The sequence below is a fragment of the Coenobita brevimanus genome, chromosome 111, assembly GCF_032717465.1.
Source record: "Coenobita brevimanus isolate Jiangsu-jjx chromosome 111, ASM3271746v2, whole genome shotgun sequence".
NCBI lineage: Eukaryota > Metazoa > Arthropoda > Malacostraca > Decapoda > Coenobitidae > Coenobita > Coenobita brevimanus.
In genome coordinates this window covers 5,060,162-5,132,250 of record NC_137064.1, presented here as the reverse complement: position 1 = coordinate 5,132,250, position 72,089 = coordinate 5,060,162, and the positions used below count along the sequence as shown (strand labels likewise).

General features: G+C 41.9%; 2 protein-coding genes and 1 pseudogene across 2 annotated transcripts; 2 read left to right on the top strand and 1 right to left on the bottom strand.

The window, feature by feature from the left end:
• Positions 1–18,159: 18,159 nt before the first annotated feature.
• LOC145417709 (uncharacterized) lies at positions 18,160–36,796 on the top strand. Its single transcript, XM_080286311.1, has 4 exons — positions 18,160–18,294; positions 32,091–32,240; positions 34,566–34,769; positions 35,345–36,796. Exons 2-3 carry the CDS (start codon positions 32,144–32,146, stop codon positions 34,724–34,726), a joined length of 258 nt encoding a protein of 85 aa, XP_080142437.1. The 5' UTR covers positions 18,160–18,294; positions 32,091–32,143; the 3' UTR covers positions 34,727–34,769; positions 35,345–36,796.
• An 8,539-nt stretch (positions 36,797–45,335) lies between these two features.
• Positions 45,336–54,719, top strand: LOC145417760 (uncharacterized). Its single transcript, XM_080286366.1, has 5 exons — positions 45,336–45,347; positions 49,147–49,302; positions 52,989–53,082; positions 53,780–53,918; positions 54,532–54,719. Exons 1-5 carry the CDS (start codon positions 45,336–45,338, stop codon positions 54,650–54,652), a joined length of 522 nt encoding a protein of 173 aa, XP_080142492.1. The 3' UTR covers positions 54,653–54,719.
• LOC145417903 (5S ribosomal RNA) lies at positions 48,463–48,576 on the bottom strand (annotated as a pseudogene).
• Positions 54,720–72,089: the final 17,370 nt, after the last annotated feature.

Sequence of the window (72,089 nt, the reverse complement as noted above, 5' to 3'; positions counted from 1 at the left end):
CATGAGAATATTTACCCACCCAAGGCTGAAAAGAGGTTGTAGTCACAGTTTCACATCCACCGAAGACCTGTATTAAAAGTTTGAGGATTTTCTAGGCTACTTGGGTAACAGTATCATGGTCAACTATTCCCCGTGTGTAATAATGAGTGATAGTTCGATGGCTTACTATTTCGTACTATCACCTCATTACACAAGAGGCCTTCGTTCGTGTGATACTCTGACTACGGCACCTAAAAATTTGAGAACCAATGGGCTAGACATTCAAGGACCACATTAACGAACGGACTTACGATCGATTCCATGTCGCAACTAAGATTTTTTTACTGCAGGAAGACAAGGGGCACTGGATGATTCTGGGCCCGCATTTCCTGGACCTTCCTGGAAAAAAAAAATGTATAGTTTCGACAGATATCTTAAAGTGAGTCTGTTCGTCCTAGATATCGTAGAGTGACTTTGATGACCTTAAAGATTATTTGGTCGGGATTTAAACCAGTGGCGTATCCAGGATTTTAGGAGGGGAGGGGGAACAGGTAAATATCCTCGACCCAGCGTTAACCCTTTCAGTTCGATGCCGTAATTTTCATTCTTGCTGCTACCTCCAGACGGTTTTTAGTTTTTTCAACTTTAGGCAGACCTCAAGTAGTGAAAGGGTTTATGAAGGTTGTATCTAACTCCTTCAGGTTGAAAAGTCTCCCCTAAGCTGAATAAAATCGTCTGAAGATAGTAAAAATAAGATAGAAAATACTTCATCGGAGTGAAGTGGGTAAAAGAGAGGCAAGGAGATGTCAGGGGAAAGGAAGGGAGGGGAGTAGAAAGGAGGGGAGAGGATGGGAGGGGAGTAGAAGGAAGAGGAGAGAACGGGAGGGGAGAGGATGGCTGGGGACTGGAAGGGAGGGGAGTAGAAAGGAGGGGAGAGGATGGAAGGGGAAAGGGGATATAAAGGTTTGCATCGGAGGAGTGATGGGTGTTTATAGCTCAGGTAATGTCATTGAGGGGCGAGTGACTTGCCTCTCGCTCTATATGTGTGGACTAAGTAGCCTAGCCTTGGCCCCCTACGCTTCCCATCAACCAAAAAAAGGTTTGGTGATCTATTACCGTGAATTTGCAGGAACTAAAAAATGTGTAAATATTTGGAACGATCTCTCAAAAAGTAAAATGTTGTACCCGCTGAGTAAGTAAAAAGACTGGGGGGGTTTTCATGCAACCTCCCCCCCCCAAAATCAAAAAGCAGATACGCCCCCGATTTAGGCCTCCACGTTGCCCTTCTCAGCTGAACACAGATGAATGTAGGTAATTTTTTTTATCAGTTGGTTATGATGGGTAAATGTTTTGTGAGTGGATTTTAACGTTAGTGCTGGTGTTTACAGTGTTATGATTTATGTACTGTCTGTCTGTCTGTCTGTCTGTCTGTCTGTCTCTCTCTCTCTCTCTCTCTCTCTCTCTATCTATCTATCTATCTCTCTCTCTCCCCACCCACTCAAATCCTTCTCTTTCATCCACATGGCTGTCTCTCCCTTTGTCCCCCCACTCCCTGGCTGTCTCTCTCTCCCTCCCTCCCCCTCCACCTACACCCTCCACCCACACCTTCCCTCCCTCCACCCACACCCTCCCTCCCTCCTCCACCTACACCCTCCCTTCCTCCACCCACACCATTCTTCCCTCCACCCACACCTTCCCTCCCTCCCTCCCCCACCCGCGCCGCCTCACAACTCCTAATTCGGGCCAGTAGCCAGATCGGTTCCTCTCTCTCTCTCTCTCTCTCTCTCTCTCTCTCTCTCTCTCTTTAAAACTACACTGCACTACACCTTACCATAACACATCACTTTGTATTTCTTTCTCTTTGTTCTCCTTTTGTCTGTGTTATGTATCTGAGAGAGAGAGAGAGAGAGAGAGAGAGAGAGAGAGAGAGAGAGAGAGAGAGAGAGAGAGAGAGAGAGAGAGAGAGAGAGAGAGAGAATTTTGAGTATAGTGTGTTGTGGTGTGATGTGATGTACTGTGGTGTGGTGAGATGTGGAGTAATATTCAACCAATGCTGGTGTGGTGTGGCATGGCAGTGTCTGTGTGGTGTGGTGTGGCATGGTATGGTGTGGTATGGTGTCGTGTTGTGATGTGTTGTGTGATGTGATGTGATGTGATGTGATGTAATATGATGTGATATGGTGTAATGTGATATGGTGTGATGTAATGTACTGTGGTGTGGTATGGTAGGCTATAGTGTGGTGTGGCGTGATGCAATGTGATGTGATATTATGTGATGATGTGTGGTGCGGTGTGGTGCAAAGAGGTATTTATGTGGTGTAGTGTGATGTGGCGTGGTGCGATGTGATAAAGCTATGTTGGTTTGGTGGTATGTGACATAGGGTGTGATATGTGGCGTGGCGTTGTGTGATGTGGTGTTGTGTGGTGGTGTGCTGTGGTGTGGTATTTCACTTTTGGTGTGGTGTGGCGTGGAGTTTTAAGTTCACAAAGTTTACTAATAACTTCTCAGAGTATTCATCACATTATCCTACTCCTTATGGACGCTGGTAAATAGACCTATGATGATGATGATGATGATGATGATGATGATGATGATGATGATGATGATGATGATGATGATGATGATGATGATGGTGATGATGATGATGATGATGATGATGATGATGATGATGATGATGATTGCCAAGTTCGCCTCATTTTATTACATCATGACAAGGGTGTAGAGTGTTGGTGTTTGTGTTGGTGTGTGAATTGTTGCGTTGCCTCCCATTTCCACAACAACGCGGGGGAGCAGAGGACGCTGGGTTATATTTGTTTTGGCCGTTCCTCTTGAAGGTGCAGTACGTATGTGAGGAGTTAGGTAAGCTGTTAAATAATAATAATAATAATAATAATAATAATAATAATAATAATAATAATAATAGTGATAATAATATTCATCATCATCATGCCAATTTCCCAGTACAACAACAGGGCGGGTAGGATCCAGACACAGTAGAATGGAGAAACACAAAAATGGGTCACCTATCACCAGTGTCCTGCGGAAAGCTAAACCACACGTCATTTAAACCGTAACCACTTATAAACTCCAGACATACACCCTTGGAAGATATCAATACACAGATTTAAACTAGTTCATCTTCCTGGGCTTAGATCAGGACGCCACACAACCCTAGTCCTAAGCTACCATCTTGCCTTTAGGTTGGGTAGTCACACTTGCCCCGTCTGTAGATTAGGCCCACATGACACGACACACATAATGGAGCCCTGGATGACATAATATACCAAGACGCAAGCAAAATAACAGTGCAGGGAACTTGTGGAACAACCCTACTGGGGGCGGTTGCTTATTTGCGGTCGATGGGTCTGCTCAATGAGAGATACTGAGGCTAACCAACCGTAACAACTTATAAAACTGAATTTCTTATTAAAAAAAAAAAAAGTGGAGGAGGCGGAGTACTGCAGTGAGGTTCGGTAACACAGACACTGATGGCGGGATGATATTGTTGTTGTTATTGCTATTATTAATGTTGTTGTTGTTGTAGCCCAAAGCTCATTTACACATTAACCCAGTGAACTGCAGTTGCCCATGTGAATAAGTAATGCAGGAAGAGAGAGAGCACGGGATGTATCTGATTTGGCTAAGCACTCACCCTCGACTGAAGTTTAAAGTCGTATGCTTGTTCTTAAAACGCAAAGTGGAGTGCAAACCGTAATTTTTGGTGGTCATTTATAGAACGCCTGTGGTTATTAAGCATGGTTAGCCTGCATCCCGTAATACACAACGCAGTCAGCAACCAAATAGGAAGGCCAATCGCTTTCCATCATTGCCAGCTACTTCAAAAATAATCTTCAGTATTTTGAGGTCTGCAGTCCACCTCTCGATTCAACGTTAGTACGATCCTTACTATCGAATTATTAAAACTGCGGGCGCGAAGATGAAGTCAATCCCCCATTTTCTTATAGTATTTTTTTTTAGCCCAGGATGAGAGTAAGGTGTGTTTGGCATCCCTATATCGCTGTTAAATGCGTCTTGTTACGTGGCATGCAGGCTAATGACATCCAATACACACACCCGCACCATAAATAACCCTCAGGTATTAGTGGACTCGCCTACACCTTCATCTACTCAGATCTAACATTACAACACCAATGATCTTGTTACAGAACCATTTTTTTTTCTTGTCTTAAGCAAGGAAGAGGTGCGAGAAAGTGTTTGCAAAATCCCTAATTTCTGGCGATCTTTTACGGAACACGTGTATATGCTGGCAACGAGATGCTTGAATTCCATAACAATGAGTAGCCATCAACGACACGTATACGTCTGCTGTGTGCTATCGTCATCACTGTTCAATAGCTATACGATAAAATTAGGAGCTTGGCCACTTATTCACGTACACAGGTTTGATAATACGATCCTTATTATTATTATTATTATTATTATTATTGACAATTTTGCTAGCAGCCAGTACGAAGTAAGGTTAAAAAAAGATAAATCACAAATTGATTCTTGGGTCAGATAACGCAGGAAGAGGGCGTGGGGTTAAATCTGATTTGGCATGGCAGCGTCCCTCCAGAAGGAATATAAGTTTTTTGAAGTAGTAATCTTGCCAATACGCTGTGCCAAATTCTCTATAAATCTTTGACTCCTGGACTGCCCACAGCTGTGCAAAGTCGTCTGTGTTGATCTGAACACACACACACACACACACACACACACACACACACAGAATCGAGGAATGTGTTATATGAAGCACGTTATTTAACCATTCCATTCCGATGACGTGTTTCTCTCTCTCTCTCTCTCTCTCTCTCTCTCTCTCCCTCCCTCTCTCTCTCTCATTTACACACCCCTCCACTAACAGTCCATAACAAAAGCAAAAAAATCAGATAACAAGATAACGTATTGTGCAGCCAAATATCCCTCAGTCAAACAATCTCTAAATCATACTTGCTAATAGTCAACGTCAGACCTGTAAATAAATAAATAAATAAATAAATAAATACTCTAAGTTCTCATTTCAGTGCCGAGGCCAGAGAGCAGGATTTTTCTATTATTTAATTTGGCGCTGCTGTTCCCGCCTGTTAGAGCCATTTTTAAGCGGCCCTGAAGGCGTTACTATTATGATCGAGTCTGTTTCTGTGTATTTATGTATATAGTATGTGTCTTTGCATACATACATACATACATAATCTATCTCTGTCTATTTATATACATTTGTTTATAACTATGTGTGCATGTCTGTATGTATCTAAGTTAACAAAGTAGCACATGAATGACTGACTTAACTCCCATGAAAACTGGCATAGGCACTGTATACGAATCGGATAAGTGATTCAGTAGTGGTCCAAATAGTTCAAAGGTCAAGGTCGCCGGCAAAGGGCAAAGTTCACTGTGCGGCATTACCATCTGCGTGTCTGGTTCCATCTAAATCAACTTGGCACGTAGGTTACCTGTATGGGGGGTGAGGGGGAAGAGGACTGGAAGAAGTGGGTCATTTTTTGTGTACCGTATATCAATCTTATGTCAAGGTCAGAGTTCGGACTTGGTGTCGTTGTGCTTGTTGAACACTTTTGATCTACTTTATCTCGTGTCGGTGTCTGTGCGTAGATTTGACAGTCCGGTCTTCGCAGCACAGCGGTGTTCCTGTGTGCCATACAGCTTGACTTCTCACCCCTTTAGCATTATAGTCGCGGCGCACGACTCTGAGGTTATCATTATCGTAGCCTGGCAACCTACCATTCAAAAGTGCGTCCAGTTTCGTATCATATTATACACGAATCATATTACTATGCACGAATATATTATACACGAATATTATTATACACGAACATATTATACACGAATCACATGCGCCTCATATTATACACGAAATCAGACGCATTTTTGAATAGTAGGTTGCCAGAGCACGATAATAACAACCTCAGAGTCGCGCGCCGCGACTATAGTACCCACCATTCACACTGAATACATGCTAGGTTTCTCATTCAGTACTGGTGTGATGGTATTATTGGGGGTATTTTGATGGCATGTAATGTCGGTGGGTGTTGTGGAAAATTAGTAATGCCTGTCTTAGCAAATTTCAGATAATCACACTGTTCTCTGTTTTAAACTATGATCGATCTAGCATTCTTTCAAAAATCAGAAAACTTTTTCCGTCATTAAAATTTACTTGTCGATAATCTGCAGTAATTTTGCTTTAACCCTCTGATTGTTAAGAAGTTTCACAGCTGGAGAAAGTCGTAAGGTGTTAGTCTGAATGAATTAAGCGCGATGATGATGATGATGATGATGATGATGATGTCGCATTATTATTTACCACGTCAGTTAGCTTATGGGACTTACTCTTACCTCTTCAGTGGTTTATTTTTCCATTGTTCATTTTATGTTCGTTCCCTTAAATAATGACACAGGGTGCATCAAGAACATACCAGTAATAGAGAGTAAATTAGCCAGTGTTATGTGGGAATAAACTGGTATGGAAGAAATGTTAAGTTAGGGATGTAATTTATTTAGATCATAAAAAAAAGAAGAAGACTGTAGATTAGATTATTTATTGACAGGTTAAATTAATGAAGATGAGAGGCTTGGTAGACTCTTAATCAACGAAAATATATACTGGTCGTTGATAACACAGGGAAGATCACAGGGTTAGGTTATGCACTGTTAGGTTTGGTTAGATTAGAGTATCATGCCAAATACTAAAGTAATTAGTAAGGAATGAGGCTGGGGAGACTATTTACGAACGAGAATACAGTACCGTATCATAAAAGTCATATAAGAAAACGATAGGACTGGACTATCTGTTGTTAGGTTAGGTTAGGTTAGCGTGTCATTATGCAAAAATATTTAACAAGGAAAGAGACTTGGGAGAATCTTATCTAACGAGAGCACAATACCATAAAGGTCACAGATAACACAGGCAGAGACTACAGGGTTGGGTTATGCTATGCTATGTTACGGATTATCGTGGGATATACAGAAGAAAATGATTAAGGAAGAAGTGCTTGGGCGTCTCCTAAGGCTATGAGAACACGAATCAAACTATATATAGGTCATAGATAACACAGGAAGAGACCGCGGGGTTATATACGATTTGGCATTGCACCATCGCACCTAGAGTGAAGCCAAAATTCTGAAGCATATTTGCCAATAATCTAGTCTGCTCTGGCTTCAGCATAAGAGGCGTGAACGGTGGGTTGAGGTGAGGCACGTGGAATGGATCGCAGATGGTCATATGAAAGGAAGCGCTTGTGTTTTCCCGCCACCGAATCTATTGTTGCTATTTTTGTTCATGGGAAGGAAGGGTCAGTGATCTTACTCGCCGAGGAAACCAAGGACAGTGTTCGCGTGGGCTTCAGAGGCATTTTCACACCTGCTTCGAAGCGAATTATTTTGTACACTCAGGGTTTTACCAACAGGCTACCCATTCTTCCATTATTATCCCTCTGCGGGAGTCAAAGGGCTAGGAGCGTGGGAGGGCTCGATGCTATACTACCCTGATACAAATAATTTAAATTCTAGGAGGCCACTCTTTGTCTCTGGCACCTCTCGGAGTATTACCACGGTACGGAACACACTTTTTCCTCCGCCACAGTTCTGCGGTACACACAAGGCGCCATCTTCCGTACAAGTTAACTCTGTCATTTAGGTATTTTTAATTGACGTAATAAATACATAAATCTCATACAAGACAATATTAGCGCGCCACATACAAAAATAACTAGCATGGGGGAGGAGCTGGAAACCTTCCCACGCCCACGGGAATGCAATAAATGCTATATATGGACGGGGTTATGAACGAGGTTAAAAAGATATTTGTGGATGAAGAGATTAGGATGTCAGTTAAAGGTGGAGGGTGGAATATCTCAAGTCTGACGTATTCAGATGATGCTGTGGAGTGTAGACGATGCGAACATGTAGAATGGTTGGGTGGGAGAGAGACGCAAGTTAGAGTTTCAATTATTTATTTTCCTTAACGTTTAGGGCTGCACAGGACCCATCTTCATAGAGTTCTGTGTAGCCCAGAATGTTACAGAAAATATAGAATTCAAGCTTCAACCTGTGTCCCTCTCCCACCCGACCCTTCCAGATGATGCTGTGTTGTCTGCCAGTGGTGACCAGGAACTTCGCAGATTGGTGCAGAGTTTTGCGTTAGTGTGTGAGCGTTGTTTCGAAAGCAAATATAAATTAGAATAAGGTGATGATTGTTGAGAGAGAGCAAGTAACTTTCGGTGAGATGTATTGGTAAATGAGAGAGAGACTTGAAGTTGTATGGAAATTCAAATATCCCAGTGCAATGATAAACAAGAAAATCTGAAACATATGATCAATAGTGCGTGTATCAATGGATTGTATGTGTCGATTGCAACTATGGCGAAATTTCAAAATGTATCCATAAATTTGAAGTAAAAAAAATTCTGTAGTATCAGCAAAGCTCGTGAAATAAGAAGAATACGTAATAAAAAAAAAAGTTATCCGAATACGTTGCCAGGACGAAATTACCAAACCTCCCTGGCGGCCGTGAACGCAAACTAACGATGTGTTTTTACGGAGGGGAGGGTGATGGAGTGAACCGAGCGGGTCCCTAAAATATACAGCCTGCAGATACCGTAAATTTTAGGAGCATTACAGGGATTTCGTCGTTACCTAAACTGCTGTAGGCTGGGTAGAATTATGTACAGCCATGAGGAAAAGTTCTGTGGCGACTGTACCAAGGGAAGGTGTTACGGGAATTATTTTTACGTGTTAGCAGTATGAAGCACAGAACAGTAGAGTGCGTGAAGGAAGGATACTCTCTGGCGTCTGGAGAAGAATGAGAAATGTGGAAGGCGGGACACAATATTGGAAGAGAAACGTCGGTGAATTTTTGCTGATGGCTGTAAAAGTGGCCATAAAGAAAACGTAAACTAGAGGTGTATTTTTAGAGGCGGGAAGGTGAATGATTGGACTGATGGGACTTGAAGAATATATGGTCTGTTGATGCCATTAATTTTAGGGGAATGAGAGAGATTTAATCGTCAACTCTGGAACTGTCTCTCTCTGTCTGTATTTCCTACTGCCTATGATCTCCAGTGTTTCGAAATGAACGGATCTTGAATTTGGCTCTCTGTTATCTTGTTTTTGTTTTTTTCTTGGAGGAAACAATTTGCGGGCTCCTGGCCTTTGGTTCCTTCTTCCTTGCATTAAAAAAAGAAACCTAAACTGCTACAGGCTAGTTAAAAATGAGTAAGACAAGAATTAGCGAGACAAATTTACTCTGAGGGAACCAAAATTTACAGAGGAAAAAAATACAGGTATTAACGTGGCCACCTGTAGCATCCTTATTATGTCCACATATTTAAACATTTTCACCCATATTACCTTCAGTGGATCAATAAAAGGCCAATTAGAGTTATACAAAATACAAATAAATAACGATATATCAGGCAATCACAACAGTTTATTTGGGAATGATGTGTAGTTAGAATTACATACATTTGACTAAGAACAAAGCAATAATTATTACTAGTTTTTCATGAGTATGCCTAGACATTTTTTATACGTAGTGGGCAATTGCGTACCGTGGATCTTTTCAGCCCGTGGATGTCGTTAGTTTTTACTGTATACCTTTGTCACGTTAGTCAATTTTATTTAGGCTAGGAGAAATTTCTAACTGAGGAGGTTCATCACACACACACACACACACACACACACACACGGCTGACGCAGGTTATTGTATAAGTGTGTGTGGGGGGGGGAGGGCGTGTTTGGATACCGAAATCAGGGATGTAATGTCCATAGATTTTTCCGGCAACAAATACGAGTCGGCACCTTTCATACCATATCCAGTACCATCACAAGTCACCAGCTGGGCACAACACCCACCGTCCATACTGAGTACATACTAAAACTGTCTCAATCAGGACTAGTGTGATGTATTAACTGGGGTGTTTTTTTTGGCATGTTGGTGGGTTGTGTGGAAGCGCAGCAATGTCTGTTTTATCGAAATTCAGATAATCAGAGAGGGTGCTGAAAAAAAAAGAAAAACTACTACAGAGAAATGAGTGTGGTGGCTGCAGGAAGATTGCATGAAGCTGTTTTAGTGTTCAAATTAAGCTAAAGTCAAGAGTAAGATCAGGTGAAATGGGGTTAGTGTGTGTGTGTGTGTGTGTGTGTGTGTGTGTGTGTGTGTGTGTGTGTGTGTGTGTGTGTGTGTGTGTGTGTGTGTGTGTGTGTGTGTGTGTGTGTGTGTTTAGATGGCATGGTTATATATAGAGAATGGATGTAGACAGGACGGTGAAAAGGGTATATATGAGTGAGTCTGAAGGTGGGAGGAGGCATGGCAGGCCAAGAAGAAGGTGGATGGATATGACAGAGGAGTGTGTGAGGGATGAGATGTATGGAAGTTGAAGAGGCTGGGGAAATGACAAGGGGTCGAGCTGATTAGATGGATTTTGAACGGGGGAGCGTATGACAGTGATTTGACAACTCCCTTTCAACTCGACAGGCGTTGGATTGATAGGTAATATGAAGAGGACGTATAAAGAGAAATAGAATAAATATGTGTGTTTGGTTTATGTGTGTTTGGTTTATGTGTGGTTGGTTTATGTGTGTTTGGTTTATGTGTGTTTGGTTTATGTGTGTTTGGTTTATGTGTGTTTGGTTTATGTGTGTTTGGTTTATGTGTGTTTGGTTTATGTGTGTTTGGGTTATGTGTGTTTGGTTTATGTGTGTTTGGTTTATGTGTGTTTGGTTTACGTGTGGTTGGTTTATGTGTGTTTGGTTTGTGTGTGGTTGGTTTATGTGTGTTTGGTTTGTGTGGTTGGTTTGTGTGTGGTTGGTTTGTGTGGTTGGTTTCTGTGTGTTTGGTTTATGTGTGGATTGTTATGTCTTTGAGGTGGAGGCAGGATTCCGGGGGCTTGAATGGTAAGTGAATGAGTGTGTGGCCCAATTCGCTAGGCACAGTGTTGATTATTTCCCCCCTCTGTCGTAATTTTCATCCCTTGCTGTATTTACTATCTTCTAAATCCATCCCTGGGCAGGTAAAAGAAGTCAGGATGATGATTGACCAAATAAAAATAAGAATCAGACTGTTTCCTTCCCCAGCCCAGATCGAACTCGCGACCTTTCAAACAGCAGACCATTTCTCTGACCACTAGACCAACATTTCCCTTCAATCAGTATCTGGTATGGGGCTTGCTTGGCTGACGTTACCGCTGGTGAAGTCACTCGGGCACCACACCAGGGCCAGACCAGAGCTGACGTGGGCTGATAACGCTGATACTGCAGTGCTTTAATGGGGGTACGGCCAAGTGACCCTCTCTCTCTCTCTCGAATTGCCTATAGATGAGAGAGAGAGAGAGAGAGAGAGAGAGAGAGAGAGAGAGAGAGAGAGAGAGAGAGAAGGGCACTCACTGGGTTCGATTTCATCAATATTTACCACGCCTTTTTCTTCCATTTTTTTTTTTCTATTCAAAGTCCTGATTCTCCTTTTTTACATCTATGTGTATTTCAAGGATGAACTTTATACAGTATATGTGTGTTCCAGACTTTTTATGTATCTCACTGTATTATTTTTAACTTTGAAATTCTAGTGTTCGTAACAATATTCCTGTAATGCAACAACTGTCTCTAGTATTTATAGTACTTCGGTATTAAATAATGGGTGTAAGACGTTTTAAAACCGGATTTTCAAGGCGCTGAGAATTTTAAAAAGAAAACTGAATTACTATACCTTATTCTGTACAATAGATTTACACAAGTTTTTCTGCAGAGTATGTGACATGATAATTCTTATTTTTTAAGTGCTGCATTTGTAGGATTTATAGATTTCTCTTCCCAGTGTTTGTCTGTTATTCACCAATTTTGTCTCATACGGAGCGTATGGACACGGAGTCAGGGTACTTAGTCCTGGCATTTAGGGCGATAGTGACCAGTCTCTCTTCCCTGATTAGCATTTGTGAGCAATTAATTCCAATCACCCCTCGATAATATGTAAGTTCGTACTGGCCCCACAGCTGAAGCATCTTAACCCATTAGACATCAGGCGTCCTATCGTTATACTGTTACCATCCAGCGTAGTAAATGGTTTCCTGGGACGTGGGAAACCATTTGGCGTATCCCTCAGTGTAGTCATCCGAAGGCAACGCTATACTGAGTGAGTGGATGGTAGGCTCCCTCACCTACCAGAAATCTGTCCTCTCACATGTTCATAATTTCTCGTAGTCTAAATGAGATCTGTTGAGGTGAATGAGGATGAATGTTACGGGACTATGAGAGGTAATGGTGGTAGTGAGTGAGGGTGAGGGTGAGGGTGAGAGTGGGGGCGAAGGTAAAGATGAGGGTGAGGGTGAGGGTTAAGGTGAGGGTAAAGGTGAAGGTTAGGGTGAGGGTGAGTGCGAAGGTTAGAGTGAGGGTGTGTGGGTGTCGGTGACGGTGAGGGTGAGAGTGTATGAATGGGTGTGGGTTTGGGTGTGGGTGATGGTGAGGGTGAAGATGAACGTGAAGGTGAGGATACGGTTGAGGGTATGGGTGAAGGGGTACGCGTGGCAGCAGCAGTGAATGGAGGCAGGCACATGGGAATTAAGAAAGCATTGCATCAGTGAGTCTGTCAGAACCACCGTACGATAGTGATTTATACCGAATGGATTTAGGCAGTACAACAGTGAGACGTGGAGGCCTACACTGCGATACTGAAGCGAATATGAGGGTAATACAAGAGTGAGGATGACGATGGATAGAAAACATTAGCGCAGTTTGACTCTAATTCTGTGACTGTTAGAACCTCCCATGCTGTACAGTAAATAAATAAGTAAATAAGTAAATCTGAGTGGTGTCATTCTCAGACAAGGACACTCAGAGATCACAACACTCACGTACTACAATCAATTCACGGCTGAACTTTTGACCCTCCCTTGTGACCTTGTCCTTTGACTTAATTTACTCAAAATCGAGTTACTTCTTACTTGATCTTCAGACCCAACTTCAATGTCAGGTTGAAATTTGATCAAGAGTGCTTAAGTTGACCTTATCCTGTGACCTTGTCCTTTGACCCATTTTTCGGAAAGTGGAATATAATCTTCCTTGGCTAACTTTATTTTCCACTAAGTTTGATCCAAATCGAAGTAAAACAATTTGAGTTGAAGAGACCAACATTTGACCTTGTCCTGTGACCTTTGCCTTTTGTTTTCAAAATTAAACAACTTCTCCATTTCCTGTTCCTCAACTCTTCCACCAATTTTGGTCAAAATCGGATTAAATGTGAGCTGACCTAGTCCTCGGACAATGACCTATGATCTATGACCGATTTCGGACAAAAATTAATTACCTGTACCTATAATGATCCTTAATCATTATGTTAATTTTGGTGCAATATAATCCAACAGTTTTTCCATAATATTGCAAACAGACAGACCGACAGAGGCAAACAGACAAGTAAACCAACTCATACGCATAACCCCTCACCCTTGTGCATGCGGGTGTAATAAGGCTTTTGAGAAATGACGTCCGTTCACCACATTTGGTTGTGTGTGAAAGAAATCACTAGTTTGTAGGCAACACAGACAAAAGTATATAAATTTGGTAATGCCGCCCAGGAGGTGTTAATTAGATAGTGTGTCATAGGGCAGTCACGCTCACGGACAGGTGGCTCGTGTGTCAGTTACGGTGTCATAAAAAGTACCAATGACCCAGGGGTATGGCAAAGAGTTTTGACACAGATACTTCGCTGAGTGAGACTGAAAAATGTCCACGATAACCCCCAGGTCGAGATGGTGTACGTACGAGGGATGATATATTTATGTACGTGATCCCTTACATGTGCGTGTACGATAACATCCGGCACTCGACCCCCTGACCTAGCTGGCTCACGTCTAGGGTGTACCTCAGAGCACGATACACCCTGCCTCCCTTCCCGCCCCTTACCCGTAGCCTCCCTTCCCGCCTCTCACCCGCTGCCTCCCTTCTCGCCCCTCACTCGCTGTCTCCCTTCCCGCCCCTCACCCGCTGCCTCCCTTCCCGCCCCTCACCCGCTGCCTCCCTTCCCGCCCCTCACCCGCTGCCTCCCTTCCCGCCCCTCACCCGCTGCCTCCCTTCCCGCCCCTCACCCGCTGCCTCCCTTCCCGCCCCTCACCCGCTGTCTCCCTTCCCGCCCCTCACCCGCTGCCTTCCCTCCCGCTTCTCACCCTCTGCCTCTCGTCACCTCTGGAAAGGCTGTCAGACATATATCATTACGAGGACTTTTATCTCGGCAGCCGATGTTACGGTTCTAAAAACTTCAGGGTATTTTTTCTTTTCTCTTCTTTTCCTTCTTTCTTTTCTCTTCTTTCTTTTTTTCATCTTCTTTTTTTTTTTTTAGGCCCGTATTCCGTTTATGTTTTGGATGATCTAAAATGCACTAGAAAAATGTCTTCGCTCTAGGTCCGTAGCCCGTCTTCGTTTTTGTGGATATGCTCTCTGTCTGTCTGTCTGTCTCTCTCTCTAATGTAGAATATTTTGATTTGTCTGTCTCTCTCTCTAATGTAGAATATTTTGATTTGTCTGTCTGTCTCTCTAATGTAGAATATTTTCATTTGTCTGTCTGTCTCTCTAATGTAGAATATTTTGATTTGTCTGTCTGTCTCTCTAATGTAGAATATTTTGATTTAGGCCCGTTTTCATTTTTCAATTTCCCGGCTAAAGTATGTCTTGTTATATACCCATTAATTTTGTCCTGGTGGTTCTGATTCTAAAATTTTCTGGGTGAGTTGTGTCTTGTTTTCGGCTGATACTTCTCCCTTGCCTCTGGAGTAGGTTAGCCTGGTGTAAAAAATTCCTGAGTAGTATCATATTTTAGGTTTTTATTCCTCTATTTTAGTTTCGCTCTGGTTGTTTCAGTTTCTTCATCGCCTACGTTTTTTTTTCTTTATCTTTGACTTGATGGCCTTTCTTTTTCTTTTTCTTTTCGTTTCAGTTTAAATTTGTTCTATCTTTCATTTAGCCTCGTCTTCCTTCTGTGTTCCATTCGTGCTTTGTTTACTTTGGACTAATATCATCTCCTAGGCAATTTTTTTTTCTCCTGTCGCTTTCAGGTAGGCCTATCTTTTATCGGTGGCATTATGTTTTTCTCGTAACATTAATGATAAGCGTAACATTAATGATACTATATCCACATTTGCTTTGGGCTTGTCAGTACGTTTTATCTCATAAGCTCCAAAGTTCATCATCTCAGCCCGGTGGGAATAGATTTGGGATGAGCGATTTTGAAGACTATTTCCATTGATGGTTCCTAAACTGAATGAAATCGCCGGAGGTAGAGTTAAAGTATACAAGTGCCGAGGACTGAAGTATCTTGTTATATCCCTCTCTTCTTTAGTGTCAATTCCAATTTCTCTTGCTTCTCTTTGCTGTGTGTAATGTTTAACGTTTTTAGGGTTATAATGGTACTAGATTTCACTCAACCGTTAACCCTCTCGTGGTCGGCACAAGGCTGGTATTCTCTTTCAGTTGACAATAGACGAATTTATTATGCTGAGGGTAAGTCAAAAGAGAATGAGAATTAATACTGCCATTTTTTTTTTTTTTTGATAGTTGACGGATTGACTCTGATGGGTAATAATGTGAACTGCATCGAGGGGGGAAAAAGTGTGAGTAGTCATGCCTGTGAGGTGGGGTGGTGATTCTTGGAGTTTGAATAGTGAGTGAATGAGTGTTTGACGCACCTCACTGGGGCATGCTGTAGGTTAGGTCTTCGTCTATCGTGTTTTTCTGTGTCCTTGCCATTTGGATGCAACCTCACCCCATCCAGAGGTGCGAGGAGGAAGTCGGGATGATGATAATGATCGGAGTGAATCAGAAATAAGTCGAGATGATGATAATGATGGGAGTGAAGAAAAAGGAATTCGGGATGATGATAATGATGGGAGTGAATCATAGTCCGAGAGTTAGTATGGTTTTTCGTTTTCACTGATCGTCTTGGAAAATATCTGGACCAGCGAGAGGAGTTGGTGTTGGTGCTGTATCCGTGTGCTCTATATCGGGCAGCATCGGCCCCTGACGCCTGCCTGCTGCCTGTCACCCTGATACCTGCCCGTCTCTGCCGCACCCACACCCAGATAACACCCCCTGCCCCATCTCACTCACCGCGGCTAAAAGTAAGGTGGGGCAGACTCCATGAGACGCTTGGCCGTGGTGCTCATCTCCGTAATTTACGCCTTTGAGCCTGTTTCGGGATATTCACCCACTATATATTCTGGGATGTATGGCCATTGCATCATCCAGGTTACCACGGCACATTTACCCTCTTTAATGTCACCCTTCGAACTTACTGTATCTACAAACTCACAAAGGGTAAATGGACACCTGAGTCGAGTGACAGTATCTGCCGGCACCAAAATCTGAACCCTGGCATTATCAGGTCAGCAGCCTCGTAGCTGGTAATGTTAACTATTTGTCCGCAGCGGCTGGGAAACTTCAAGAAAATCACTTGGAGAAGAAGAAAATGAAAGTACTGTATGTATTTATGCCTGTCAATTGAACAAGGGTCACTAAGGCAATTACCGGTAGTTTTTGTTAGGCCTCAGTCTTCCCGTACGGTTCCCAGCCTGGGGAAAGATGAGGTGTGATAAAGAAAGTCTGATACTGATCTAACCAATCGTAATAAGTGGCTAGTGATTCACGGAGTGGTTTGTCCTACATCACCCATTCTTCTATTAGTCATATATCACTGGACAACACAATATATAACGTCAGAGCACCGTAGCGAGGGCAAGAGGAAGGGTATCAGACCTCTCCACGACTGAATTTTCTTTTATCACGAACATCACCCCAAAGTTTGTCAGTCAAGATCGCAAGTAAAGGTCATGCTCCTCTCATTGTTTGACATGGAAGGAAGTGTCCACATAAAACTTCCCGCAGATATACTTACTGTATATGCAGCTTTTGACTTGGAAGGTCTGAAATGATTATGTGTGGTAAGAAGGTGCCACTGACGTGAGAAATGGATCGTTAGGTGGCTGCTTCACCACGACAATGCGCTAAGCCATGCAGCGCTTATTAAAGCAGTTTTTGGCCATGAAAAAATCCCGTTGATCCTAGTCCCATATTTTTCATCTGACTTAGCACTGTACCACTTACTGGTGTTCCCTAAGCTGAGGCTCGTGAGGAGAGAACAAAGCTTTGACAAAAAAAGAATACGTCCATTCAGAAAAGATGAATGTCTTGAAAACCATTAATAAAATAAATGTTCCGTCGATGCTTTCAGTAGTGGCAGGGACGCTGAAAAAAAGTGTGAGTATTCAGGAGAGGAGAACTTTGAAGGGGATACCTTGCATATATATTTAATATACAATAAAACCGAGTGTGTCAACCACTGTCTTAATTAGTCCCAACAAAATACCTAAAGAGTGACGCTACCAGATCAACTCCCAGAATTCGAGATGTTGCCAAGCAGCAGATAAAATCGTCTTGTGTTAGCCAGAGTCAAATATGCAAGTGGTCCGCCATGGTTTCAGGATTGATAGAAAAGTATTAAAAAATCAGAACAAGAAAAAACATGAAGAATAAAACCTCCGATATCTTGACCTAATATCTTGACCCATTCAGACCATTTTTTTTTTCTTTTCCTGCTGCCGAACGATTCTGCTTATTTTAGGAAAGACTTTTTGAATTTTGAGGCTTTCAGTATAACTTCCTTAACCCCTCCACTAACAGGGGGCTTTCATAATATAAATAAACTTGTCTGGTAGCAAGATTAATTAACTACAGAAAATAATAATAAAAAGTGAGGAGGTTAAGGGTAAAGAGGAGGAGGAAATCAAAGCATAAAAACAAGGGAAAGGGCATAAATAATAGTCCCTCAGATCTCCAGGCTTTTGTCTATTTCTCCTGCGAGTTAGTAAATGCAGCCAGTGTCTTAAAGGAAGTTTGCATTTGTCGAGAGCGAGGCCACATTCCAGCCAAGAAGCTTTAATTGGTCTTCGTCAGCAGCGGGACAGGCTCGGTAAACTAGCGGTAAAAAGTTCCGTATCGTGTGAATACCATTCGATCCTTTCTATTTTAGGCTGCCGCTTAACCCCCCTCGGAGCTCAAATTAGAAGTGTACACATGATTATTTTTGCTTTTCGCTCATCCCACGTAGAATTATTGCCCTAACGTTGGACATTCCTTTCCCCACACTTTTTTTGCTTCTGGTGACGTGACGTGATATGACTGGCCAGCGGGTTAGAAGATGGCTGTGATTGGCTGAGGTTGTGAAGAGAGGGAGTGGTGGGTGGCAGACAGAGGGTATAAAGGAGCGACGACCCCCTTCACGCACGCATTCGGTCCTCCGCCACGAACGAGACCACAGCTGCCAGGTGGGTCTCGCTGCCCTTTTTCTCCCGTGACTCCTGACAGACAGTGGTGTAGTCAGTGAAGTGTTTGTGCTTGTTATACTGTGTTTGTTCTAGTAGTTAGTCGGGGTGGTGCTTGTGTAATCAGAAATACATTCGGCCTGGAACCGAGAGGACCCGAGATCAGATCCAGGGCCGACCACGGGATCCTTGGGCAAGGTGTTCTGACCCCTAGCGTGTTTGCACCTTGAGTTGTTAATTCGACAGATGTGTGTCGTAGTTAGGTAAATGTCTGGATCCTTTCTATGTCAGTCACACGGAGTAGTTTGTCGAATTTGTGAATTTAATGTTTCTTTTCTATTCTAAGATACCCCAAGTGCATCAGCCTGACCCAGTTTTGCAAGCTTGCAATGCAAGATATATGGAGATCTCACTGGGGACGCACATCAGGTGAAAAAAGCCTTAAGTACAATCACTCCCACCTCTCCTATGAATTGCAAGAGACCTACTGAGTGATGGGGTGGCGCTTCCTTGTGTGACGCGCGATTACATTTTGACGTGTACTGTATGGCAGTCCCTTGCTCTGTGTGTGTCGCATCCTTCAGTGTACTGTCAGTGTGATGGTGCTGCGAGGGCTATGTGCTGCCTGGGGTGGGGGGTTATTTTCTATTCTCTCTGCGGGAAATATGTGAGAATTTTCTTATTATCCTTAGGATAATTTTGAGTAATAATTGCTGTTATCGTGAGTCCAGGTGTCAACAGTTAGGGACCTGCAGTTACTGATATCCTTATAGGCAGAAATGGCCTTCCTCATAGGTCACTCCTAATATCATTAGTAACTGTTCTTGTCACGGCTGAGTATCGCATCCTTGTTAATGCAGCATCACTCTCTCTCTCTCTCTCTCTCTCTCATACCGCACCCATCCTTTGATCTGCCATGCCTGTCACAGTCTCCACACCCTTTCATTAATCACCTTGACAGACTGCTAATAACTGACCTAACATTTACTGGGTCATTTACGATAATTAGGAGTGAGTGCCGTAATAATTATTCCTTTTATCCGCTAGGAGTTGTGTTTGTTTGTGTCTTTGCTTGAGTTGTGTTTATTTGTGCCTGTGTTTGAGTTGTGTTTTTTTGTGTTTTTGAGTTGTGTTTGTTTGTGTCTTTGTTTGAGTTGTGTTTATTTGTGTCTTTGTTTGAGTTGTGTTTATTTGTGTCTTTGTTTGAGTTGTGTTTGTTTGTGTCTTTGTTTGAGTTGTGTTTATTTGTGTCTTTGTTTGAGTTGTGTTTATTTGTGTCTTTGTTTGAGTTGTGTTTATTTGTGTCTTTGTTTGAGTTGCGCTTATTTGTGTCTTTGTTTGATCTGTGTTTATTTGTGTCTTTGTTTGAGTTGCGCTTATTTGTGTCTTTGTTTGATCTGTGTTTATTTGTGTCTTTGTTTGAGTTGCGCTTATTTGTGTTTTTGTTTGAGTTGTGTTTATTTGTGTCTTTGTTTCAGTTGTGCTTATATAAGTCTGTGTTTATGTATTTGTCTGTGTTTACTAATGTCTGTTTGTCTCGTTCTTGCCACTGTCAAACAATTTACTTAAGCAAACAAAGGAGAGTTTTTTTTTTTCAGTGAAGAGATTTGAAACAGGGCGTAAGTACATGATTTCCTTCCCTACTTTGATATATATATGTACCTTGTTTTGTTTTGTTTTTCTTGCTTCCACCAGATTGTTTTAAGCAACTCAAGGAAGGCCTCTCGTAGTGAAGGGGTTAGGTGGGTGGATGCCTTAGGTGGGATGAAGGTAGCGGGATATTAAGTGGGTCGGGTTTTTAAGTCACGAGAGGCTGAGATTAGTAGGTGGGCTAAGTGGGAGAGGAAGTGTGTAGGTGGGCTGGGTGGGTGGGTGGGAAGGGCCGAGGGCAGGTGGATGTGGTGCAGTGGGGCCAAAAATAGATGGGTGAGTGGGTGGGGTGCACCGTGGGTGAGTGGGTGTGTAGGTGGGTTGGGAGGATGAGGGTGGGGTAGGGTCGAATGTAGGTGGGTGTGGTGGTGTTGCCAAATATGGGTGGGAGAGTTGGGTGGGGTCCAAAGTGAGTGAGTGGGTGGATGGGTGAGAGGGCTATATTGGGTGAATGAAATTAGTCTCTTCAGCCCGAGGATGTAGTTTCAGTTTTATATGTGCTACCCTCTTACAATTACATGCAGACGAAGGGGGGCGCCTAAGAGTGAAGGGGTTAGTAGAGAGAGAGAGAGAGAGAGAGAGAAGTAGTGTCACAGTACTAAAGTAATTGAAAGTAAGTGAGCAGGTGAAAAAGTGGAAAGTATAAGTAAGTGTGTTAGTAAGGGAGGCGTTTAAATGGAGTAAATATAAGTGTATTGAGAGCTAGGAGCAAGACTAGGTGGTATAATAAGTGGGTATAAGCAGAAGTAGGTGGGATGAAGGTATAGGTGGGAAGGGTGCGGTGGGTGGGGTGCACGGTAGGTAGGTAAGTGGGTGTATAGTTGGATGGATGATTGATGGATGTGTGTTTAGGTATGTGGGTGGGTAGGCAGAGATGTGGATGTGTAGGTGGGTGCAGTGGGTGGGAAGGTGAAGGTATGGGTGTATATTTGTAGTAGGTGGGTGGGTGGATGCAGTAGGTGGAGATGTGGGTGTGTAGGTATGGTGAGTGGATAGGTGGAGGAGTGGTTGGACTGGCAGAAGTGTGTGTGTGTGTGTGTGTGTGTGTGTGAATGTAGGTGTAACGGGGTGGGTAGATGGGTGCACAGGTGGAGGTTTGAGTGAGTACGTGGGTGCGGTGGGTGGGTAGATGGATGCAGTGGGCGGGTAGGTGAGTGCAGTGGGTGGGAAGAGGGCTGTGTGGGTGGGAAAGTGGGTGGATAGGTAGGCAGAGGGTACATTACGTCACTTCCGGGTTATGTCTTATTCTGGGCCCGGCTCCACTCTCACGTAAACACTGCCTCACACTGCCCTACTAGAGAGAGAGAGAGAGAGAGAGAGAGAGAGAGAGAGAGAGAGAGAGGGGTGAGAGACAAATGGTGACATATACCATCTAACAAGTGGTATGCTTGCTTTGCTACTGTCAGAAGTAATGTATGGTAACGCTTCCATCTCTCTCTCTCTGAATTTTCTAACCACCAGTCTTTCACTCTACAGACTCCTAAACAAACAGACAGACAGAAAAATAGAAAAATATTTAGTAATTCCACATAATTTATCGGCATTTTGCGAGAACAATAAATTTCTCTCCCGTACTCGAAAACAAATAAAACGTTTAAATTCGAATGCTGTTGTCAATATGGCGGTCAAAACATACCATCTCAGCTGACAGACAAGCGCATTCCTGAGCCACAACTGAGTGACGTTGGCAAGCGCGTTTGTGGAATTTCAAGCTGGCAGGCGGAAGGAAGGGAATGTTTGTGGTGAGGAAGGAAGAAACTGCGGAAGTGAGAGAGAGGCGGAAGGGAGAATATGACGCCATGTTGACAGGGGCTACGAGGTTATTGATATTATTGTTCTGGTCTGACGAGATTATTGATATTATGGCTCTGGTATTACGAGATTATTAATATTGGTGTTTCTGGCGCTGTGAAGTAATGGTTTGCGTCATAGGCGTCGAGGTTAATATTACTGTTGCTAGGGCTACGAGAATATTGATGTTTTTCTTTGTGGTTATTATATTGTGTTTTTTCTTTCTGTAGCTATTATCACTGTTGTTTTTAAGTTCATTTTTCTTCCTTGTTCTTGTGCATTTACTGTTTCTTTATCCTCGCTCCTCTCTTCCGTCATACTTCTGCCTCTGCTCTCTCCTCATCCTCTTTTCGTCGATCGCGGTTTGAAAAATAACAGGAGCAAAATCACAGTTGATATTACTGTTTCTTCTAGTTTCAGTTATTATTTTATTCTGTTGGTAGTTATTGTTTTTATTAATTTTTCGTTTTTTTCTTCCTCCTCCTCCTCCTCCTCGTCCTCGTCGTCCTCCTCCTCATTTTTTCTTTTTCTTTTTCTACTCCAACTCGTCCTCCCCACCCCCGTCACCAAACCAAGCTCTCGGACGCCAAACTAAGAGGGGGGGGGGGATGTGTGTGTGTGTGTGTGTGTGTGTGTGTGTGTGTGTGTGTGTGTGTTGTAACGGGCGCACTGTTATTTCTGTATATATGTCGTACTTGTTGTCCTTACATAATTTCAGATTTATTTTCTTAGTTTTGAAAACAGAAAGAACTGTAATTATGATGATAAATTATGGTTATATGAAGAAGGTAACGGTAATAATAACAACAACAACAACTATAATAGTAATAGAGTAATAATAATAATAATAATAATAATATAGTAATAAAGAGAGTGGGAGAGTAGCAATGCGTGCCAACCCCCTCTTCCTCCTCCCACTCCCCTTACTTCTCCTCCTCTCCCCTCTCTCCCACCTCCCTCTGCTCCCCCTTTTTCTTCCTTTCCTACCCGACTCTCCCCTCCTTCCCCTTCCCTCCCGTCTCTCCCCTCCTCCCCTCTCCCTTTCCTCCATCTTTTCTTCTCCCTCACATTCTTTCCTCCAGTTTTTGCTTCTTCCTCCAACCTCACTGACCCCCTACCCCTCCTCCCCATTCCTCCTCCTCCTCCTCCTCCTCCTCCTAACAGTATCCCTCCCAATCCCTTTCCTTCTCCCTCGTTCCTGCTTTCTCCCCCCCCCTCTCTCTCTCTCTCTCTCATCCCAACTTTCCCCTTCTCCTTCCTCTTTCTTCCCTTCCTTTCTCTTCCCTTCCCTTCTGCCCCTCTCTCCCCTTCCTTCTCATCCTCCTCTTCCTCTTCTCAATTCTCTCTCCCTTTTTCCCTCTCTTCCTCCTCTTCCTTCCTTAGTCTTTCACATTTTCATCTCCCCTTCTCTCCATTCCTCCTCCCTCCCCCAATACCCCTCCTTCCTCCCTCAATACCCCTCCTCCCTTCCCCAGTACCCCTCCTTCCTCCCCCAATACCCCTCCTTCCTCCCTCAATACCCCTCCTCCCTTCCTCAGTACCACTTCTTCCTCCCCCAGTACCCCTCCTTCCTCCCCCAATACCCCTCCTTCCTCCCCCAATACCCCTCCTTCCTCCCCCAGTACACCTCCTTCCTCCCCCAATACCCCTCCTCCCTCCCTCAATACCCCTCCTTCCTCCCCGACACCCCTTCTTCCTCCTCCAACATCCCTCCTTCCTCTCCCTTCCTTCATCTCTCCCCTCCCTCTGTCATCTTACCTCCTCCTCCCTCTCTCCCCTCTTCCCTCTACCTCCCCTCCTTTTCCCCTTCCACCCCCTCCTCCCACCTTCCCTCCCCTTTCCTCCCTCAGCCACATTCCTCCCTCAGCCACATTCCTCCCTCACTACAACGAAAACAAGAAAATAAATAGCAACAAAAACAACGTTAAGAAAAAAAAAACACGATAAGAAAAAAAACATGATATAAACAGGCATGAAGGAGAGATGAAAAATTTATAAAAAACAAATAAATGAATAAAAACACGAATAAAGGAGTAACGATAAAAAAGGCATGAGTGAGAGGCGATAGATAAATGGACAGATAGATAGATAAATGAATGAAAGGGTTAAGTAAAGGGATGTGAAGATGTAGGTGTGACATAGGTAGGTAAAAGAATGATGTATTGAGCTGTTGATGGCATGGATCTCTGTCTGTCTGTCTGTCTCTGTCTGTCTGTCCGTCTGTCTGTCTGTCTGTCTGTCTGTCTGTCTCTCTCTCTCTCTCTCTCTCTCTCTCTCTCTCTCTCTCACACACACACACACACACACACACACACACACACACACACACACACACACACACACAATCAATCATTTATACCGTATCTCTACCAAAAAACAGATCACTACTACACCCACATATCATGAATAATCAACTTGTATAATATTTTCCACATCATTATTCACTCTAATATGGTGAATAAAGTGCTTGATAACTGTAAGAATGAAGAGGAAAGGATAATGAAGAAATCCCATACATCACGCAACCTCTTCATTCTAAGGACGTCTTTTCATATTCTTCACGATGACTCCATACGATTTTAGCCACCTTGAGAGAGAGAAATTTTATATATTAACCTCTCCCGTGCTGTGACCCTCTCTTAATCTAAATAAGTCTGGAAAATCGCATGAAAAATGAAAAAGAAAAACCAAAAACTCAAACTAAAGGGGTTAAGGCCAAGAATTTTTATATAATGTGGAGCATATGTAACGCTCTTCTTCTTGGTTATTTTTCGTGTGTTGCGGGGGTGGCTCATGGTTATTTTTCGTGTGTTGCAGGGACGGGTCATGGTTATTTTTCGTGTGTTGCAGAGACGGGTCATGGTTATTTTTCGTGTGTTGCAGGGACGGCTCATGGTTATTCTTCGTGTGTTGCGGGGGCGGCTCATGGTTTCGTGTGTTGCGGGGGCGGCTCATGGTTTCGTGTGTTGCAGGTGCGGCTCAATAGGGGTTTTCAAATCTCTATCCCACACCATCCCTTCATATCCTACTCCCACTGCCACACTAACTAATCCCTATCCTACATCATCTCTTCATATCATGCTCCCACTGCCACACTAACCAATTCCTATTCTACATGATCTCTTCATATCATGCTCCCACTGCCACACTCACGCCAACACCAGCAGACTCAGCCGTTCCTGCAGCACACAGATATCGCTAAATGGGTTTCTATTGGAGCGCTATTTTCGGACCAGGCTGTGATCCCTGACTCCTCGACTTCCCTTCTCACCTACTGACAGATTGGCAAGGCGGGCGGGTATTGACAAGCTCATTTATTATTTCTACTACGTCTGATATACTCCTTTCACGCTAACTTGTCCTAAAATTGCCATCATGCCGTCTTGAATACTGAGATACAGCAATATATTAACGATGGAATATCATGCTGGTCGCTAAGAAGTGCTATGGAAGGGATGCTGAGCCGTAGTATTGTCTTTTTCTGACACTGAACTACGTGAAATAAGCTGCAAAGGGATGAAAATATGAGCCAAGTCAGTAAAAAATGGGTGTATGGTGTTTCCTTTATCATCATCATCATTATCATCATCTTCCTCTTCTTCTTCTACTCCTACTTCTTCTTCTTCGTCTCCTCCTCCTCCTCCTCCTCCTCCTCCTCCTCATTCTTCCTCTTCTGTTTTAAGGCACCAGTATAGGAGTGGTTGTATGACCGGGTAGGTGTATGAACCAGATTATTCTTCTCAACCCACACTCGAATGTAGCTATTGTTAAAATAAACACATTTCTTTAGGCGACGCTTAATCCCTACTCCAAACACCATCTCTAGAACCATCCAACACTTCTTGCTCTTAATCCCTGCTTGATCACTAGCCCCACTAATTCTACCTAAATATTTTTCGCCACCTTTTGGACGTATTATTTATAGTTTCTTCTTTCACTCTGCAGACCATGGTATTCAGCTAAGGAAATATCTTTCACTAAGATTAATGAAGGCTGTATTCTCCGATGCTAAATAACGTCGTCTAATAATAATAATAACAATAATAATGATGATGATGATAATAATAATAACAATAATAAAATACGTCATTGAATTCAAGAAGTTAATTCCACTCTAACGCCATGCATACCACAAACAACAAGCGCGTCTTAAATGGCGGAGTAAACATTGCCAAAAGCGGCGACACGGGAGCCAGCATTTTGGCGCGAAGTTAAAAGGCGAGGCTGACACGTTGCCAAAACAGGAAGGTGGGAAATTAGTAGCAGTTGTGAAGGCTAAATGACGGTGTGAGAGCCTGCCAAAAGAGGAATGAGAGAAGCTGGAGATTATGTGACAGTAGGAAGCTTGCCAAGAGTGAGGAAAAGAGTGGATGGATGTGGCGGTTGTATGACGGGGTGGGAGGAACAAGAGACTGGAGGTTATATGACGGAAAATGAGAGAGAGAGAGAGAGAGAGAGAGAGAGAGAGAGAGAGAGAGAGAGAGAGAATACATGATAGGTAGATAGATGGACAGATAGAGGAGGGGGAGGGCGCTGAAAGAAATTAAAGAGTGTTTGGATCTGAAGGCTGTATGGCGCGGTGAGGGACTAAGCATGCATGAGAGGGATGGAAAACAGGTACTCGTATTTTTGGCAAACTGTTCCATTTTTTAACATCCATGACTAAAACTGACAAATTTTCCTCTCGCCATTTTTCCAAACCAGTTTTCTTACTCTTGGCATATTGTTCTATCTTTACTCCTCAAAACAACCACACTCTTTTTACCTTCTTCGGAACACGACAGGTAAAGGAGAGCAGCATGAACTTATCTTGTTCTTGGAGAAAACTTCGAAATAACCCTTCACTGAACTCAGACTCTTAATCCTACAGTACCATTTTTGCAGGGTGTACTCTCACAGCCAACCTCACCCTCCACCACCATTCCACCTCATCCTATTTCTTTGTTCTCCGTGCCTATCTTTTTGTCCCCATGTCTATTTCTTTGTCTTCCATGCCCATTTCTTTGTCCTCCATGCCTATTTCTTTGACCTATGCCCATTTTTTTTCTTGTCCTCCATGCCTATTTCTTTGTCGTCCACGCTCATTTTTCTTTGTTCACCTCCTTGGGACTTTTATTTTGGGAGGATATTTTGAAATAAACCTTCACTACACTCAAACCACTGAATCTACAACACCCATTTACACAGGGTATACTTTCCTACCCCACACCCACCGCCCACAAAATTTTCATCCCTTTCCACCCACTCCTTTGTTCACCACGCCCACTCCTCTGTCTCCCCACCACCTCTTTTCACAGTTTTATCGCGCGATGCAGGTTTTTGCTGTCGAGGAGGGCGCATTTTCTTTTCTCTTGTCTTTTTATTTGTTTTCGTTTATTTTTCCTTTTTCTATTCCTTTTTCGCATTTGCTTTTCCTTATTTTATTTTATTTTTTTTTTAACCCTGACCCTTGCCAGTAACCTTCATAACCACCAGCCTTATTTCCTTCCTCTTTCAGCACTTTTTTTTTTAAATATAATTTATCTCCTCAAAACGCCACTTAGCTCTTTTTTCTCTTCCTCTTTTTTGGTATATTTAACCTACACAATAACACTAAACTCTCTTCTCCTTTTAACCTCCATGGCACCACTAACTCTCTTCCCATCCTCTTTTTCGGCATATATAACCTCCACAATAATACTAAACTCTTTTCCCTTCCTCTTTTTTGGCATATCCAACCTACACAACAACACCAAACTCTTTTTCCTATCTCTTTTTGGCATATTTAACCTCCACAATAACACCACAGTTTTTCCTTCCTCTTTTTGGCATCGTCTCCCCGCTGCCACTCTACCTGCAGCTGTCACGGTGCTTCCCAGGTTCACTTACCCCTTACCGCTGACACCTCACCTGCCCGCCACCTCACATCTGCCCCATCTTTCTCTTCTACCTCCCAATTTTGCTCCCTTCTCTTCTTTTTCTCTTACCTCCCTTTTCTGCTCCCTTCTCTTCTTTCTCTCCCACCTCCCTTTTTGCTCCTCTCTCTTGCCTCTTCTTTCTCTCTCTTACCTCCCCCTTTTGCTCCCTTCTCTTGTGTCTCTCCCACCTTCCCTTTTTTGCTCCCTTCTCTTCTCTCTTCTTTCTCTCATACCTCCTGTTTTTGCTACCATCTCTTCCCTCTTCTTTCTTTCCCACCTCCCCTTTTTGCTCCCTTTTCTTCTTTCTCTCTTACCTCCTCTTTTTGCTCCCTTCTCTTCTCTCTTCTTTCTCTCTCTCACCTCCCTCCTTTTGCCCCCTTCTCTCCTCTCAACGCCATGCTTCTTCCAATAGTCCTCTGCACCCTCCTCCTCCTTCTGCCTCTCCTTCCCACTTTCCTTCCCTCATTGACCCTCACAATACCCTATCACGCCCTTCTCCCCCCTTCTCTCTCTCTCTCTCTCGTCGCATTTCCCACAAAACCCTCACCACGCCCCGCTCCGCCCTTCATTATGGAGCCTAAAAATAAGCGTAACATATTTTCCTGTGTTAGGGTTTTGTGTGTGTGTGTGTGTGTGTGTGTGTGTGTGTGTGTGTGTGTGTGTGTGTGTGTGTGTGTGTGTGTGTGTGTGTGTGTGCTAAATATTGTTCATCATTTATTCATTTCTGTAATCTGAGGTCTTGTACATGACACCTTTGTACATTTTTATTTATCCCAGACCTAGAAATAAAAATAGGGACCTGGACCTTAAATTGACAGTTACGTGTCGCCTTCTGGGGGAATATTTGGGTGTTTTCCTTGTCAGTCACAGAGGGTTTGGTTGTGTGGGGCGACAAGCATCATAAGGGTGGCGGAATACAAATGGTTTTTCTGCTTTGTACTTCGGTATTTTGATTACATTTGACACGACATAAGGGTTTGTTTTGTTATTTTGGGATTTTTAATCATTTCTTGAAGATTGAGAATGCGTGATAATAAAGAAACCAGTCAGGCAGTGATATCAAGCTCTGAATGTGTTCTGCTGCACTCACAGAAGCGGCCATTTTCAGTGTGTGTCCCTAACTGTGCCACTCACTCACTCACTGAATCATTATGCCTTGTGGGGGGATGGAAACTGGCAGGCTGAAATCGTAGTTTAATGAGCATCACACTTATGAGGGGTGCTGCGGGGTGAAGGGTACTGGTGGCATGTCTGGTGTGCGTTTGAGGTACAGTATGTGTTGTGTTTCTGGGCGACGCAGCCAAAGACAAGTGGAAGTGTTGGGGTGCATACGATGGGGATAGGTCCGGTCCTTTGATTTGTACTAGACTGTTGCCAGCTATTTTGTTTATCTTTGCCACACACAATATCAGAGTTCAAATTTGTTTTAGTTTTGTATTCATGTATTTTACGTATAATCTCTGGGAATTTCAGGGTTACAGTACCGGCTACAGTCAAAGCGTGTTATCAAGCTCCGATTGCGTGTTTTTCTTGTTCGTTTGGTTTGTTTCTGCGGGGTGCTTTCCTTGTCAGTTACTTTAGGTGGCTGGTGTATGTGGGTCGACAGGCGATACGTGGGTGCCAGTCAGAGTGTGATACAAGCTCAAGTTCCTCCTGCGCGAGCGCGAATATGGGTCCAAGTATGGCTGGCGCTCGCAGTGTGTCTCTTGGCGGCCGCTAGGGGAACACTGGAGGACGGCAAGGGTTTTCGGTACGTTTAGCTATTCATTTATTTTTTCATTAAATACAGAGAATCATAGAAGCGATCACCACTGTATAGTGACAGATTTTGAAATGGGATTTTTTTCCTCCGGTTTTTGTTAGCTCCCAGTGAACCTGTACATTTTACAGTTTTCAGGGATACTGTAGACATTTTTATCGACGTAAAGCAATATTCTTTTCTTTCCAACTTCGAGCAGTATTTTACAGATTTCTGCCAAGCTGTCGCGATATTTTAGATACTCTAGCACTGCATTCGATTTTTTTTTTTTTTTTTTTTTTATCTAGCAACATTCTGGCGCCACGGAATCCACTTGATATGGTTACTTGTTTTTATATTATTTTTGCTGTGTTCAGACGTTGTTTATTCAGCCGTGGGAACTTTTCGAACTGGAGTGGTTAGATATGGGTTTCATTAATGCCTACAGTACGATAAACCATACCTAAGTTGAACATAACCGTCTGGAGGCATCAGTAAATAAATATTTAGATAAATAAAGCAAAAGCTACGTCACCGTGTAAGGAGGGTTACTAGCGAGTTTTGGCGCCATTTCTGAATTTATTTTGGCGGCCCCCCTCAGTGCCTTAATGGGCTATATTGGGTGGGGTGTCCTTGGCTCACCCCTCTACCTCCCTCACCTCCCATCCCCTCACCCCCAGCTTCTAGCCTAAGTTATTTCCAGAGATACAGTTGGTTGTGGGTGGGAGGTGGGACGGACGCCATATTACCACACCCGCTACATTTGAGAGAGAGAGAGAGAGAGAGAGAGAGAGTACTGGGAGCAGTCTTTAAGTGAACACAAGAATTACTCTCACTCTAAATTACACAGAGTTCTTAGTCGAAAAGTTAGACCTAGAACAAAACAAAGGAGTCGATCTATGGAAGTGTTAGACCGAAAGCAATGAATGGGAGACCGGGCTGAAGGTGGGAGGAACGCCATATTGCCACACCCAAAACATTAACGGAGTGTGTGTAGCCGAGGGGTGCTGTTGATAGGAGAGTTCGGCCGCATTAGGCTTCGTAACACCTCTTCCTCAACGATTTATTTTGCATATTTCCCCTTAACATTATCTTTGATGTTGCTTATATCTTTTTCATATCAATATTGTTCGTATCAATACCGCAGGAAAAAAAAAACGAGCAATGTCCTGAATAAATCGCCAGGGAGGAAAAATCAAGAAATTTCAAAAAGCGTTTAGAAGAAGAGGGTACAGGAGATGGAAGAGGAAGAAGAAGAAGAGTTAGACCAAGAACGAGGTAGAGAGAAAAGGTGGTAGGAAGGGTACTAAACCATATGAAAGTCGAGGGCTGGAGGGAGAAGCAGGGGTAGGGGGTGGGGGAAGTAGGTGGTGAGAGAGGCTGAGGCATTACATGGGACGGGGTGAAGTGTCATGGGAGGGGAGATCGTTACTGAGTGGGGACGGTGATGCCTGGAGGCCCTCTTATCCAGGTCTCCCCTCCCAGGATGTAGCGTCAGGCAATAAACAGACAGGACATGATAAGCAAATAAATTGATAGAAATACGCGGATCAACAGACGGATCGACAGAGGAGCCGTAGTGGATAAGGGGTACTGTGTCTGCCTCCCGTTCTGCAGTGATGTAGGCGTAGGTTTGAAGTCCTGCCCTGGCGAATATTTAAAAGGAAGCTCAGCCTGTCAGTCCATATAATGAAGCACACATACTTCACACGGAAAATCTGTGCCAAAGCAACATTTCACCCTTAACAAGCACCTCTCCTTACACACACACACACACACACACACACACACACACACAAAACACGATACACAAATAAAACACACACACACACACACACACACACACACACACACACACACACACACACACACACACACCTTCCTGTTTCGTACTTGACCAGCATAAGAAATAGGTTCAATAGAATCTCATTTTTTCAATGTGGTTTGATTGAATTTGAGACCTTGATAAAAAAAAAAAAGTATGATAGACCTTGATGAGTCTGATAAAATTAGACAGTATAGATTATTTTTTTAGTTGATTTTCCTTCCTCTGTTCATCTTCTGTTAAAAAAAAAATAAATAAAATAAAAGTAAGGATCAAGGGGGAGCGTGGGGGGGGGATGTGCACTTCCCCCCCTTCCCTATTTTCGGTAGATCACTGATTAGTTTCAATAAAAGAATATTATTATTTATTAAAACATATGCAAAAAATATCTGAAATGAATGTTATTACCACAGAACCATTTCAATAAAAAGAGTGATTTGATGATAAATTTTGAGGTATATACTAAATAGCATCATTCAAACCTGTGGCAATGTCGCTGGGTATCACGCCTCCTCCTCCCAACTTTTTTTTTTTTCGTGTTGGATCCAGCCCTGATAAATCTTGACAGGCTTTAAAAGCGTGTGATTTTCCTTTCAGGTGGTTTTGCTGTCGACTTCACCCTCACTCACACCCCCTTGACAAAGTTTGACAAATATGATAACATCTGATAAAGTTGTATAGCGTTTGATTCTTCTCTTTCGTCTGATTAAGTTGGACAAGGTACGATAAAGTTCGATAGTGTTTACTGGCGTTTGATTTTCGTTTTCTGGTGATTTTTACTGATGACTTCACCCACACCAACGCGTCCTCTTATCTGGCGATGAATGGCATAGTATAATAAATTCAGAGAGTAAGAGAGTTTGATAGAATGTAGTAGCAATGTGATATTTCTTTCCAGGTGGTTTTTGCTGACGACTTCACCCACACCCACACCCACACCCCGACGCCAAGATGGTGGTCACTTCACGCATGCTCGCCGCCCACGTCAACGGCTACCCAGTGGACGCCAAGGCACGCTTCTGGTCCAACTACTACAGGTCTCTTAAGGGTCAGTGTCACAGGAGTAGCTCTGGGGATGTACAGGAGGGTCGATCAAATACGTCACTCAGTCCTCGTGTGTTGTGGGGACGGCTTGGCTTGTCTAACTTGCGCATCTTCCACTTCCCATAACCCCTTATTCCTTTTTTTTTTTTTTGTTCATTGTCTGCTCCATTACGTCCTGCATTGCGTGATCAGTTCCTTCATGAGGCAGCTTAAATTTCTGCGCTCCCCACGCCAGCAGACTGAGCCGTACTAGCAACACACAAGATGAGAGCGCAATTTACCCATTATTTTGTATTTGAAGACCTACATATGTACGTCCATTAGGCAAAATTTGTATTGACTACGAAATGTGTATTTATCCACGACCAACATTGTTCCTGTTCACTGTTTTTTTAAAGCCATTGTGTTTTTTTTACAGTATATTATGGATTTCATATGATATGGTATATAAAGTTCCGTTTGTGTTCAGTATTACTAGAAATAGCAAGCATATTCGAAAATAATTTCATCCATTATTTCAAAACGTAGAGACTAAAAGCAAGGATACTTTTTGTAGACATAGTTCTGTACACACACACACACACACACACACACACACACACACACACACACACACACACACACACACACACACACACACACACACACACACACACACACACACACATGCGCGTCTCCCAAACGATATTTTGTATATTTTACAAACAAGAATAATGATACACAGAACAACACAGCAAAATTCCTAATATATAAATACCCATCTCTATCTATCTGTCTATCTATCTATCTATCTAGAAGGCTTATTCTAGTAGGGATAGGCGACTCTGGCACCTTATCTATCCATTTTATCTATATCGGTATTCTCGTGCGGCAAGGCGTGGTTTAGTGGGTTCAGACGCTCCAGCTGGATGTGGCCGATAGGGATTTTAGGGTCATATTCCAACTGACTTCTTGGCTCCTCGTAACGTTTCTTCCTCAGTGATTTATTGAGCGATTTATTTAGCTTGAGTATCGTCTTGTATGTTACTGATGAAACTGTGTCCATACTCAAGCGATGTCAGTGGTACAGGGGACAATGAAATAAATCGCCAAGGAAGAGGTGCTACGAAGTCTGATGTGTCACTTAGAATATGGCAATAAATCCGAGGAGGGGTTGGGAATTATCTGGCCTCTCTCTTTGCCTGGTAACCCCCCCTCAGGAGACAATGAAATAAATCGCCAAGGAAAAGACGCTACGAAGTCTCATGTGTCACTTAGAATACGGCTAGAAGTCCGAGGAGGGGTTGGGAATTATCCGGCCTTTCTCTGCCTGCTAGCCCCCCCTCAGGAGACAATGAAATAAATCGCCAAGGAAAAGACGCTACGAAGTCTCATGTGTCACTTAGAATACGGCTATAAATCCGTGGAGGGGTTGGGATTTATCTGGCATCTCTCTGCCTGGTAACCCCCCTCCCTCACCCCTTCGCACCCCCGCACTCCTCTGTGTTAAAAAAAAAAAAAAAAAAAATCTACTACCCACGTATGATGCTCATTTGTCTTGTGTGTAACGTGATCCGACTCCATCAGCACTCCTGACGCTGGGTGTGAATATAAGTAAATAATAAATAAATTAATTAATTAATAGCCGCTTCTGAGTTCCCGGCCAAGGAGCACCACAGTAATATCACCCTAAAGATTTAGTGGAATGAAATTACTTGTCAGGGTGAAATCGCATATATTCGTTATCTTGAAGTGGTTAATCGTTCGTTGGAAATCTGTTATCGACTTCAGCAGCTATGGTTGGTCTTTCACTTATTACGGCTGGCGATATATGGATTTTAACTCTGGCCATCACCAGACGATTTTAATTGTTGCAAGAAGACCTTCCTTTGTCTAAGGTTCTAGAACGATCTCGGTTAATTCAGGAAGATCATCGTGGATACTCCTCAAGGTGACCTCACACTGGACGGGAAACGACTGACGTGTTTCCTGTTTCTGCGAGCCAAATGGCCAAAAGTCAGTGGAAAGCAGCTTGCTGGGAGGTTTGTTGCTGTGATGAGTATCCAAATGAGGATAATATCAAATTTTCATCAAAAATAAAGTATTCCATTACAACAAGAAGCATGATTAAAAACGGCTTGCAAAAATGGTGGACATGTTAACTGTTTTTTTGTCGAATGTGATGTCACCTTTAGCCATGAATACGAATGTACAGTAACTTAGGCAGGTTGTCCCCCAGTGCACTTCCTCAAGATTCCCCCCCATGGTACGCTAAGTTAAGGCTGTCCCTGCCCGAGTTGGCTGTTGTCACACTTTCAGGTCTTCTCATCGAATCCTGCCGGGACAACAGACATTTCCAGAGAAGAGCCTCGTCCACGGGTATCCGAACTGTATGCGAACCGTGGCATCACCTCATCCCCTTACTCCGGTCCAGCAGTGTATCCTAAGAGCACCTACCCTCTCATTCTGAACACGATATCCCCCTCCGTCCGTCCTGCCGCCCAGCTGTAAACAGAAAACGCATAATGGGGGCAAACATCCGCAGCGCTAGATGGTGAGTAATGGCGGGAACTTGGAAGAACGGTTTGAATCTGTGGGAGCTGTGATTGTTTCGTGAATAAGTGGTGGACATCTGTGTGAGAACTGTAATTTTGTGGACGAACTGTACTTGAGTGAGAGCTGTGGGTAACTGTGGAAGAATGGTAATTTATTTGAGTGAGAACTGTGGGTAATTTTGAGGAGAATCTGTGAGAGTACCCAAGTATCACCTACGGTTCCTTTTATTCCCCGTTATACTTTTATTTTAGTTCCCTCTTACTTCCTCCTTCCCCCCCTTTTCTTTTCATTTTGTATTTCTCGGTTCCCTCATCTTTAATGTTTTTTCCCTGCGCGTGCGTGCGTGCGTGCGTGCGTGTGTGTGTGTGTGTGTGTGTGTGTGTGTGTGTGTGTGTGTGTGCGTGTGCGAGCGTGCGTGCGTGCGTGCGTGCGTGCGTGTGTGTGTGTGTGTGTGTGTGTGTGTGTGTGTGTGTGTGTGTGTGTGTGTGGAGAGAGAGAGAGAGAGAGAGACAGAGAGAGAGAGCTCCAAATATCAACTATCATCACTAATTCTCACTCTCCTTTCCCCCCCAGACGTTCGACAAAGATGCTCAGACCACTACAACACAAACACTGCTCTCTCTACGTAGCCTAGAAGCACCGCCTAACCTTAATAGATAGATAGATAGAGAGATAGACATACAACCAATGAGTGTTTGGGATTAACCTAAAAGAACTTCATCTTGTAGACAGTCAGCTGCGACGCTCTATTCTATCAATATTTACTCGTATCTATGGTCTGTAATCAAAACACTGAGTTGCATCTAGTATCACTTCTAAATACACATTCAGTTCTGCCTAGTGCCATATTTTAGATGCTTGGGAATGTATTAAGAGTATTTTTGTATTGAATTTTGCTATGAAAACATGGGAACCATTAACAATTGCCAATAAAGGTTGATGCCACTTACAACACACAGATAAGTTACCTAAGACCAGCCACACCAATTTTAACAACTAGCTAAACCACTTCACACCTGGTACGGCACTTTTAACAACTAGCTATACAACCTAACACCAGATGCACCACTTTTAACGGCTGTTTATACTACCTAACACCAGGCTACACCACTGAACACCAAACTATTGCCGTGGAATGAGCGGTACCACCACACCACCACAACCACACCACCACCACAGCACTAGCATCTGAACACCACGGACGTCTCCACCACCAGCGCTGCCCCCCTCCGTGAAAGCAAGCTGAAGACGCACTGAAAGCAAACTGTGGTCTCTAAACAGGATGAGAACGGGATCAAAGCACGTTAAAGACAGGTTCAAAATTGGACCAAAACATGTTTACAACAAGTTATGGTCTCACAACAGGATCAGAACATGTTGGAAACAGGTTATGGTCTGAAAATTGGATCAAAATACGCTTAAAACAGGCTATGGTCTCATAATATGATCAAAGTACGTCAAAATATAAAGCTTATGGTTCCAAAACAAACTCAAAACACGTGGGCAACAAGTTATGACCTGAAGACAGGTTGAAAACATGAAAAAAAAAAAAAGTTGTGTTCTCAAAACACGTGTGGTGGCCGCTCCCCCAGCCAGTCCAGCCACGAGGTCTCTCAGCTAGGCCAGACCAAGGGCAGGGAGGTCTTGCGTGGAGTTCCTTTGAGAATAAGTTACCGTCACCACAGTCATCACCGCCATTACCACCATATCATTACGCTCCCTTAAAGTTAGCGACGCTCGTGTAGTTGCTTGGCTCCTCCGCTTCGTTTCTGTGATACGTTTTAGTTTCATCGTGTTTCCCCTACTCGCTGGCTACCTTCATGTCCTCGCAAGTGAAGCGCTGACGTGCGAGGCGTCAATGGAAGGCGGGCCAGCGAGATTATTTATGTTTGTAGTCGTGGCTCCCGGGTTTGCCGCCACCACGCACACTCCTATTCGCACCACCACTCATCTCGTCATCTCATCGGTTTTCTGAGTTCCATCCGACTGTATAATGGCAAAATATATCAAAATATTACAAAATTTTGCATCGTGTATTATTTACCTCCTGTATGCAACCAGTCATCACTAAAGTAGGTTGAGGAATGAGGTTTTGAAATATTGGTTTTTATTTTTTATTAGTACTACAAATTAGGAAAAAACTAGCAAATCAGTTACATAGGTAGCGATGGAACTTTAATAGGTAATTCATCTCTAATTTACTGAAGACTTAATAAACAAGGGCACAAAAAAGGCAAGATATAAAGGAGTACATGTTGAGAGCTACAATAACCATAGTTCAGTTACAAAAGATCTTTAAAGTATTGTCAGTAGTTCCATCTGGCTATGTGCTTGAGTTATCGGTACTTATCCTGTATTTGTTAGTGAGAGCAAGGATCATTAATAATACATGACAAACGACACCTTCGATAGCCGCACCCATCCCTGCACTTTTCTAAGGGGAAAGACACAATTAATTACTAGTTTATTACTTAAATGACACCATTTTAGCTCACATGCTGTCTCTGTCTATCTACCAATCTATCTATAACCAGACGCCTTAATCCACTAAGGGGTGGCCAAAAGCAAATCGCCTCCATGTCGCTCTGTCCCCCGCCATTTAACTGCCCTCCCCCTAGCTCACATCCCCCTCTTTCATATGCCTCTCCACTCCATGCCGCTAACTGCCCAATACTCTGCCCTGCCTCCTACGTCATTTGCTACTGTTTCGACATAACACAGGTACCGGTACGCAGTCTACTGGTACTCTCGCTGGGTGCTTATGTGTATATAAGTATCGTATGAATCTGTTTTGCTCTGCCCCTCTGTGTCTTATATACTGCTCCTCTGGCACGACGCAACTACATAGTCGACTAGTGCTCTTGTGTATTTCTGAGTATGTATGCACAGTGGCGTACCGAGGGAGGGGGGGCATGCAACCATGGCCCCCCCTTTTGCATATATATATATATATATATATATATATATATATATATATATATATATATATTAGCTTATTAAAGTTGTAAAGTTGTTTGATCGAAATGTGAGTGTCTGAATTTTAGTAGTATCAGGTTACTGGAGAGACTGAATCATAACTCAGTGGCACAGAGCACTTAAAAATGACTTTAGAATATGCTATATTTATGTCGTATACCCATTCCATATGGCCTCAGAATGATTTAAAAATTGGCCAAAATGCAAAGTTTTCTCGGGGGGGGGGGGCTTACAACACCCCCCAAACCCCCCAGCTGTACGGGCTCGCTGCGCTCGCCAAAGTCACAGTCTGCGAAGTTAAAAAGAAAAAAAAAAGGCCCCCTCCCTTTTTCAACTTTCTGGGTACGCCACTGTGTATGCATATATGTGTGCATGTATGTATGTGTGTATGTATGTATATATGTATACCCCTACCCCTCAACGCACCTCCCATAAGGCCTGGGTCCCAGCCTTCAAAATGCAGTGATTCAGTTTGTGTGTGTGTGTGTGTGTGTGTGTGTGTGTGTGAACATCTAACTCTTAATACCGTGTGTGTGTGTGTGTGTGTGTGTGTGTGTGTGAACATCTAACTCTTAATACCGTGTGTGTGTGTGTGTGTGTGAACATCTAACTCTTAATACCGTGTGTGTGTGTGTGTGTGTGTGTGTGTGTGTGTGTGTGTGTGTGTGTGTGTGTGTGTGTGTGTGTGTGTGTGTGTGTAAACATCTAACTCTTAATACCGTGTGTGTGTGTGTGTGTGTGTGTGTGTAAACATCTAACTCTTAATACTGTATACAGGCAGGCAAGCTTCAGTTGGCGGTAGTGTTAGTTGTGGCGGGTGTGGTGCGTGTTGCTATGCTGGACCCACAAGCCAGAACGAAGAGACAGGCAACAGGGACATAAGGACACCGACCCAACACACTCCTCTGGGGAAGCACCACGGCGGGAGGACATTTGGTACACGGCCAGAGATCTTTTCAGCCAGTTAGCTTGGAATTCACGCCTGGAAGAGGTTTCGTTCAATAGCCTGTCGGTCTAGAGGGCTTCCATCAAGGGGCAAAAGGTCACGTTGGTCGCCCTCAAGCGGTCAGCCTAGAGTTTGAGGTACACGGTGGCCATCGCAGTGTCCATCATGGCCTCGTAGGTGTTGTCCAGCCTAAGCACACTTGGGTCCCCGCGACTGGCCGTGTGGGGAATCGAGACTACAGAAATTCAGGACTTAGATGTAAATATTTTTGTGGGAAAGTGAAGACGACGAGGAATGAGATGCAAAAATTTATATGGGAAAACGAAGAATGCTAGGACGGATATGCAAAAATTTATGTGGGAAAACGAAGACTAAGCCCGAGATGCAAAAATTTATATGGGAACATGAAGAAAATTTGGGCTGTTATGCAAAAAAAATTAATTGGGAAAATGAAGACGAGTAAGACTGAGATGCAAAAATTTATGTGGGAAAATGAAGAAGACAAGGATTGAGATTTATATGGGGAAAATAAAGAGGACTAGGAAGGAGGTGCAAAAAATTTATAGGGGAAAGTGAAGAGTACTAGAGCCGAGATGCAAATATTTATATAGGAAAACGAACAAGACTAGGATTAAGATGCAAAAATCCATGTTTAAATCAGATAAAACTTTTCGCTATATAGGGGCCAGAACTGTTTTCACGGCAGCTGTGACAGTAGTTCCGGGCTTCAGGGCACATATTATTTACCCGATATTAATCAAACTTGGTAGAAAGCTCGAATAGTGGCTCATGACAAAATCTATGAGGATTCAGAGCAATAGCTGAAAGGTAAAGCCTACAGGACAAGATCGTTATATAGGGACCGGAGCTATTCTCACGGCAGGTGTGAGAATAGTTCCGGTCCTAAGGAAGCTTTTTTTTTTTTCGACATGAACCAAATGTGGTAGAGTGGTCGAGGGACACTTCATGACAAAATTAACGAGATTTCAGGACATAACTATAGCTTAAAGACAAAGCCTACAGGACGAGCTCTTTATAATGGGGTCGGAACTATTCTTACGGCAGCCGCGAGAAATTAGTTTATTTTCCTATATGAACCAAATCTGGTACAGTGGTCGAGCGGCATTTCACGAAAACAATCTACTAGGGTTCAGACCAACAGCTTAAAGACAAAGCTTACAGGGGAGTCATACATCTGATCTTTTTCTGAGATCTTGCCCTTTGTGCCATTGCTCTGAGAAATAGTTGCTTTGGTCATGGGCCACCCCTCAGCACTTCCAGCAAATTGTCTTTAATATGCTTCAGAATGAGTACATACCGGTATGTCCATAATAAACCACTAGGTGACGATCAGTAAGGAATGGGTTTCACACACACACACACACACACACACACACACACACACACACACACACAAAGCAATATACAGTATATATATATATATATATAGATATATATATATATATATACCGGTACTGTATATACTGTATATATATATATATATATATATATATATATATATATATATATATACATATATATATATATATATATATATACATATATATATATAGATAGATAGATAGGCAGATAGATATAGATATAGATAGATATAGATAGACAGATATAGATATAGACAGATAGATAGATATATCTATTGCCAGACGCCTCAATCTCGTTTGGGGTGGCCACAAACAAATCGCCTCCAAGTCGCCCTGTCCCCTGCCATTTCACTGCCCTGCTCCCAACTCACACCCCCCTCTCATATACCTCTCCACCCCATCCCTCCATCTCATCCTCGGCCTCCCCCTCCCTCTTCCCTCCTCCACCTCACTCACATACACTCTCTTCGTCAGTCTTTCACCCTCCATCCTCTCCACATGGCCAAACCACCTCAGTGTGTTCCTCATAACGCTTCCTATCACATCCACATCCACACTACAATGCTCCTTTATATCCTCATTCGTCAGCCTGTCTCTCCATGTGACTCCACAGGCTCCTCTTAAATAACTTATTTCCACTGCTCTCACTCTTGACTTGTGTCCTTCCAACAACGTCCAAGCTTCACTTCCATACGTTAGAGTTGGTATCACAATACTGTCATGTAGTAACTTTTTCACTTCCATGCTCACTTCCCTGTTTCTTATCACTGCTTTCAAGGAACCAGCAACCTTTCTTCCCTGCTGTACCCTTTCAAGCACTTCACCCTCCAAACCTCCATCCTTACTCATCACACTACCCAAGTACGGTAGTACATTTTCCAATTCCTCACCATCCAACCTCGCTGTACATTCACTGACTTCACCTCTCTCAAAGACCATCACTTTACTCTTCCCTACATTCACCTTTAGATTCCGTTTCTTACACACTCTCCCAAACTCATCCACCAAGCCTTGCAGCTCCCCTTTGTCTTCACTCAACAACAAAGTATCATCTGCAAACAACAGTACAGGGAGTTTCCAAACACTATCCTCTCTCACCAGGGCCACTCCAACATCCACTACCCTACCTTGTACGGTAGGCTACCTCTTTTATTACCCCATCCATGTACAGATTGAACAACCATGGAGACATGACACATCCCTGTTTCAACCCAACTTTCAAAGAGAAAAATTCACATAGTTCACCATCCACACGCACTGCAGCCTTCGCACCATCGTACATACTCTTCACAGCATTCAACAACTTCCCATCTACTCCATACATTCTTAACACCTTCCACAATCCTTGTCTATCCACCCTGTCATATGCTTTCTCCAAATCCATGAAAGCCGCATACAGCTTCTTTCCCTTCTCTAGAAACTTTTCCACTAAAGATCTAAGAATGAATATCTGATCTACACAACCTCTTCCCTTCCTAAAGCCTCCCTGTTCTTCTCCAACTAATTTCTCTGTTCTTTCTCTAACTCTGTCAATAAGTATCCTGTCAATAAGTATATATATATATATATATATATATATATATATATCATTTCCTGTGGCACCCCACGGGATGCATAGAGCCTCGATGAACTCTCTCCACCAATATTTGTCTCTGATTGCCATCTCCTTCAGGTCCCACCAACACTCCTCTCCTGCTTCTTTTTTCATTGTCCTCAACCAGGTTTCCCTCGGCCTACCTCTACCTCTTCTTCCCTCTAGCAGTCCACTCTGGCACATCCTTTATTAAACTGCCTTCTTTTCTGTATATGTGCCCCAGCCACTTCCAGCTAGACAGTCTCACATATTCATTAACTGGTTCCACTCTTGTAATATCCCTTACTCTTTCACTTGTAACTGTCTTGCCACTTTACTCCAAGAATCCTTCTCAGTAGGCTATTCTGTTTTCAAATCCCAATCCTTTCTGATCTGTTGCAATTGTACTGTACCATGACTCATGCCCATAAATTAAAATTGGTCTAACCATGGACTTGTAAATTTTCACTTTAGTATGTACCGAAAGCATATTATTATTCCAAACAGATTTCAACATTGCAACATCGCGCCAAGCCTGTCTAATCATCTCCTCAATTTCATTGTTTAATGATCCATTAGATGATACAATCGTTCCCAGACATTTAAAGCTTTCTACATTCTTCACCACATTATTCCTAATTACACAATCGATTTGGTTCTCCACGTTCATATGAATAATTTCTATCTTTCCACAAATTATTACCAATCCCACTGTTTCTCCTTCCTCCACCAGAATCAAGCACCCTCTGCATCTCGTAAATACTTCCGCAAATCAGTACAATATCATCAACATAGTCCAAATCCATCGGCTTCTTATTTTCTTTCCAGTTAATTCCTGCACCTGTTCTCCTTACAACCTTTCTCATAACATAATCCATAACCAAAACAAACAGCAATGGTGAAAGAACTCCTCCTTGAATCACTCCTGACCTAACTTCAAATGGATCACTCAAAAAACCACCCACCATTACCTTACAAAACGTACCTTCAAGCAGGCTTCGATTAATATTTACAAACTTTTCTGGTATACCATAGAATCTCATAATTTTCAACACAGCTCCACGTGAATCACTATCAAACGCCTTTTCAAAATCCACAAAACACATACTATAAGTGGCATTTTCATCTCATTAGCATGTTGCATTAGATGCCTTACAATAAAAATCTGATAATTACAACCTCGACCCTTTCTAAATCCCCTTGTTCTTCTCTTAAAAATTTGTCAATTACTGCAATTACTGGCTCTATTCTGTTCAACAAGATTTTGGAAAACACTTTTGTAACTACAGGTGTCAAAGTTATCCCCCTCCAATTGTCACACACTTAAATCTCCTTTTTTTGGTATTTTTATAATCACTCCATTTTTCCACTCTTCTGGAATTCCACATTATCCCAAGCCACATTAAAAAGTTTCAAACGCGCATTCATCAACTCGTCATCTTCCACCTTAAGCATTTCAGGAAATATTCCATCCTCTCCTAGGGCCTTAAAATTCTTTAACTCCTTTATAGATTTTGCTACCTCTTCCAAGGTTATATCCCCTGTTTCTATCTGCAAATCTCTCTCGGCTGGCAAAATGTCCTCTTCAGCTGGGATTGGTCTATTTAGAGCAGATTCAAAGTGCTCTTTCCACCTTCGTTTTATATCCAAATCTTTAGTAATCAAATTACCATTTCTGTCTCGTACAGGTATTTCCTTCCCTCTCTTTTCAGTCCCAGTTAACTCCTTTATGGCCTGCGCTGCTCTTGTGCTCTGACCGTCATTTTTACTTAAATAATTTCTGTCTCTGTTGCCTTTTCATCATATTGCCTCCTCTTATCACGTGTAACAAGTCTTTTTACTTCAGAATGTAAACTCCAGTACTTTGCTCTAAGCACGTCAACTATCTGACCATCAACATGTTCTTCACCTCTTAACTTAGCCTCTTTCCTTTTCTGCATTCCGTGTTTCATCTGACATCCACTTTTTCCTTCTCGCTTTTCCCTTTTTCTTAATAGTAATCTGAGCACTCTCATGCAAAACCTCTTTTACCTCTCTCCACATTCGATTAATATCACTGTCTTCAGATTCCATCAAAGTTTGCAGGACTAGAAACCTGTTCCTACATTCCCACCGAAACCTTTCCTTCGTGTTCTCATCACTCCTCAGCTCATCAAAATAATAATTTTTACCTCCTGTACAATTACCATTAACGTTTCTCTTAAGTTTTATTTTAATCTTTGACACAAGTTGATGATCACTACCTATATCTGCCCCCTTCTTACGCAAACATCTTGCAAATAACTCCTATGCCTTCTGCTAATTGCAATGTGGTCTATCTGGTTACAATATATATATATAATTTTTGCATCGTGCTGGCCTCATATGGTAATTAGATTTGGCTCAAGATCTCTGACATCAAGTTGTAAATGTCGTAATGAAAGCGCCATTACCACAGCGATAACCATCAGGAAAAACAGTGCAGAGTTGATTAGAGTGTGCTTTACATAGGATCAAAGAGATTGCAACAAATACTGATGGATGCATGAACATGTAGCATATTTTCTGAAAGAGAGAGAGAGAGAGACGTATGGTGTGAGACAAGTCATTGGAAAGTCCAAAGGACAGAATGTTGATTGATACATTGAATATTTATTGTTGTAAGGTAAGGTGTCATGAGACAATTATCTTCGGAGACTCCAAAGAAGAGTATGTTGATTGATTCATTGAATACTTATTGTTGTAAGGTACACAGAATACCTTTTTCCTTTTTACCCTGTAAAATTCTTATCAAATCACCCCTCACAGCATGAAACGAAGTTGATGAAGAGGAAAATCCGCCGGAAAACGGAGCCCGCAGAGTAAATACTGATCAGCCCTCAGTCCCCAGAACTTGGTTTCATTCCCATCAACTTCACCTACCTCACATGTGGGTTTCCTCTTCCTATGTGCATTGCACAGCAGTTTGCTCGAGCTGGCTTGAAAAATGTAGTTCAGATTCGAGTGCTTCTACATCTGATGGTGATCTTCAACTTCTAAAAAATAAAGAACAAATGCATCGTCTGATATGGATTTAAATCGTTTCCTTATACACAAAGTTTTCTTTGCAAGATTGACTTGTAAAAAAACGTCAAATTAGTTTAAGGACACACTATGAAAATTTTCTTTGCGTGTACTATTGGCATAGCTGTTATCAGTGAATAATGAGACAGACACTCTGAGATAATAGAATAATGCCACTTTCGTCAGATTAATAAATACCAATCACAATAATTCACTGTTTTGTTTAACTAAATGGTTTCGATTGAATGAACTTTCGTCACAGCTGATTTTTAATAAGCGCAGGAAAGATACATGCAACACGAACATATAATAAATTGCTCAGACATAATCAAGTTTTCCGGTATCATGATGTAAATGTAATGAATTGTGCATGTTAGCATTCAATTAAGCTTCAATGATGTCGAGAAGATAAGCGCCGGAAACGAATGCTGAAGTGTTATAGCAACGTCAAAACAAACCTGTGTATCATTAGGTGTAGAGGTGGAATTCCTTATTGACCGTCCTCACACACCATCACACGCCACAGTACAGCTTCTTGGCACCCAGTTGCTAGCCTGTAGTGCCCTTGGTGGAGTGAGGATGTGAGGGAGGCCGGCCCGGAACACCAGTATAGAACGCCAGCAGTACCACTCGGAAACTTTAATCATGGTGTCTAGGGTAAGTGCTGCATTAAGTTTTGGCCGGAATATGATGATTAATGAGCCCCCCTGTTGAATTTTTCAATAGAGTTATTTATTTTCATTTGGTATTAGTCGGTTTTTGACATGTGACTGCCAGAATGACAGTGTGGGAGAAACCATTTTTGAAAGTAGTTCAGTAATAACTTGACCTGAATAACTGTGGTTACCTTTAAGTGACAAACACCATTTATTGAACGTGTGAAAATGGCAGAATCAACCTCAAAGCTCATCACCAGATTTAACTTTTCTATCTATCTATCTATGTATTGCCAGACGCCATAATCCCGTATGGGGTGGCCATTTGACTGAGTTATTTGTTTTACAGCGAGGGGCACTAACCCTCCACCAATCCACTTGACACGTAGGGAGCACGTATGGTTTAGTTATATGGTTACCACCCACTGTTGTAAATGGTTCCTTGGCTTGCAGGAAACCATTTGGCTTGTCACACTTTTAATCTTTGAAAATATTGCCAGTACCAGTATTGTTTTAACATCATTTTATTTGATATTACTGTTACATGAGCTGAGGTTATGTTTCAAGGATGCCAGGGGTAGGGCTGAAGGATGTAGCTTCTACCATTAGTTTAGATATTGTTTGAGGGAATTTTTAATTCAGATACTTTTTTAACCCCTATACCGCGGGCTTGTTTACCAATGACTTGCGTGTGCCGCGGGGTTATTTGGGCTCCGACAGACTCTCAAAAAATATTTGCCAAAAATCAGTTATTAGTCCTAGAATAATAAAATTACATATGCTTATGGCACATACCTTCAGCTTTCTCCTGGAATGATTGTTGAGCCTTCGTCGGTTACCGTAGGACTTGTGGAGACCTCTGAAGTAGGGTAACGAAGTCTCCACTTTACACTTCCCGACAACCCGTAATATGATTACCACAGCCAGATACAAACACTATAAACACTATTCTACAATTTTCAAGTAGTTTGGGATCCATACTAAAAAAAAAAACACTGTGAAAGCAATGGAAATTACGAGCGCGTCTGATCGTCGCACTGGCACTAGTTCGCTCATGGTAGTCTGTCATTTATTATTCATAAAACCCCTCACACTTTATATTTCTATTACTATATAACGCTTATATATATCTACATTCTTTATCCATAAGTTTCCTTCAGTAGTATTAGTTTATTGTCACTGTAGGGATTCAATTTCTTTCAGTAAAATACGTAGCATTCACTTTCTCGTCCTGTATACTGGCACAGAGTGAATGTCACTTTCATCTTCACTCTCATAACTCATAGCATTCAGACATGCTAGAGTGAAACTTTCACTTTCATTACTCCTAGGGTATATACTCGTATTCTTATAATACTACTCATTTACATTTCTATTTACGTTCTCTATTTTATTTACGTTATTTACATTTCTATTTTATTTACACTGTGTTGTGCACTGTCACTTGAAATAACTTATAAAACTATTTTCCATTGTTCACGTATATTTACATTCATTACTTTCACTTGCTGTTTACACATTATTTACACATTATTTACAATTCCACTTGCACTGTTTTACTCAATAGAAAGATCGTAGTCACTCTTTTATCAATTGTCAGCCCTTTACCTCTTTCCACACGAGGTTTAGTAGGGGGTAAAGGTCACAAGGCCCTTGCATGGGGGTGAAAAAAGGCCCTGAAGTCAGCAAGAGGATGAGCCGTACCTCCTCTTCGGAATCTGAGAGAGAACTGCTAGGAGGGCCGGCCCGGGTTGAGAGGCCTACTTGAGGGTTATTCAGCACTACCAACGTAGCTCTTGAAACAGCTAAGCCTAGCACTGATATGATTGGCAGGAAATCTAGACAATACATTATAAATTTGGTAGTTCCAGGTGAATGTAAATATCATTTAGGCTTCTCCCTTCCCTTCTTACATGTATATTTATTACGAAAATAGATTAGAGGCCTACTTAGGAGATATATAATCAGAGCTACCAATGTTAAATCTTGAAACAGCTTTGTGTAGCACTGATATGATTGGCAGGAAATGTAGACAATACATTATAAATTAGGTAGTTCCAGGTGAATGTAAATATCACTTAGGGTTCTCCCTTCTCTCCTTACATGTATATTTATTACGAAAATAGATTATACGGCATATTTCAAGGGGAAAAAAACAGCGAAAATTAGCGAACGAGTGCACGTGAGGTGTTGTCAGGTGATAATTAGCCAATTCCAGGTGTATGGCACTCTCACTTACCTGATTTCTTTCTTGTATATATTATTTGGTATAAGAATACGACATAGGGCTTATATCAATGGATGAAATCAGTGAAAAATTCCAGGGAAGATTTACTTAGCGTAGCATGGCCGGGCAGGCGAGAGGATAGGGTAATGGAGTGGGGGTAGGGAGGGGAGTCAAGAACGGGGAGAAATGGCTAAATTGTCAACAATGGATGGGAGTACAGATGAGATTAGGAGTGCTGACTAGTGTTGGACATTGTCAGTACTGATAGATGATACAAGCCCCCACTTGAAAGCCCGGGTGAATTCAAAATAACACAGAATCACAAAAGCGACGCCCCGCGGTATGATCCCTTGCTCCCAAGCGTCACGAAAGTGACGCCCCGCGGTTAAGGGGTTAAAGGATATTCAGGTTAATGTTAATGGATGTTAACCCGTGGATTGCGAGCTACAGCTCAGACTGGGTAGCGTTGCCTTGCAAGCCACAGCTCAGGCTGTGCTGGCCGTACGTCACTGCTAACTATATACTCCACCTCTATGCAAACTTACACTTGGCGTTATGCAAAGAGGGAGAAAGAGAGTTTTTTCTTTTCACCAGGTGATGCCCTAGATGTTTATCTTCAAGTTTATAATATATATATATATTTTTTTTCACTACTGGTACTTCCCTGCATAAACTTACAAATGATCCCATGCAAAGACGGAGAGAGAGTGATTTTATTTTTTTCACCAGATGATGCCCTGGATGTTTATCTTCATTTATAATAAACCATCCATCCATCCATCCATTGCCAGACGCCATGTATCCCAGACGGGGTGGCCAATGGCTTAGAGTTAATTGTTTTACAGGGAGGGGCACTAATCCTCCACCAACCCCACTTGACATGTAGGGATGCCAACAGCATCTGGTGTTCCCAGGCGGTCACCCATCCAAGTACTAACCAGACCCAACGTTGCTTAACTTCACTGATCGGACGGGAAGCGGTGTACTCAACGTGGTAATAAACAAAAAGTAAAAAAAAAAAAAATCTTCATTTTTTGCACACCACAGGGTTGGATAAAAAAAGGTAATTGTGCAATCCACAGGTTAAGGTTAGGTCCAAATAATGAAAGGTTTAGGTCCAAGAGATACTGATTTAAGATTTATATGATTCCATTGTTACCGTACTGTATAATTTCCACCCCCCCATAGAAAGGTGATCAATCTGTCTCTGTCTATTGCCAGATGCCTTAATCCCATAAGGGGTGGCCACAAACAAATCACCTCTTTGTTACGCTGCCCTCCACCCAGCTCACATCCCCCTGTCTCATATACCTACCTCTCCATTCCATCTTTCCATCTCATCTTCAGCCTCCCCCTCCCTCTCTCCCCCTCCACCTCACTCACATACATTTTCCTCGTTAGTCTTTCACTCTCCATCCTCTCCACGTGGCCAAAGTTGACCTACAGTATTTATTTTTCATTTCCTTACTGTATTGGTGTTGTAATGAAAAACTGCCATTTTTAGCCCCACAGTCCTGGATACTGTATGCTGTTTACACCATGATTTATGTGAGTAATGGCATTTCTATATCAGACACAGGTGGTGATAGCATTGGTGTTTGGTACAGTGGCAGTACTGTACCAGGTCAACACTGACACCACCACATGGGAGGCCACACAGTCTGGCACATTATACACGTCACCTCAGATGCTCCAGCGATTCATCACAAACCCTGACCAAGTTGAAAAAGTAAGTTGCAGTGTTCTTTTACTTAAAATTTCGAAGCTTCATATATTGCTGCAGAAAAACCTGAATCATTTTTCATTGTGAATTTTTTGTTATGGAAGATACAGTAATTGCTATTCTATTGAAATGTAGGCAGGAGTTTATAAAGGCTGACTACCAACTAAAGACCTTCATGTGTTTGTGTCCTGCCTGTTACATTCCTTTTATCCCAGTCCATCTTCCAGCAAATACTCCTCAGTTTATCTTCTTTCCACTTCATTGTCTATTGCACATATCTACAGTAGCTACATCATTATCATCATCCCACCTCTCCACCCACAAGCAGAGTGTTGTAGGGTCCAGAAGGCAAGCATAAGGAAGGAGATGGGAGAATTAAGCAACAGCATACCCAGTAAAATGGTCCACACATTTGCTTACCATTCAAACCCGAGAATCATCGGGCCACCTTATAGGCGCTTCTTCTACATGTAGGTTTAAAATACTTATTAGACAGAGTCATTGTGATGACAGTCTATCTGTGAACAGCAAGATGCCATAATCCTGGAAGGGGTGGCCGTTTGTTTTTGAGTTAGTAGTGCTATGGGGAGGGGCACTAACCCTCCACCAACCCAGTTGTTGACACTTAGGGAACAGGTATGGGTTGGTCATATGGTTATCACCCAGCATTGTTAATAGTTTCCTGTCTTACAGGAAGCCATTATGGTTGTCACTCAATGTAAAGCCACCTGAAAGGAAAGAAGAATAATAAAAAGTGACAGGAAAGATGGGAGAAAAGAGAGGAGATAATACGCAAAGAATGATAAAGGTGAAGGAAGAAGTAGGCAGCACTACATCAAGTGAGTGGATGATGCTCACTAGTACCTACCACCAGTTCAGTTAAAAATGGGATGCCATACCATTGTCATGCACTTGATACAAAATTCATCCAACCATCTTGATCCCTTGTCATTTCCGTAGCATCATCAGCCTCCAGCCCTCTCAGTCTTGCACACACAAATTTACCTTATCTGTCCTCCTTCTTGACCTACCATGCCACCTCCTACCTCTGATGCACCCAGGTATACCTTTTTCACTGCCTAATATACACTCATTCTCTCCACATGACTGTACCATCAAAACATACTTTTTTCTACCCTGGTGTCCACAGACTGCTTCACATCTTTCATGAATCACTGTATGCCTTCTCCCATCCACTCTCTGCACTCCATGAACATTTCTCATAAACTCCATTTCCACTGCTCTACCCGAATGTTAATCATATTGTATCGTACCGTATTGTTTATACAGGCTCCAGCATGCATGTATGCCATGCTGTTAATCACCTAATGGCAGCTCTCTATGTTGCTTAATCTTTGGCAGCCTCCCTATTCAGACCCTTACCACTGATGTCACACTCTATGACCTCATCCCAGGTGGTCACTAAGACTTCATCATGCAAGTCTCTTGCAGCTACCACATTCAGACCTCATTTTTCATGTCGGGGTCTTAATAACACTCTCTACTTTCCTTCCTTCTGCTACTCTGCTTTGTATTCTCTTTGTACATTTAACTTTCTTCTCTTGCCATTGCACCCAGATATGTAAACTCTTACCAATTCAAGTCTCTCCAGAGCATTTAACCCCATCAGTCTGATGAAATTTCTTTTTTTTACTCATGCCAACTCCAGATAATTGTATTCATCAGAAGAGATTTCAAACAGGAGGGGTTAGATATAGCATTCATTCATCCCTTCATCACTAGTCGATAAAATCACTTGGAGGAAGAATATCATCATCATTATCATCGTCATCCAGACCCTCCTTTCCTGGCTTAGGGTGGGATGAGGTATTATTTAGAGAGCCAGAAAAGAATGTGATAGAGTGAGATACTAACCAAAGTTTGTCCAATTGATTGGGCCACACTCCCATTCACTCGCCATTCAAGCCCCCTCCTCTCCTCAAAATCCTGGGCTTCACATGATAGATACAAACATATTCCATATGTAGCTTCACATTCAGCTGTTGGACAAAGGAAGAATAATCCAGATTATTATATGATTGAATGGGTTAAGGATAGTTGACACTTTTGTGCCCCTTTCGTAATACAGACTGCTAAAAGACAGTTTTAGATAGTAGACAGAGGGCTACCGTCAGCCCTGGGAGTGCTGCTGCAAGTTTGGCAACTGAAGTGCATTAACTGTAACCTGACAAAGATCCCTAACCCCACACATCTCAATTAATGGCCAAGTTTAGTTATATTTGACAAGTAACTGAGAAGACTCATCACTACCTTGCAGCCTAGGTTTAGTGAATTTCATGCAACTATGGCCTAGAGTTCATGTTTTGGCAATAACCCAGTTATGTAAGGTGAAAACAAATAAATTCTAGCCTCACATGTGTCACTTTTAGGCAGGACACACCCAGCCATGAGTATATACTGTACATGTAGAAGTGAATATTTCTCTTTGAAGGTTGGGTTGAAACAGGGTTGTGTCATGTCTCCATGGTTGTTCAATCTGTACATGGATGGGGTAATAAAAGAGGTACAAGGTAGGGTAGTGGATGTTGGAGTGGCCCTGGTGGGAGAGGATAGTGTTTGGAAACTCCCTGTACTGTTGTTTGCAGATGATACTGTGTTGTTGAGTGAAGATGAAGGGGAGCTGCAAGGCTTGGTGGATGAGTTTGAGAGAGTGTGTAAGAAACGGAATCTAAAGGTGAATGTAGGGAAGAGTAAAGTGATGGTCTTTGAGAGAGGTGAAGTCAGTGAATGTACCGTGAGGTTGGATGGTGAGGAATTGGAAAATGTGAGTACGTTTAAGTACTTGGGTAGTGTGATGAGTAAGGATGGAGGTTTGGAGGATGAAGTGCTTGAAAGGGTACAGCAGGGAAGAAAGGTTGCTGGTTCCTTGAAAGTAGTGATAAGAAACAGGGAAGTGAGCATGGAAGTGAAAAAGTTACTACATGACAGCATTGTGATACCAACTCTAATGTACGGAAGTGAAGCTTGGACGTTGTTGGAAGGACACAAGTCAAGAGTGAGAGCAGTGGAAATGAGTTATTTAAGAGGAGCCTGTGGAGTCACATGGAGAGACAGGCTGATGAATGAGGATATAAAGGAGCATTGTGGTGTTGATGTGGATGTGATAGGAAGCGTTATGAGGAACACACTGAGGTGGTTTGGCCATGTGGAGAGGATGGAGGGTGAAAGACTGACGAAGAGAGTGTATGTGAGTGAGATGGAGGGGGAAAGAGGGAGGGGGAGGCCGAGGATGAGATGGAGGGATGGGTTGGAGAGGTATATGAGAGAGGGGGGTGTGAGTTGGGAGGAGGGGAGTGAAATGGCGGGGGACAGGGCGACTTGGAGGCAATTTGTTTGTGGCCACCCCAAACGGGATTGAGGCGTCTGGCAATAGATAGATAGATAGAATAGAATCAAAGTCCAAGCTAAGACTTACACATTATTTCTGATCTTATTACACATCATAGATTTACTTCTTAATACCAGCAGCTTTCAACAATTGTTAGGAAAGAATTAGTTGGTTTTGACTCTTGGTTTAGTTTCCAGTCCATAGGAAGCTTCATTTGTACTTTAATTAACCCCAGGAGCTGCGGGGATTCCTTAAGAGGAAGCATGACATCATTTCTATGTATGTATGTATGTATGAAAATGCAGTAGAAGCACTTACTCCAAGTGACTGTTTTCCCCACCAGTGGTTCCAATTGCTGTCGCACTTCAAGGCTGCTGACAGCCGCCCCCTTGGTGTGGGAAAGAAGTACCAGGCCATATATGAGGTACCTCTGCTGGGTGGGTACCTTCATGTTTCATTATCATCCTTTGTAAGTGCAATAAAATAACATTCGATCCCATTAAGGTGTAAGGGTCCAAGGCTAGGCTACCATATCCCAGCAAATAACCAACCTAGTTCTCTGATAGCAGTATGTGATCAGAAAATTAGCAAGTCACCTGAGGGAGTCAGATGATACCGTACTGATCAAGGCCTTCAATCCGATAGGCATTCTGTTCATTTAACCACCAGGTTCCAAATGCAATTACTGGCTACAGCCTTCTGTTCAAGGCCTGGATTCACAAAAATACTTATGATTGATTCCCACTCGCACTCATGATTTTTTTTGTAGGACGGACAAGGAAAAGAGAGTGCAGAGTCTTCCCATGTATACTTATGATTGATTCCCACTCGCACTCATGATTTTTTTTGTAGGACGGACAAGGAAAAGAGAGTGCAGAGTCTTCCCATGTCCCATGTTCCTTGTATAAACCTTTTTTTTAGGTCTCATGAGAATATTATCATTGGCTATATCTCTTTGCTGCAATTGATAGTGTTGGAGTCTAATGCTCTGCTGAATTTATACAGTAGTGACTACCAATTACTGTGATCGTTTTGTAGTGAGGGTGTGTTGGTGATGCATCGGTTGAAGCAGCAGTGAATACCTGTGAGTAAAAACTACTTATGTGGTGTAGTGAAGTTGTATTTTTGTTTTAGGAGAGTATGTGGTGCTGCTGAATGTTGCGGAGTACCGTGCCAACCAGTTAATAGTGCTGGAATCTAATGCTCTCCTGCGGCCCCGCCTCACCATCACCATGGAGGAGAAGACACACAAGACAACCAACCTCACATTCAGGTCAGTGACATCTCTTTGTACCTATTACAGTAAGTCCTTTTATTAATTCTTAGTTTGCTGTTAAACTCTTCAACGTGATGAGATAAATTTTATTTTATTTTTGCTGGTACCAGGTAATTTTATTCAGCTTAAAAGACTTCCTTTGAAGAGTAAATTTATTGAAGGTATTTGTGATCTCAGTTTGGAATGTCTGTCCATCATATCTTGTGGTAAATCATCTGTGGGAATTACTTTATGTTTGAGTTATGTGGAGAGGCAGAAAGACAAATGAAGAGATTGAGCATTATGGATTTGGTGTAGATGTGCTGGAGGGCACTAGAAGAGTCTTGAGATGGTGTGGCCATGTAGAGAGGATGGAGTATGAAAGGTTGACAAGGAGAGTGTATGTGATTGAGATGGTGTAGGGGAGGGGAAAGAGGAGGCCAAGGATATCCTGGAGGAGAAGTAGCCTATGCAGAATGAGGAGAGTGTGACTTGAAGAGAGAACAGAATGACGTGGAGGTGATTTTTTTGTAGCCACTTCATCTAATTTAAAGGCATCAGAGAAAAAAGTTTAGGATGATGATGATGGTAATGATGATGACAGTTACTTATTTTGATATGTTATTGGCAGCATACGATTCCGGCGGCCATCAGCACTGTTTCAGTGGAGTCTGGGCCCCCTATTGAATTTCCTCTCCAGACAGCAGATGAAGCGATCACTGCTAATGCTTCGGATGTACTTCCCCATCTGACGTTCGGATGCTGCCAGCCCAAACCTCCTCACAGCCACACTCCAACTCTCATCCTCTGTTTGACACTACAACTTCCATGCTGTCCTTATGCCACCATCTCAGACACCACCCATTATGCTGTCAATATTGGCATCACCATTTGCAATAACATTGCCTATACTGCATCAGCAGCTCTTACACACTTCATATTCCACTAGTGTTTACACCACTGATTCCAATACCAGTTACCTCCAGTGCAACTTGTATACCACCAGCTCTGAAATTACTCATATTCCTCCAATACTGAAACCCCTAACACATGACACATGATAACACCAGTTCCAACAATAGCTTTAAAACCAACAACTCTACCACAAGTCTTGTACCACAAACACTGATATCACCAGACTCCATATTGATATTTCTGACACCAGCTCCTTTACCATTAACACTGACACTACCAGCACTTATACAACCTTTTTGCAATCAACACTGGCACTATCTACTTTACCTCTGTTAGCTCGAACACGTAAGGGTACTGAAGTAGGAATCCAATTCTGTTACCCAAATGTACTTTTTTTATGGACAACTTTATTTTGTTGATGAATGCCACTGTCACGAACCCTCTCAGTGTATTTTTACTCATATATTCAGATGCTGTGTAAGGCTATATTTGTTTTGAGGACCCATTTACTTGTTACTTTTATTATGCATACAGGTTGTTTCAAGATAATAGAATTGGATGTATGTTCACTATACTGTACTTAAAATGACTTAAATATAACTCCTGAAGTATTGATATAGTCCTGGGACACCCTGTAATATAATATTTTTATATATAGTATGCACACATATATAAATTAATATATTCTGAGTCAGATTCAATGTACATACTGTACCTCATCATCATCATCCTAACTCTGACTCCCACTAAAATATGTGGTCAGTATGTGCAGTTCTTACATTTAGTCAGGGATGTGTTCCCAAATTTAAAAATTTTCCATTCCAAGTCAGCTGTGTTGATAGCATTACAACTTTTGTTTGGCATTTTTATTTACTTAATTACCATTGAATTAACTGATATGAAGAATGTCAAAAAAGGTAACCTACAATGGAGTCTTAAGACCACGTTCATAAAGCTGAGAGCACAAAGGTTTGGACAAGCTCCCATGGTTGGGTGATAATTTCAGAAGCATACGATGCTAGAACATGTCCAACCTTTCTGCATCATTGCTGAATGCAGTGGAATGTAAGTTGGGTACAAGCTGATGACATATAACAATTACAGGTATTCAATAAATAACCATAGAAAATTACTAGTGACTGTAATACCTGATGTACAACTCCAGGCTCATCCAGACATGAACCCAGTGGACTGCAGGAAACAAACACTGCAGTTCACCATCCTCCTTTTGGGAGGTGAGGGAAAGTTGAAGGATGGTTGCATTTGGGCAGGTCTCCTGTCTGGATGCATCGGTGCCATTGTGGGAAGGCATCCCTTTGTAGGCACCTTGTCAAAAATTGGTTGCTAATACTTTCACACATTGTTTTGATAATGCAGCTATTATTGTATAGTACATGTTGATACTGGTGGAACTGCATTCAACCTGGGACCCTATACTCCTGTTTATATGAGACAAAATGGGATTGATGATGGTGGTGGTGGTGGTGGTGGTGGAATGGCATCTTGAGTTAAACTTCTCTGGTCCAGTTAATCTCATACATTGAAAAGATTGTCTAGTGATTGCAGGGATGATGTATAAAATAATTGGAAGGAAAGGGTTAATGGCTTTTTTCTTAACCATTGAACTACATGAGGCCTTTTTTTAATGTGAACAAAAATGTTTGGGAGCAGGAAAATGAAATTGAAAAAGACGTCATGCATTGAAGAAACGAAACTGGCAAAAAATCCTCAAGAACAGGTTGGCATAAATAAATAGACCCATACAGGAAGCCCTCTTTTATCTTTTGCCATGTATATGATCTTTTTTATTTCTGTGAGTGCCTTATACAGAAATGTTGCAATTTGAATTGCCATTGTAAGTTATATACTTGTTTGTTAGTTCCCTCTGTTTATGACATCAAAAATATAGAAGAACAAGTAATATTTTGCAACACATGCCTGATACTGTATAAAACAAGGACCACCTGTACTGTATCCTTGGAGCAGCTGGTGCAGACAATGGAAAACCTTAAATTCTCTGCCTGTTCTACCAATTTAGAGGTAGAACAAGGAAAATCACCCATATGAACCGATACAATCACTACAAAGCCACATTATATGTCACCTTGTTTGACATTCTTTTTTGCTGTTATGCCCATAGCAGTTTTCGGAAAAATTGCATATTAAAATGAGTTCCATTGCTATCCTCCTACCTAGAAAACTTGATAGTGGATTTTGCTGCTTGGAAGAATTTTATATCGAGTGTTTGGCAAAGGTTTGGCACTCCTGTGTTTTCCTGGTTATGTGAGAGTCACTTGATTGACTGTAGCTAATGCATAATGTTAAGTGTGGATGTTTATGTCTGTTTGTCTGTTTTTTCCTGCAGATTGTGGTTAGGATTCTGGTGGCTTGTATAGCTAGTGAATGAGAGTGTGGCCCATTTATTTGGCCAGACTTTTGATAGTTCCTTTTATTTGTCTGAATCCTACCTCACTTCATTCTTATGTGAGAAAAGAGGTAAAAATGATGACAATGATATCTATAAAACTGATTTGCCAGTTTCCAACAATTTACAGTAGCAGTTTTGCTGTGGAAGGTGGGATACTTTGGAAAACTACACCAGTATATCATGAGGATGCACTGTATTGTAATCTGTGAGAGGTGAAGTGAGATGAGTGAGGGGTAACTTTGTGAACTCAGTCACCTTATTGTGGTATATGGTTTTTAGTGGTAGGGTAGGTGTTTGTTCATTGTTATTTAGTACTTAAGGGTGGTGGAGGACCAAAATGAAATTGAATTTGCTCTACAGATGTACATGGTGATATTTGTTTAGGTATTTTTCTTCCCATGATTATTATTGTGAAGTATACTTAATACTCATCTGTACACCTTTATACTTGTGTAATCCCTTATAGACCTACAGTGTTGTTATTTTAAATATGTGTAATGCAGCAGCAGATTATTTTTGGGTGTATTTTTAAAACCAAGTGCACATGAGTGGAAGCAAGCCCCTAATTTTTAATGGTCACTTATGGAACACTTTGTTGTTGATCAACCTCATTCTGTCTGGTTGAGGACTCATCAACCACAGGCAAGCAGTTTCCCCTGCAGGGTTGTCCTGTGCAGTGAAGAGATGTTCTTCTGTGGCTGACAGTGCCTGATCACAGTGAGGTGTGGGGAATAGCGTGGAGGTTTGCTTCTTGGATGGACACCGCAGTTGCATCCACCCATTATTGTAATTGGTTTCTTGGGTTACAGGAAACTGTTAAGCTTATTACTCAGTGTAGAACCACCTGAAATAGAAAGAAGAGTAATACAAAGTGACAGAAAGGAAAAGAAGTAGGAAGAGGGGAGGATAGACTCTAATATGGAATGAGAAGGGGGAAATAAGAAGTTGGCTGCATTACAGAGTGTAGTCAGTAATTGAATCGAAAGATAAGACATGTTTTGTCATCACACACTACAGAAATTATCATAAAAAATTGGGAACTTGGCCATATGTTCATGCTCCCAGTTTTGATAATAGTTTTTTTTTTTTTTTTTTTTTTTTTTTTTGAGTGCTTAGCATCCACTCAGCACTGTTATCTTAACTCATAAAGACTGCCAAACATACAGGAGCACACATGTCTTCTGTAACACTTTAAACAGAACTAGGATGACTGAAATTGGTAGTTTAGATTACAGTAGTTCTTATTACTCTTAATGTAGGTTACTCATTCGCGTGTCATGCATGGCTATAAAAGTGCATCATCTTTGTCCTGTATTATGTTTGCATTTGTAATCTTGTTATCTTCTGTGCAAGCTGCTTATGCAGAACTATGATTTTAGTGCTGTATCCTTATGCAATTGATTTTGGCAGAAGAATTTCCTCTCTTGTGCAGCATAATATGTTGTATTCTATTAAGTAACTTGATATTCAAGTTGTGTGGTTTGTGTTAGTTACTGACAGACATGACAGTACTGTGTGTGTTGTGTGAGTGCAGTATTTGTGTTGGCTTTTCATTGGAATGGTAGTTTTTGCAACTTTGGTTTTTCATTGGAATGGAAGTTTTGCAACTTTTCTTTTTCACTGATTTTCTTTGCCTGTTACACTGTAAGAGTGTATGTTACTGATGTGAACTGTGTCAGCATTAGAAAGATAAACAGGTACATATTTGTGTATATATCATGCAGTCCTATTTAGCTTCATCAGGATTGTAGGGGTTTTGGGGCTAGGCTGCTCATTTCTAACATTTAAGGCAGTGTTGACCAGCCATGCTTACTTTCAGTTTGCATTGTGTAAGTAGTATACCCAAGCCACCTGTCAGACAGAAAACCATACAGGACTCATCCAGTTGGAGTGCCTTGACCCACTAGACCACTAGGCATATACTTCATTGTATAGTTATTTCCCAGTGTAGTAAATGGTTTCCTTGATTCACTTGATTTATGAGTCATCTGCCTACCGAGTAAATGAAAACGAAGAAAGACTCACTAGCGGGGCTGTGGAGTCGATACCCAAAACACCCAACTCTGCGTCTGACTCATTGAGTTCTTGTGTGTCTGACTCCTGCTCCGACTCTGACTCTGACTCTGACCCCTTAGATTTTCTGGGGAATAAATTTGCCATGATGACTTACACAAGATGTCATTCCATCACAAGTCATAATCATGTGAATTGTCAGGCTGTTTTTAAAATCCACATTCTTAAAGGTTTGACTTAAATGGCTGTAGCAACATTATGACAAAATGATAGTTTCTGTCTCAAAATTCCCACCTTTCAGCATACAGGCACTGGCAGATGCTTCCATGTCACCTTATACTATAACCATTCTATCTATCTATTGCCAGACGCCATAATCCCGTAAGGAGTGGCCATTTGACTTTGAGTTATTTGTTTTACGGGGAGGGGCACTAATCCTCTACCAACCCACTTGCTGACACGTAGGGAGCACGTATGATTTGGTTATATGGTTTCATTCCTAGTAATTTCGCATGAAAGAAACTCACTTCTAGATTCTAGAATCGAGAAATTATCCAGACACTTTCACTCACTGGGAAATCTGCTGATTGTGGTGTCTATTTACATTCTGTTCTTGCCCTTGTGTCGATAGATGGCAGCACCTATGCTTATGTTCAACATAAACGAAAAACAATTCTAAATAAAATGTGGAAAATAAGAGAAAAGAAAAGAAAAGAAAAAAAAAAAACTGCAGCAGCAACAAGAAATAAAACAGAAGGAGCTGTCATTAGAAAGGCAGTGGTTCCACATTACATCTATATCATGTTTGAACATTTCTTTACTGGTTGTTGGAGTCGGAGTCATGACTTTTTTGCCAACTCTGACTCCAACTCCAGCATCACCATAGTTGCTTGTGACTTCGACTCCATGACTCTGACTCCACAGCCCTGCTTACTGGCAAATGCACGAATATCCCAAATAATATCATTATACATATATATATATGGTGCCTTTATTACTTTAGGTACTAGCTCACTGGCTATCTGCTATTCGTGCAGTGTTCACAACAACCCTTCCCTTTGTTTGGAATGAAAACCTGTGTGATATGACAACAAACAAAATGCTTGTGGAAAATTAAAGTACATCGTACTGTAAAGCAATATACAGTACTTGAATTATGCTGATAAATGCTTAATGATGCATCTTATGTCATTGAGAATATTATATCTTTTGTGAGATTGTAATAATTATATGCCTATGGGTGTAGTTGTTTAGGGACACCAGTTGGGGTGAGTGTCATGTGTTGCAGGTAGGTTTAATCCCCATGAGAATGCTGAAGATTTTTTAGGGATGTAATACTGTACCATCAGGGGTATAGGCCTGTCAGTGCTCTTGACTTTGGTACCCTAGCCTCATTCCCATACAACTCAAAGGAGTTATGTTACTGGCAAGAAGTGTATCATATTAACATAAAAGTGTGGATGATGGATGAATCACAGTAGGTGCTGATATCTTAAGCTGTTGCCACTTGGAGGATTGTATAATGTTTAAGGCAGTGTTAACTCAGTTTTGCTGCAAAATTTAGATGTAATTATTCATTACTATGGGATCTGTTGTATCAGTTTTGATGAATGAACACTGTACAAGAAAAAAGTCATGGTGCCGATCTTATCAGTGTCTTCGTAAGCCCCAGCTGTTCCCAAAACCCTTGTATGTTATTGTTTTGGTATTGTGGCCTCTGGTTCATGAAGACACTGTTAATATTCACATCACCTATATTTGTAATTGGTATTTGACATGCAGTCCTCATAATGTATCCATACTTTGACAGTATACTGTACAACAAATTTTGTAATATGTATCTGATAGAGCTGGAAGACAATTGCCCTACTTTTTTGTACTCTCGTTGTGTCAAGTAATGGTAATTTTTTTTTTATTTAGCAGGCTTCCTGACAGAAATGAAAATGCTCTTAAAATTGTGGTTCTTTCTAATGGTACCACTGAGGATAAAGATAAAGCAGTTGAATAGAGGTTTAGTATAGCTAATATTGGATAGCTGGCTGTAGAAAAAAGAAAAAAAGTTACCCTTAAAACATATACATTCATACCATTCCATTCTCAATATACTGTACTCGTATATGATACAGCATTCTTGTGTAAGATGTTTGGGACACACAGCCACCAAAACTGATTGTTTTATGACATCAGATATAAAAAGAAAAGGGAAAATATATAAAGAAAAGTGAAGATGGTTATTTTATGAGATGGAGCCAGGATTCTGAGGGCTTGATTGATGTGTAGCTAACTGTGTGGTCATATCAGTGTGTGATATGTTGATAGCTTTCCAACATTCGTGCTTTTCCTTCCATGTTTTCTGGATCCTACTTTACCCCATTCTTAGGCTGGCAGACAGGTTATAATGATGGTAATGATGATGATGATTATAATATTTATGATGATGGTTATAATGATGATGATGATGATGATAATGATGACAGTGATGATAATAATAATGATGATGATGATATATTTCAGGAGAAATATTGACTGTAGGAAATCATGTGTCAATTATTTTCTGTATGTTAAGCCTTTAAGTGTTGGGTGCCTCCCTCAGCTGAATAGAAATACAGTACTGCATCTCAAAGTAATCAGAATAAGAACCTCGACCCTTCTCCCTTGATGTATTTACCAAACTTTATGAAGATGCAGTACAGTACTGATTTCCCAAACAAAAGCAAAAAAGACTAATTATGAATATAATGAATTGTAGTGTTAGGTATCACCCTCACAGTTCACTATTACCCCGCATTACAGTACACATTTCAATATATCCCTGTTGTATGTGAGGGATGTGTTCTGAAATGCCACAATTTTTTCCACATGCTTGGTTCTGTAATTTGGGGGAACTGGCACATCACCATTTTGATGTGTCAATTGTATATTACCTGGCAGTTTTTCTATATATTATTTGGATTGTAATAGCAAAAGAGAACAGAAAAGGACATGTAATGATTTAATTGTACTGTAGTCAATGCATATTCTTACCTTTTATGGTATATTTGATCATATTCTGCTGCATGAGTCTGTAAATGCAAATTTGGTACCTGCTGCCACCTTCAAACATGCCTCATGTGTGTAGATTAAGATTTTAAGTGATCGCTGCTGCTGTTTTTGTTTGATGCAAAACAGTACTTAAGCTGTTTACTACAGTTACTTCATTTATTTTTGCAAACTCCAAATGGTGATGGTGATGACATTGATTGAGGTGATATATACTGTATATGTCTGTTCAGTGATGTTTTGTACTGGCGTATATTTACTATTTTAAACAGTGTGACTTACTGTACTGAGTTATTTATTAAAAGTAGATCATTTGAGTGTTTATAATGTTTCACAGAAAGTTATTCTTGGTGTTTGTCATTAGCTGCAGTTAAGGATGAAATGTACAGTATGGTCTGGAAATGCATGCAGTTTTTAGAGTGGGTTATAAAAACTTACAGTATGTATATTATTATGTTAGTAAATAGTATTTTGAAGGTGTATCCTAAAGTTTTGTAGTCACATCTTTGAAAACTAATGCTAGCTTTTTCATTTTGAAATACTCGTAAGGTAAATAAAATTAGCTGGTGGTGGGAAGAGGAAGTACAAAAAAGCTACATTGTACTGAAAAAATGGATGGAGATTTTGTATATCCCTCTTACTATGAGAGGTCCCCCTAAGCTGCTTATAATTATTTGGTGGTAGCATGACTACAATACAAGGGATGTCATCCAAGCTGAAGGAGTAAGGCCACTTCCATACCAAATGGTTTCTGTCATGTGTAGGTGTGGGTGGGAGCTTTCCTACAATGTAACCCATATAGGTAGCCCCACTGGACAGAAGCAGGTGCAAGTGCGAACTTCTGTAGGTACAGTGATGTACAACTCCCATCTGCAACTGCCTGCACCAGCAGTCGTTTCGTGTGGATGCAGCCTAATGTAGGTTGCAGTTTCAGTCTATATGGCTTATGTCAGAAGTTGTCTTTACTCATTCAGCATGTGGATGTCATATATAGATAATTTTCTTGTCGGAAGAGATTTTTTATTTTTATTTTTATTTTTTTTAACTAGGAGGTAAAGTTTACCTTAGATTTACCCCTTCACTACAAGTATGCAGTTGCCGATGTTGAATAATATAGTCTGGCATTAACTAAAAATTTAATGAAGAAGACCATCAGGCTGATGACGTTAGTGATTATTTGACATTATATTTGCTGAATGGTTGTGGTTGTTCTTTTCACATTGTCTCCAAATGGTCATAGTCTATTAAGATCTTGTTTACTTAGCCACCGATAGTGAAGTAGGGTGGTGTTTGTACCATTAGTTTGGAACCCAGGACATGTAAACAAACTATTGATTTCCACCATATATGCATTTGTGAGTTATAATTTTAGTTCATCCTCTACCCTTGGCTGGAAGGAAGTCATTGCCAGGGCTTCACACCCAACAAAATCCTCTCATCCAGTGTTATGATGGTGGTTTGAAGTTTGCTATGCTACATGAGAAGCAGTTCATGATGCTGGTAATTGTGTAGTCTGTTAAAGCTCTCAACTACTACTGAAACATTGATGATATGTCTTCATCCAGCGTGAAATGTTGGCTATAATTTCTCTCCAATTAGTGAAAGGGATTGAAGGTGAGCAAAAACTATATCTCAAGATTTTTACACTACAAGAGGCTGGCAATAACTTAACCTTTGGCCCCTGGGAAAAGAAATATATGTGAGCTGTTTTAATGCTTTCATAATACTGTTATAGGAATATATAACTTATATAACTTCAGTATTGGTGAACTTAGTATTTATGTATGTGTAATACAATGTACTGGTTTTTGATAATGTAGGCTTGGGACCTGCACCATCATGGAGATGATTTTTTTTTTTTTTTTTTTTTTTTTTTAATGTACATTTTGTCTGATGGTGTAGTGGTTAATATGTCCCAGATGGATGGATGAACTTTCATAAACTTCATCCCTGAGAGGCCACAGGGCCACCAAAGGGGGGTAGGCTGATCATCAGCCCCAAATGTACTTGACTATGATAGCCTAGTCTCAGGACCCTACACCTTCAGAGGGGTAAAATGGGATTGATTGCTTATGTTTTGGTGGATACACTATACAGTATCAGTCTCAGTGGATGATGGTTTGTGGATCCTGTTGAAAACCATAGTAATAATGGTTATGCTCATTACATAGTGTTAGACATTTTGATACATTATATAAACATTGTAAGTAAAGTTGTCGGTTAAAATCATGATTTTATTTTCCATACCTCATACAGTGTGTCAGAATGGTCCTTACCCTTTAATTATGTTTGGTTCCATGATATAACCTAAGAACCACATCAGTTACAAAGCTGTTCCATACATTTTTGTGAGTATTGTCCCAGTTGTCATGAGAGTGTCAGTATTTATCCTTGCAGAATTTCTCTTGGCAGATTACTTATCTTAGTAAGGAGGCAGACAGCCTTTCATGGAGTCTTCATTGCAAATGGTAGCAAGTGTTTCACCCTTAAATTTTATAGGTCTTTGTTTACATTGGGGTTCCCTTCATGGGTGTCATGGCTTAGTGCTGCAGTGTAGCTTTTGTGATTGGGATTCATGTGATCAGAGTTGGTGCCTGATTATCTACATGTGATTGTTTTGCATGAATGTAGTAGCTTCTGAGAACTTTGTAGTTGACTGGTAGATGTAGGCTAATGAGAGACCACATCACTGATCCTGCTGCTTGCTGTCTCCCTCAAATACATCAGCTGTTTTTGGAAACAACCTCTTATCAAACCACACCCCAAGACTGCAGGGTCAATTTCTGTTCTGGGTCAATTGACAGCACGGTCATGTCTTGGACTTGAATCCAGTTACCTTTCCCCTAAGTGAGCTGAAGAACAAGCTGGACCCCCATATTTCCTTATCCTTGTGACTACCAGTTGTAGGTCATCAGCATAATAGAGTAAATGGGGACCTCTTCCCAGAGACAAGGTATGATGATTAAAGATGTCACTCTGAGGAGTACAATATCAAAGGTGCAATAAGTTAGACAACACAGTGACCACACTTTTCACATGATATGTATTCTGGACACATGGGTCAAAAGATCAGTACAGTACTAGTTCAGTTTTCATTCACTGTATGTAAGTACAACATCCACTGCCATTCCTTAACAGAAGATGCTGACTATGTTCACTGTGCTGTATATGGAGTGATAGTAGTTGGAAGCATAACTTTCCTGTAAGTGAGATGTCTTGGGTGATTCCTGAGCTGACCATGAGACCTTTAGGCAAAGTCATCCTGACTCCAGCCTGTTCATACCTAGAAACGGAATAGGGACTTGGATTGTGAATCTGATAGATGTGTGTTGTAGTTTGGTGGAAGATATGGGTGTAGTTAAAATTGAATTTCTCTTTCATAGCCTTTGTGTATGTTCTTGACACTGTAACAAGCAAAATTGTGAAATAAGTCCTGGGTTATTTTTCTGCACTTGACATTTTCCTCAAACATACCACACTCCATACTGTTCCTTTGTATACATCTGTACAATGCAATCATTGAACATATCATTCATCCATCCATCCATCCATCATCCAATCCTACATTGCCCCATGAGGAGCGTAGGAGCCCGGGGCTAGGCAGTTGGTCCTGACATTTAAGATGAGAGTGACCAGCCTCACTCATCCCTGAGTGGCATTACATGAGCAATCAACCCCAACCATCCCTTGGATATAAACCTTCACCGGCTCAGTCCGATTGGAGCACAATAATTACCCACTAAACCACCAGGCGCCAAAATTTGGTTATATGGTTACCACCTAGCGTAGTAAATGGTTTCCTGGTGCACAGGAAACCATTTGGCTTGTCACTCAGTGTAGAGTCACCCACAGGCTGAAGGAAGTGGAAAGAAAGACAGAAGAGGGAGTGTCAAGTCACCCATAGGCAGAAGGACAAGGAAAGAATGAAGGAAAGAAAGACAGAAGAGAATGGAAGGAAAAAAGGATGGAGAGGAAAGGGCAGACACCCGAGATCAGCACTACATCAACTTTCGTTATTGCTTGGCTACGTATGGGTTAGTTCGAGGTTTAGATTGTGAGGAGAATGAGATCAGCCTGCATGCGACACCCATTACATCTTCTGTATTATTATTATCTTTCTATCTATCTATAGCCCGACGCCCCAATCCCGCAAAGGGTGGCCGCAGACAAAACGCCTCCAAATCGCTCTGTCACCCACCATTTGACTACCCTCCCCCCAAATCACCCCCCCTCCCTCATATACCTCTCTACTCCATCCATAGAGGTAGGATTAGGGTAGAGTCGGCGTGAGAAGGCTCCGGTGAAGCCAGAGAACTGTCAAACGGCCATATTGGTCAAGTCAAGAGGTCACGGCAACACCTACTTGACGAAGAAGATTGCTGTGCACTCCTACCTCTATGGCTGTGCCCATAGAGGCAACAGTCCTAATCCTACCTCCGTGGGTGCGGCCATGAGATTATTAAGCCTTTAATACCTCCAGCTGTGTGTCCACCTGGTATTCTTCAGGGAGAATGCCAGAAACAAAGTAGACCTCATTCTACTTCTGGTTTTAGTTGTAGTTCAGCTGTGGGTGTGAGACGTTCTGTCCTAAGTTGTAACTCACCATCGAATAACCTAAGACTCCAAAAATGCCCACCACCTGTGCCGCATTTGGGTGTAAAGAAAGAGGAGACAAGAAATCTGACCCATCCATTACATTTCACCGGTGAGTATCTTTAGAGTGAATTATAATTTGTAAGTGTGCATTATATATATGACTGGAGTTAGTAAAGTCAAGCTGAATATTATATAGAATAATAAATATAAACTTTTTTCATAATGTGCTGATGTATATTATTTTAAATCATCTATGTCTTCCATCCTTCATTTTACCATATGTTCTTAAATGCTTACTTTTTTTTCATTCATTAACTACTTTCTTTTCTCCTTCCATTCATAACCTACTTTCTTCCTCATTTTTTCTGTTTGCAAATAAGAAAACACTCGCGCCTGGTCAGCGGAACCAAGTCAGACAGCTGTCAAAGGGGTCGCCGCCATGTTGGTCGAGTCAGGTCTGTCGGCCTCACTCTGACCTACCCGTGGTTAATCCCTTATGCCGCCTCTACCTACTCCTACCTCTATGACTCCATCCCTCCACCTCATCCTCGGTCTACCCCTCCCTCTCCCTCCTTCCACCTCACCTACATACACCCTCTTAGTCAGTCTTTCATTCTCCATTCTCTTCACATGTCCAAACCACCTCAGTGTATTTCTCCTAATCTTCTCAACCACAGCCACATCCACCCCACAACTTTCCTTCACTTCTTCATTCGTCAACCTGTCCCTCCACGTCACTCCACATGCTCCTCTCAAGTAACTCATTTCCACTGCTCTCACTCTTGACTTGTTCCTATTATTATTATTATTATTATTATTATTATTATTATTACTGTATGACTACGTATGGGTTGGTTCGAGATTTAGATTGTGAGGAGAATGAATTCAGCCTGCATATGACACCCATTTCATCTCCTGTATCAGCATTATTATTATTATTATTATTATTCTTGGGTAGGTGGGAGCGCTCACCATTCACTCATTCAATGTAGTGCTTCTCTAGGGTGCCTGACCTCCTCCCTTCCCTCCCTCATTCTTTCCCTCCTCTTGTCTTTCTTTCCATCATTCTTTTCTCTTCCTTCTGTCTGTGGGTGACTACACTGAGTGACAAGCAAAATGGTTTCCTGTACACCAGGAATCCATTTACCATGCTAGGTGGGAACCATATAACCAAATAATGGTACCTGGTTGTTTAGTGGCTAATTAAGGTACTCCAGTCGGATTGAGCCGGTGCAGGTTTATTTCCAAGGGGTGGTTGGGGTTTATTGCTCACGTAATGCCACTCAGGGATGAGTGAGGCTGGTCACTATTCTTAAATGTCAGGACCAACTTGCCTAATCCCGGCTCCTATGCTTCTCTGGGGCAACACTGGATTAGATGATGAATGAATGAATTATTATTATTATTAGTTGTAGCAGTGTTAGTAGTTGTTGTCATAGTAGTAATAGTAGCAGTAGTAGTAGTTGTTGTTGTAGTCATAGTAGTAATAGTAGCAGTAGTAGAAGCAGTAGTAGTTGTAGTAGTAGTAGTAGTAGTAGTAGTAGTAGCAGCAGCAGCAGCAATAACAACAGGTCAAGGTTAATCTAAAATGTGAACCCAGAGGACTGCAGGCTGAGGCTCTCCTGCGGTCCACTATCCTCCTCCTGGGGGATAGAGAGGAGCCACATCTCTTGTAAAGTAGCCAGACTGAGGTAGCCACTGTAGCACCCACAGCCCTTCTGGATCTGCCCTTGACTCACACACACACACACACACACACACACACACACACACACACACACACACATACATAGTTTGCCGGCCCTTGACACACATCACGCATTCTTATCGTTGGAGCTGCACAACACACACACACACACACACACACACACACACACACACACACATACTGTACATACTGTAGTTTGCCGGCCCTTGACACACATCACGCATTCTTATCGTTGGAGCTACACACACACACACACACACACACACACACACACACACACACTCTGAACTCAATTAACCTCTTCACCACGATGATAATCTTTTCTTTTTCAGTCATGGTACTCTGAGACGATTTCATTCAGTTTACAAAGAACTATTCTCAGACTGAAAGGGCTAATGCAAGCAGGCCGTTCTCTCTCTTTATTGTTTTGAATGCTTAAAGAGATTCTAAATTTAGTTTTAATTCACTTCCCGCTCTACTCGTACAGTACGTGGTCTAAAACTAAGCATATTCTTTAACTTCCTGTGGGGGTACCTATATAATATACTTGTCATCCAATCCTGTTTCTACTCCATCAGGAACAGAGACCGGGTCAAGGTTATTCAATTCTGACGTTTAAGGCGGAGACCAGCCTCGTTCATTCACAAGTGGCATTCTGCTAACACTAAACCCCAACGGTCCCGCGGACGTAAGCCGGGCGCCTTCCATTTGGTGAACCCTCATCCATTATACCAAGAAGCGTCATTTGGTTATATGATTACCTCCCAGCGGATAAATGTTTTATTTGGTTACAGGAAATCACGTGGATGGTCATTCAGTGTCGATTGTGGAGTCACCTGAAGGCAGCACCATTTATCTATATATCTATTCATTTTTCTTTTTTTCAGTTGGAGAGAGAGGGGGGGGGTTGATCGTTCAGTATGACAAGGTTTCGCCACATACTGTATCTCCTTGGCCCACATAAACATTCCCGTGGGCTCAGGAGGCTCCCTACCACATCTTCCTTAAACAGTATCATTAAGTACAGGGCACGTTCACTATACGATGAATTCCATGTTATTCTTTATATTTCCAGGCAAATTTATTCTGTTAAGGGGAAATTTAATCGAACTGAGGACGTTACGTAAAGTCTTCGCAAACTTCATAAACAGAAGACGTCTTTGCGATAATGAACAAATCGTCCGTAGGGTGAGGTAGTAAGATTTAATATAATTTAAAGAAATTGCCACTCAACAGACACGACTAATATTCCCTTGCATCTTAATTCTTTCGATATCGACAGACCTTGCGTTAATATTCTAAACGACAGCGTTAATGTGCCATGTTTTGCCTTAACCATTTTGGTGATTGTCACATTATTCTTGCAATACCAGACGGTTATGTTAAGAATGGCAACTTAGTAAATGTGTTAATGCACACTCTACCCTCCCCTCCCCCCACCCACTTCTAAGTCTCTCCATAGCTAAAACCAGTGGCATCCAGTTGGGTATCAAGCTTCCACAAATGGGAGGGGGCCAAGGTAAGGCCAGATCCTTCTCTGGAGCGGGGGTGGGGGGAGCACTGCCGCACAGTGTGCACACATTAAATTACCTGAAATTTCATATGAGAGGGCAAGGGTCTGGCTGCTGGCCCCAGCCCCTTATGGTTACATCACGAGCATCCAGGCATCTTACCTTTGTCTCTTCATGGTTTTACCCCTCATCATCCGCGACGAGTGAACCCTGTGCAAGGTGTGTACCTGTATAGTGATTCATACTGGTTGCCTGGCAATGCCAAGACAACATTTATACAGTAATTACGGTGTATACGTAAAGATGCAGTATCGTATAGGTGTTTGTGAACAATAGATTACAGTACATTACTCTTATGAACATTAGGTTTTGCTGTTTTCTCGCTGTGTAGATTGTAGCTTTCGTAGTATTCGTATTGATAGTTATTCTCTGACGAATCTTCGATACCTGAGCATGTATAGATATACCATCGACAACTATCTCCACATTTCCATATTGTTTCGTTGGCTACAGAAAAAGGGAATGCGGAGAAAAGTGAGCGAAAATGAGAGGGAAGATCGGTCAGGGTGCCGTATTCTCGTTCACTGAGATGTACTATCCACTCCCTAGCGGTTTATTTAGCACATTACACCTTTGCATCCTCTTGCATGTTACTGAAGCAAACTAAATCGATGTTAAACAAGACCTTAAGAAAACACGAGTGAAAAATAAGCTGTGAACGGCAAAATAAGTCGCTGAAGAAGAGGTGTTACCAAATCTGCCCTGCCAACAAGACTATGAGTCAGGGCAGTGTTTACATCAGTTGCTAAGTTCCCGCCGTGACGACTAGAAGTTTGTAGGCGCGTTACCCCTCACCTCAGGCCCACCACATACTCCTCCCTCTGACTCTGACCTCCCTCCCTGCGGTGGGGTTGTGTCCGCAGTCATAAAATCTTAAGTTGTGTTTTAGTATGTGATCAGTGCTTGTAAGAACTTAACAATCAGTAATTAAGAACTGTCGGTTGTTAAGCAAGTAGAGCGTTGAATTGGATGTTGGATTTCTACAACTTTACTAAAATTTCTTCTTCGCTTGCCCATGAGATGCGACTTCAGTAGTATATATATATATATATATATATATATTGGAACTGTGCGCAGCCTGTACTAAGTGCTGAGCGACTGTGAGAACTACAGCTATTAAAAGAAGTGTCCCATGATTCGTTACTGGTGTCAAAGTTGAATTTCCGCTTAGCATACCAAACTTTGTCCTTGCCCTGCACTTGTGTCTGCAGTGAAAACATTACTTCAGTCTGTAAATGCTTCAAGCGTTGCAGGGACAGTGGTGTTGATTGTTAAGCCACCACTGTTTTAGCCTTACGCTTGTTAAGAAGTGTGCTCGTGATATCGTCAAATCGCCAGTGTCTTGTTGAACTAACTTCATTCACCGAACGTATTTTCCTTTTTTAAACTCTTCGGCGATTTTATTCAGATTAGGAGAATACTCTAGAAATGAAGGCGTTAATGAAGGATACATTAATTGCGTTAATGAAGACTATATTTATCCACCCCATTTCAGATTTATGCTTAACTGAATCTAATCTTCAGTAGCTAACAAGATACCCGTATTCATTCATATATGTAGACAGCAAAAACAAAATGAAAAAGACGCTTGCAGAGTGAGGTGTTTAATCTTCCACAAAACTGAAATTTCCTGTTTTTAACAGCTGTGGAATTATTTAGGTGTGAAGATTTATAGATGTCGGTCACAGACGCTTCATGGACAATAAACTGAAAGTGAAAAGCGTAATCAGAAAAGATGCTTGAACCAAAGTGATGTAGTTACCGTATACAAGAGTCTGACAGCAGCTGATGGTAAGTTATTGTGGTATGTGCTGTACTGAACTGCATCTCGCACCTATTCTGTGTGGATCTTTTGGCCTGTGTGGTGGAGCCAAGAAAGCCAAAAGTCAGGAACTCTGTTGATACCTCTCCCACTTGTG

Excerpts from the sequence above, each read along its gene's own strand:
- LOC145417760 (XM_080286366.1), top strand. Across the intron at positions 49,303-52,988 it reads ACCCTGACCAAGTTGAAAAA|TGGTTCCAATTGCTGTCGCA; the intron begins GTAAGTTGCAGT and ends TTTCCCCACCAG. Across the intron at positions 53,083-53,779 it reads ATATGAGGTACCTCTGCTGG|GAGAGTATGTGGTGCTGCTG; the intron begins GTGGGTACCTTC and ends TTTTTGTTTTAG.
- LOC145417709 (XM_080286311.1), top strand. The coding sequence starts at position 32,144 with ATGGTGGTCACTTCACGCATGCTCGCCGCCCACGTCAACGGCTACCCA. Across the intron at positions 32,241-34,565 it reads CTACTACAGGTCTCTTAAGG|ACATTTCCAGAGAAGAGCCT; the intron begins GTCAGTGTCACA and ends CCGGGACAACAG.